Source organism: Strongylocentrotus purpuratus, unplaced genomic scaffold, assembly GCF_000002235.5.
Source record: "Strongylocentrotus purpuratus isolate Spur 01 unplaced genomic scaffold, Spur_5.0 spur5_contig_835, whole genome shotgun sequence".
Taxonomy (NCBI): Eukaryota; Metazoa; Echinodermata; class Echinoidea; order Camarodonta; family Strongylocentrotidae; genus Strongylocentrotus; species Strongylocentrotus purpuratus.
The window spans coordinates 75282-147370 of NW_022145541.1; the positions used below are offsets into that span (position 1 = coordinate 75282).

A 72089-nucleotide genomic window follows, 5' to 3' on the forward strand; every position below is an offset into this window, starting at 1 on the left:
GAATGAAATGTAAAGTTACAAGGAAATAATGGGTCAATGAATCTTGTATATAGGAAGTATTGCTCTTACCACCTTCCTCTTAACACTGCGTGTACAGTTAGCCTAATTGGTTTTCAAGTTCCGGGACCACGTTATCCGCGAAGTAATGTAAAACATAACGAAAATCAAGTGCACTATACGATAGTCCACTTTGACAGTTACTTTATTTTTGTATGAACTATTCTTTTGATTTTATTCTGTTTTCATTAATACACATCATACGTTACCACTAACCCTTTCACGCGAAATGTATGGCATTGAAATAGGTAACAGACATTATTGGGGTCATCATATTGAACATAAGTTCAGATGTAAAGTCCTTTTAAAGAAGCAAATTATAATCATATAAACGGGAATGATATGGAATTAGGAACAAAGAAATGGGAGAAGGACAGATGAGGGCTTGGGAGAGAGAGAAAGACAATAAAGCGCATAAAAGTATAAAATATATTGCAGAAAATGTTGACACTTATGAAAGTTTAAGACCCACCCCCCCCCCCCCCGTAATTTTATAAAGATATAGGCCTAGTTCAATTCAATTCAATTCAAATTTTAATGATTTAAACCTCTATTATGTGTTTTGTTATACATTGGATGGATAACAATTTTGTTTTAATTATATTGTAACAAAGATAATTTAGTGTAAGAGTGAAGATGACAATAAGTATATAGGAATGACACAAATTAACGTATAACTGCATGTCTACAATGTCGCAATGATATAAAAAGATATAAGAAAGAGAGAGGGAAAGGGTATATCAACATTATAAAAGACATCGCCAAGAAGCTTCGGTGTTTAAACGTGCACCCTCTGATATTGCCTATCATTATTCCAAATAATTATATAAGATGAAGATAAATAACTTACCTTAATCCTTGGATCTAGGACTGCCCCATTGTTTGAATCCATACTGCTCTCAGACATCTTCCTTCCTCTTCACTCTCTACATCAACAATACAATCATCAATGATTCCGGTAAGAGTCTACTCAGCAAGAAATACCTCCAAAAACTTCCTTTCGTTCAAGAATATATGCTGTACTAATATATTCTTGTAGAAAGGCAGTGAATTGTGTTTGCAGGGGGAGTTGAGCTAGGAGACGGACCCCTTAGGGACGGACCAGTGACGTCTCTAATGCGATCCCAATGTCAACTAGTCTTTGAAGTAGACAAAGTGATTTTCCAGATACACTGATCAGAAGTCGATTTCGGAGCAAGTTCGCCGGTAGGTGACTGTCATAGGCTTGTACCAGATTTATGAACTTTGTTTTGTGCGCCGAAAATGAGAACAAAGGATTCTACACAGCGAGGATGTAGCACTATGCTCTACGTCATGTTTGGTTAACATATTATTTTGGGATGTTGCCTGGTACAACAGATTGGCACCACAATAAAATCCTCTTTAACAAAAATTCTGATCCATCAAAGTACACTTCGATGGCTAATTTCGTAGCTGCTAAAACGAAGCAAATTAGCTTATCTTCATGTCTGTAAGCAAATGCTAAACGAAGAGGGAAACGCTATATGGATGCCTCCAGATAGTTGTACAGAAGTGACAATGTTAACAGTTGTACGTTTCACGCTAGAATTCCTAATCCGTTGATCATAGACAATCTTTTGTTTCTGCCTATTCGTACACGCCCCTTTTGGTGTCCATGCCTCGTACCAATGGACTTCGGACTAGTTTACCGTTCATGCATAACATCAAAACAACAAGAGGTGCATTTAGTGAGCTGTAAGTTATAAAGAAATCGGTAATTAATATTCTCAAAACAAAAAATAAAATCGCACACTTTAGCTAGGGAAATATTGTCCTTATCGATGAGCACAAACCCTGTCAGAGATCAATTGTCAGGATTTTTACACCTACTAGAACAATTAAGTAATGCTATGTTTTTAGTTCAAATTGCATGATGAAATTAGATTTCAATGTTGCGTGGGTTTATTGTATTATTATGTTACCTGAATTATTCTTTTTTTTTTTTTCATCAGCCTGGTACATGTGTTTTTTCCGGGTGTAAGAGTTTATTTTCTATTTGTTATCAACAATTCATGGGTGCCAAATAGGCTAGTTGTACAGGTCGATTCTAGGGGAGATAGAGGGGGCTTTGGTGCTTAACTCCCACCCGCCCCCCATTTATCTTGACTGTAAATTAGTACATGTGTAAAATGTATGAAAGAATCCCCAAGCACCACCCTCCCCCCCCCCCTCCCCCACACCAAAACAAAACAATGTATATATTCTTCTAGATCCTACCCCTACCCCCACTGAACCGTGTTATATTGAAGTCGACAGGTAAGTTAAATAGTAGGAGTTTAATATGAGGGGTCCATAATATTGTACAAGCATTGCTTTTTTAGTGAAACCCTCCGTTTCCAATATGCATTCCTAAATTGTGTAAATGTTTATAATTGATTTGTAATGTTTTGTTGGAAACGCAAATACATTGAATTGAAATTGGAATATGAAGAAATTGTTATGGAACTATGATACTTCTACCTTCGATTCATTCATACCTCGTTGCAGTTTTTATTAATCAAATATCAAACCAAATTAATCTGATAATTTGTTTTGTTTTTTTACTATTTTGTATTACATGTATTTAATTCACTTCACGACATTTGGGGGAGGAGGGAGGGAAAGGAGGGGTTTCACTAATTAAATATTGTATCATAAAAATATAATCTTTACATTATTGGCTACATAATTAGGAGCGAAAAAACTATATAGTATTGCTGCAGGGATCATCAGCACTTTTCCTCTTGTGCAGCAACAAATAGTTTCAAAGGACCCCCCCCCCCCCCCCAAAAAAAAAAAAAAAAAAAAAAAAAAAAAATCATGGTTACAATCAATTTGACATAATGCAGAACAAGTATTAAAATTACCAGTAATTTTGATACTAGTGGTGAATGATGATGTTGGTGATGAGGATGGTGACGAGGATGATGATGATGATGATATTGATGGCCATGGTGATGGTAATGGTGATGATGATGAAGATGAGGATGATGATGATGATGATGATGGTGGTGATGGTGATGATAATGGTGATGATGATGATGATGATGATGGTGATGAGGATGATGATGATGATGATGGTGATGATGATGATGATGATGGTGATGATGGTGATGGTGATGATGATGAAGATGATGATGATGATGATGATGATGATGATGATAATGATGGTGATGAGGATGATGATGATGATGATGGTGATGGTGATGAGGATGGTGGTGATGGTGGTGATGGTGATGTCGATGGTGATGGTGATGATGATGATGATGATGATATTGATGAAAATGATGTTGATGATGACGATGATGATGATGAATGAATGAATGAATAAATAAATAAATAAACAAACAAGCACTGTCTCCAGATATTATCTGTTAAAATTTCACAGATGATTTAATATTTAATAGCAACAAACAACAACAATACAATCAACAGCCATGTCTGGCTGGCCATTGTATATTCTATTCACATAAATACACTCAAAACATAGCGGATACAAAACCAATCCCTTTAGTTTCTTACGAGAGTCATAAGGGTTGACAGAGCCTACATCCCTTTGGCTGATGTATTCTCATATACATGATCCCAAAGACTTTCAATAAATCACCCCAAGGCAATTTCAATGGCTTCGTCTGTGATCTATTGTAAAATGCCACATTATAATGATGTATTACATAATCATAGCAGGATTTCTATGGGATATACAATAGGGAAATATAGCCCTCAAGTAGATTTCTTTATAATCTTTGTGATCGTGTTCATAAAGCGATATCCTTATCTCTCCTGGTTAAAATACTATAACACTAGTGTGGAATAGCATAGGTGCTTACAGCAGATTCCTGATGTAATATAAATACATTTCTTGTTTTATACATTATCTTCTTACTCTCCTCTTAATTCTTTTAAATAGTTGTTAAGTGCAAGGTATTTTTTTTTTTGTACAAAAAATGCCCTTAACTTATCTTTGTTAGAAATCTTATGCTTGAATATACAAATGCCATTGCAACAGCATTCATTTCATAATCGAAATAGACATTGGAACATATAGATCATACTTATACAGAGATCCATGTATATGACAATAACATTGCAAATGAAAATGGATTTGCCAAAATAGGGCATAACATATAGACATAAAGAAAGAGAAATAGAAAGAGTTGTAGTCCCCATTGTGGCTCAATCAAAGGATTCAGTTTAATTACCTCTAATCACATTCAAATATCATTTTTAAGAACATTGTTTTCTCATAGGGATGTTCTATGTTTTGTACCATATCATAAAATGCCATCACAGCATTTTCCAGTGAAAATGACTTCATTCTTGCTTAAATGTTGACAACATTTTCGGCACACTTACTCTCTAGAACGTAAGGGATAAGATGAGATAAAGCATAAGGGAAATATAAAAGAAAATTTTAATCAGATTTAAATGATATGTTAGGTACACAGACATAGGGAGCTCCTTCATACATCTATCTCTGATATATTGTACTAACTGGGCACAGTGCAACATTCACAACATACAATAAAATTGACTTCTCTAAGCAATATCTTCTCAGTCAGGCACACAGTGCCATTTGTTATCATCTGAACACTGATTGTAGTTAGGATCAGGCAAAACATAAAATGACTTCACTAAAGTTCAGGAAATACAAATACTCAAAAGATAAACATCAACTTTCCAGTGAATTACAACAACAACAACAAAAGTACCACAACAAAAAAGTTTAACCATCACAATACTGCATCAGAGTTCAGGCAAGCGGTTCATTATATTATTGACCCTTTTATCCTTCTGGTCATTCCTGATAAGTCTGTGACCCCTAACATACAAATATTGGTCAGTGTCAAAACCACACCCCTCCCCCCCCCCCCCCCCCAATTTCATCTCATAATATTGATAATATTCTGGACTTATATTTCTCTTCATACATCGACAGTGCCTCTAAGTGCTTTACAGATCTATTACAGATGTATACTTGTATGTAGTACATACAATCAAATGTCTTTACCCCCACTTATAAACATTTCGTACTCCCCTAAGATCTTAAATCACCACCATGAGGACCACAATCCTAAGAACAACAAATAATGCTTAACGCTGTGCTGGTTTGAAATAGGACATCATTATACGATCAAATTCACTAAACCACAACAAAGATACACACAGCATTTTAATACATCTGTCTAATCTTGCCACTTTTTAACGTCCATATTCAACTGAACAGCAGGGGAGTGTTTCACAAAGACTAAGATCGACTTAACTTGGACTTGAACGATGGCAGGCCGTTCATGTCCCTGGTTGCTCTCACCATTCCTGGCATAGGTCTCTCAAGGGACGTACAAATCGTGGTTACAAATCCACATTTTTTTCTTCAACAATGAACTGTAAGAAAATTAAATTCTGTAGATTTGTGACATCCCTTGAGATACCAACGGTGAGAGCAACCAGTTCAACTCCAATTAAGGTTGATCTTAGTCCTTGTGAAACACCCCAGGAATGTATGATGAATTAACCGATCGTCAAAAAACTTTCAATTTGAGAGTCAGAAGGAATTTAAATATGTGGGTTTTAAACCTTCTGGTGCACTTCATGAAGTTTGATGGGAAAAGAATGATGTAGTTCATGTTGAGGTTCACTGGATAAGTTTGGTTGGATCCACAAAATTTAAATCTTTAAATTCAGTATTTTTAAGGGATCTTTCTTCAACAAAAGTCACATAATCATCATCAGCCTTTAGAGTCCATTTGTCCCACTTTGTGGGGTTGGACATGTCATTTCCTTAATGGCTGCTTTCCAAGTAGCTATTAACTAAAGCCTGATGTTTTAGCATCTTCTTCTATGGTTTCCCTCCAAGTTTTCCTGGGTCTCCCACAAGGTCTTGTTCCGGTGACCGGAGAGTTTAGAGCCCTCTGGAGCCAGTGTGTTGCCTCTATTCTTAATAAATACATTAAAAACCAAAGCACAATAGGGTTTCCTGCATCTTTATAGTTAAATAGTAATATTCTCCTTTTCAAAATATTGAATATCTCAAGTATACCATCATAATATGACATTGCGACATCTCTTTTACTCACAAATATTTAATTATAGGGTGTATCAATAGTTTGGGCAGGAAAGTTCAAATATTGACACACCTTACGATAATTATCATACATATGTATAATCTTTTATACATAAACCATGCTGTCCCTTAATTTCAACTCCAATGTTTTCACATTTTGAGTAATATTACTGACTGCATTTGTTTTCACTGGGATATTCTTAGTTCTTAATCTCATAAACTCTCTTACTGCTCTGCTTCTTGAGAATGACATTAATTGATTTACGAGTTGCACAATAAAAATACTGCCCCCTCTAGTTGACAACAGAGTTGAGATCCGCAAAGTATTGATGCATGAGTCCCTCTTCCGCTGACATCCTCAGGGCTGGATTACACATCATCAGACGCTGAGAAAAGCAAATAAAAAACAAGAGACAAAATTAAATGCAATGTAGACATAGGATAGTATGGATGTGTGCTTTCTGGGCCCTGTTTCATGAAACTTGATATCAATAACAAGTTACAAGCTACTGTTATAAGCTACTGAAATCATGGCATCTGATTGGCTGAGAGCAAACTTGATATCAATAACAAGTTTCAAGCTACTGTTATAAGCTACTGAAATCATGGCATCTGATTGGCTGAGAGCAAACTTGATATCAATAACAAGTTACAAGCTACTGTTATAAGCTACTGAAATCATGGCATCTGATTGGCTGAGAGCAAACTTGATATCAATAACAAGTTACAAGCTACTGTTATAAGCTACTGAAATCATGGCATCTGATTGGCTGAGAGCAAACTTGATATCAATAACAAGTTACAAGCTACTGTTATAAGCTACTGAAATCATGGCATCTGATTGGCTGAGAGCAAACTTGATATCAATAACAAGTTTCAAGCTACTGTTATAAGCTACTGAAATCATGGCATCTGATTGGCTGAGAGCAAACTTGATATCAATAACAAGTTACAAGCTACTGTTATAAGCTACTGAAATCATGGCATCTGATTGGCTGAGAGCAAACTTGATATCAATAACAAGTTACAAGCTACTGTTATAAGCTACTGAAATCATGGCATCTGATTGGCTGAGAGCAAACTTGATATCAATAACAAGTTACAAGCTACTGTTATAAGCTACTGAAATCATGGCATCTGATTGGCTGAGAGCAAACTTGATATCAATAACAAGTTACAAGCTACTGTTATAAGCTACTGAAATCATGGCATCTGATTGGCTGAGAGCAAACTTGATATCAATAACAAGTTACAAGCTACTGTTATAAGCTACTGAAATCATGGCATCTGATTGGCTGAGAGCAAACTTGATATCAATAACAAGTTACAAGCTACTGTTATAAGCTACTGAAATCATGGCATCTGATTGGCTGAGAGCAAACTTGATATCAATAACAAGTTACAAGCTACTGTTATAAGCTACTGAAATCATGGCATCTGATTGGCTGAGAGCAAACTTGATATCAATAACAAGTTACAAGCTACTGTTATAAGCTACTGAAATCATGGCATCTGATTGGCTGAGAGCAAACTTGATATCAATAACAAGTTACAAGCTACTGTTATAAGCTACTGAAATCATGGCATCTGATTGGCTGAGAGCAAACTTGTTATCAATAACAAGTTACAAGCTACTGTTATAAGCTACTGAAATCATGGCATCTGATTGGCTGAGAGCAAACTTGATATCAATAACAAGTTACAAGCTACTGTTATAAGCTACTGAAATCATGGCATCTGATTGGCTGAGAGCAAACTTGATATCAATAACAAGTTTCAAGCTACTGTTATAAGCTACTGAAATCATGGCATCTGATTGGCTGAGAGCAAACTTGATATCAATAACAAGTTACAAGCTACTGTTATAAGCTACTGAAATCATGGCATCTGATTGGCTGAGAGCAAACTTGATATCAATAACAAGTTACAAGCTACTGTTATAAGCTACTGAAATCATGGCATCTGATTGGCTGAGAGCAAACTTGATATCAATAACAAGTTACAAGCTACTGTTATAAGCTACTGTAATCATGGCATCTGATTGGCTGAGAGCAAACTTGATATCAATAACAAGTTACAAGCTACTGTTATAAGCTACTGAAATCATGGCATCTGATTGGCTGAGAGCAAACTTGATATCAATAACAAGTTACAAGCTACTGTTATAAGCTACTGTAATCATGGCATCTGATTGGCTGAGAGCAAACTTGATATCAATAACAAGTTACAAGCTACTGTTATAAGCTACTGAAATCATGGCATCTGATTGGCTGAGAGCAAACTTGATATCAATAACAAGTTACAAGCTACTGTTATAAGCTACTGAAATCATGGCATCTGATTGGCTGAGAGCAAACTTGATATCAATAACAAGTTACAAGCTACTGTTATAAGCTACTGTAATCATGGCATCTGATTGGCTGAGAGCAAACTTGATATCAATAACAAGTTACAAGCTACTGTTATAAGCTACTGAAATCATGGCATCTGATTGGCTGAGAGCAAACTTGATATCAATAACAAGTTACAAGCTACTGTTATAAGCTACTGTAATCATGGCATCTGATTGGCTGAGAGCAAACTTGATATCAATAACAAGTTACAAGCTACTGTTATAAGCTACTGAAATCATGGCATCTGATTGGCTGAGAGCAAACTTGATATCAATAACAAGTTACAAGCTACTGTTATAAGCTACTGAAATCATGGCATCTGATTGGCTGAGAGCAAACTTGATATCAATAACAAGTTACAAGCTACTGTTATAAGCTACTGTAATCATGGCATCTGATTGACTGAGAGCAAATTTGTCATAGAAATTTAGCATTTTTTATTGATAAAAAGTTTTATGAAACGGGCCCCAGAACTGAAGAAATCTTTTACGGCAGGGTATTTTACCAACATTGATACCACAACTGTAATGTATTTTCAATTGCACCATCTTTCCGTGAAGGGCTACATAGAATGATTTCCAGGGTATTCTACCTAAGTGTCAGTAAGTGATGCATTATGGGACATGGCTGTTAACATATCAGTTCATTGTGAGAAGCAGATGGCAGTATAATCTGAAGTAGTGTCAAAGAATACCCTGCATTGGAGTTCAAACAACTTTATCTTGCACTCATGCAAGTGAAATGCTGGAAAGAACAAAAATCTGGACTCAGAAAACTGATTCATCTTCAGGGTCATGTGTGTGTGTGTGTGTGTGGAGGGGAGGGGGGGGGGGGTAAGGAATGGAGTGGAAGCTTAGAATATATGCACCATCTCAAAAAATCATTCAGGATGTATTGTTTTATCAAAATTACAATTACTTTACAATTGCTGACTAGAAAAAGATCATACTGTATTGAGTCTATGGGAATAAGAGAATATCTAATGCAGTCAATTGGTTCAGGGTGATATGTCATCATCATCCTTTCGCCAAATAAAATATAATGAAACATTAAAGCATTATGTTTACTGGTAGTACAACATTTAAAGCTTATCTGCATACTTTGTAATGTAGGAATTAGACCTCCCTGCATGGTCACTGACAGGTGGTTATCTCATCAAGTCAGCTCTCAATTAACATAAGAAAAGGGGGACCATGGGGGGGTCAACGGTTACCACTTAGGTTTTGTTGGATATATAGAGGGCGCAAGTAGCTACAAGTAGTGCAGTCCCGCTTATGCTTAGAGACTTCTGATAAAGTAAGTGTTAGGCGCTATATAAGCAAGGATAATTATTATTAGTACATCATTTAACAGTCTGTGGTGGATAGGTGGCAGTGTATTTTAATATTATTGTGCAAAAAAAACAAAAACGCATCATATCTGACCTGCAAGAGATCCCTTCCTGTTGCTGATAGACTGGGCACGACAGAGGCCAGGGGTGTGGTCACAGGATAGATAGGGTATGGCTGTGAGAGAGAACAGATTATAAATGGATTATAGTCAATAACTGAATGAGCCTTGATAAATAGAAAAAAAAAATTATTCCTATCATTCAATGAAATGCATTCATTCATTCAACTAAATACAATCAACAAATGAAAAATCACACAAAAAGATCCCCAAAGTTTATCCTCAAGTACAATATTGCTGTTGAATTGCATTTAATGGCTGGCTGGTACAATTGAAGGCAAGTTTCAACAAGAGGCAATTATAGATCAGTTGCGCTCAAAGTCTATTTGTTCATTAATTATTTCTCTCTGTGTTTGCTCACAGGAGGATGCTCTGATATACTACGAGACTTACATATGAGAAATAAGTGAAACAATTATGATATCTACATTTATGCTTTTTGCATAGCTGTATGTTGAATTGTCCTCATCTAAAAGGAGGGTAAGAGGGTAGACTAGGTCATAAATTGCTTACCTTGAAATCAGGGAGTTTTGATATTCCTGGCCATGTATCCTCTGTGGGTGTACCAAGGAGCTTGAAGATCCTCTTGAGCTGATCCTCGACGTCATTACCAGGGAACAGAGGGCGCCCCGCATTAGCCATCTCTGAATAAAGAACAAAGATACAGGAAGTAATGGTGATAACTTGGCATGAATGGAGCAGGAACAGGGTAATGTGTTTCATAAAGACTAAGATAGACTTTAAGCGGAAATTAACTATGGCAGGCTGTTCATGCCACTGTTTGCTCTCACCATTTACTGGCATTGGTCTCTCAAGGGATGTTCAAAATAATCGTGGTCACAAATCTACATTTTTATTTAATTCATTATTGAAGGAAAAGAATATTATCTAAAGATCATAATGGTGAGAGCAAACAGTGGCATTAATGGCCTGCCATAGTTAAGTACGACTTAAAGTCGATCTTAGTCTTTGTGAAACACTCCCCTGGTGCTGTTTCCTTATTATTTTTTAATTCATTTATTATTTTTTCATTTTATTATTCCGGTAGGGTCAGTTTAGTTTTTAAATCTAGTTGCTTTTGTTTCATGCAATGTTACCTTTCTCCGATATAAGTGTACACTTCTATACCATTACCTTGTGCATTCCACAAATTTCTCATTTTACATAAATGTTACAAATTGATTAGTTACCTTTTGTTTTTGATAGATTACATTACATCATCTGAGCAGCAGCGAATCAATCTGATTGGTCTATTCGGTCTCTCATTTAATACAGGGACTGCTGGTGTTACCAGCTGCCAACAATTAGCTGTTGTTTGCTATTGTTTGCAATTACACAACATATATAAGAAAAAATGGAATCAAGCAAGATTTGCAAAAGGTTTAACTTGTAGAAAACGCAAGCTTGTCATTGTCATGCGAGTCTGCAGGCTTAATGCTATACAAATTTGATGACCCTTCGGGCCAATACTTCGGCTTCACTGATCTCACTTCCATAAACTCTAAATGAGTTTTGTTATTTTACATCCATAAGAGCATCCAGTGTATTGATATATGTAAGTCATTTTTCTATCACACAATAGTTAATTTTAGAAACTGCCAGCAATTGTAGGAAAATCTATCACACCATAATTGCACTGTTCTGAAACTGAATTAACAAAAGGTAGTGTATGTATTTTTTTTTTTTTCGTAACTGAAATGGTTGTCCTAGGAATGGCCCGCAATGATAAGAATAATGAGCCAACTATCGTTTACCTGCAAAGATGCATCCAGCAGACCACATATCAATGGAAGTGGTGTAGACCTTAGCACCAAACAGGACATCAGGTGGGCGGTACCAAAGGGTCACGACCTCTGCGGAGTAGCAACGCACGGGAATGCCAAAGGCACGGGCAAGACCAAAATCAGCTAGCTTAAGCTCTCCATTCTGTGTGGCATGAAGTTGAGATAAATGTAGTGAGATGTTAATAGAGTCTATACTGGAAAAGTGAAGCATCAAAGGAAAATAATTGAATTTACATCCAATTTTGTCTCATGGTAATAATAATTTTGAGACAACACATAACTGAATTATTTCTTATGTAGTAGGTCTGTTTTTACCAGTACAACAAACTTCTACAAAAACCTGCTTGAAATTCATTCACTGAAAGACACAAATCAGATTATGCACATGGAATACAATATGTCGAACATCTGATCAGAAAGACTGTACTAGCTCCATTTCCATATCTTTCCTTGCTCATTACAGTCATTACATACTCTTATCAACTGGCACTGGGTATAAATACAGTCAAACCTGCTTTAGTGACCACCTCTCTACAAAGACCACATATTGTGTTACCCTTGAAAATGGTTTCTCATTGAAACACATACTAAAGGAACCTGTCTACAAAGACTACCTGTCTTCAAGAACCACTTTTTGAGTTTCCCTTGGGTGGTCACTATAGACAGGTTTGACTCTAATATACTACTAAGTCAAGCATACTCCCACTGACTTGGCAAGTTTGTTTGTTGTTATTTTTTTGTCTACTTTTTTATTTTCCACAATCTTTGGAAGTTCATGCCTTGCTAGACAAGTGTCTTTCTCTAATAGACCTAAGTAAGTCATGAGCAGTCTCTGACATAAGGGCCCGCATTATAAAGATTTACGATTTAGCGTAAGATTAATAAGTCAAGCGTAACTTTGACAAAACAAGCATATCTCTTCAAATTAAGAGTAACTTACGCTTGATTTCCAAGGACGTTTATAATAGGGAAATTGGCCAAAAGTTACAATTGATAATGAATAAATCTTAAGATCGATCTTACGCTTATAATCTTTATAATACGGGGCCAAGATGTGATAAACAATGTAAAACAGTAATAAAAATAATAATAATGATAATATGTCTTGTTTACCCAGGGTAGCCTCATCAGTATTCATACTGTTCTCCCTGAGGGCCCTGCAATCATATTATTGGGGTAATAATAATCGGACTCAGGCTTACTCGCACACAATGTATGCACATTCTCCACTCCCTGGGGAGTATTCCAGCCAGGCGTCATTTTTACAAGCACACACTTGCTAACTAAGCACATTAGCTTTGTCATCCTACCGGGTACCCGTTTAACACCTGGGTGGAGAGTGGCAAATGTAGATCAATGTCTTGCCTAAGGACATTAGTGCCGCGGTGGGACTTGAACCGCGGACCTTGTGATCCACAGTCCAGTGACATATCCACTTGTCCACGACACCTCTACAGTGTCATAATTCCTAATTGAAAGAGAATGTGGCTTGGTATCCCTGACTCACCTTGTTAATGAGGAGATTCTGTGGTTTGAGATCACGGTGAAGAACATGATGACTGTGACAGAAAGCCAAGCCTCTCAACAGCTGGTACATGAATGACTGTTAGGAAGAAAAACATAAAGAGGTATATTACCATGGCAACTTCATGGGCTATACATTGTCTCACAACAAAGTAGCAAGAACATGAGCAAAGGAATAATTGCAATTTTATCCAATCAATCATCATTATTGTTATTTTTATCATTATCATCATCATCTCCTACATTGTCAGCATGATTGTCATAAAACATGTCAAGTTTGCAACACCACCAATACTTTAGCATCAATCATGACTTTTATAGACAGTTCAACACCGTCAACTCCAATGTCTCCTGTATCTATCACCACTATCATATACATGTAGCAGCATGTTCATCATCAGTATTAACATCATCATCACCTCCACTATGACATTCACCCTACATAATGAGTATATAAACATTTCATCACAATATTCATTGCTTCTTCATCATCATCATCATCATCATCATCCCCATCACCACCACCACCACCACCACCACCACCACCACCACCACCACCACCATCATCATCATCACCATCATCATTATCATCACCATCACTACCACCACCACCACCACCACCCCTACCACTCAACATTCCATATTCATCATCTCCAGATCAATACCTTCACAGTATCAGGGTCGATCTCTCCATTGCACGTATCAAAGTATTTCTTGAGATCCTGATCACAGTACTCAAAGACCAGGGTCAGTTTCTTCTCGCTGTGAAGGACATCATAAAGCTGGACAATATTCTTATGTTTCAGCTCCTTCAGGAGACAGATCTCCCTCAGCGCAGAGCTTGGTACTCCCTGAGAAAGTGAAAGAAAGACTGTGAGCATAAAACGTCGCCTGGCTGGCAGAAGGGCGTTCGCTCAAATTTTAGGTCAATAATGAAACTTTAAGCAGAAGGGCGTTAGCACTAAATCGCCTCAAACTTTTATAAAACTGACTTATTTCCCAAAAAAAAATTGTGGCCGTGTTGTACTACAACATTTCTATTAGTCTTTTATGTTTTGAACCAATTTTTGGGACGGAAAGCAGTTTAAATATAAAACAAATCTTTAAATGCAAATAATTCAAAAAGTAGTTTACGAGTCGCTCGCGCGCTAACGCCCTTCTGCCACGCGGCCGACGAAAAGGCAATTCAGATGCTGCTTATAAGTATCGGCTTGCCTGGTGATGTAGATATACATTAGGTTTATGGTTGCTCCATGTGAGAGAGAGGGGGAGGAATTGGGGAGTCCTGAAAAGGACTGTCGGTAATCTTTCTTTCTTGAGTGTATGTGTAGTCCTCCCCCCTCTCTCTCACATGGTGCAACCGTAAACCTACTGTATAAAAGGCAATTTGTTGTCAGAATCATCAACCCATCTGCAATTAGAGAGGCTGCACTACCAGTCGTACATGAAATGAAGTCTCCTGTTGGGTCCCAAATGCTATAAAAACAGAGTCAAATTTTACGTGCATGGTGCACACTCACGTTTTATAGTACATAGGTTAAAGGTAATGCAAAGTTTTGGGAAAACTTGAAAATTGGATGGATAGTAATTCTTTAAAATTTTGATATAGTTTGATGCCCCTGTGGATGTACTATAAGCACTAGAAAATTTAGCTCCTAAAACACTTCTGCTTTCCAGAAATTGAATAAATCAAAAAATATCTTGTACTTGTGTTGGTTTCGTAAAATGATGCCCTGGCTCTAAACAGTCAATATTTTTTAAATGTTTTTCTTCAGAATAATGCTACCATGATCCAGGTCTATCATTCTGTATAATCTGTAGTATTCATGCTTAATTATTATTTGTTTTTGTATTTTTCTTGGTATTGCTGTAAATTATACTTACCTCATCATCATCATCTAGTCGCACCCTCTTAAGTGCTACTATCTCTTGTGTTTCACGATTCTTCGCTTTAAAAACAGTTCCATATGTTCCTGTACAAAAAGTTAGAAGACAAAAAAGACAATTCATGATTTTCAAAGGATACAAGTTCAATTACAGGGTACCCAAACTACAAAGTCCAAGTGTAATAGTTCATAGATGAAAAATGAGTACCCCTAAAAAAGCTGCATTCTCTGATGTTGTTGAATTACGTGATTTAAGATTCAAATCCTTTTTTCTCCTGAATTATTCCCTTCCTTTTGTGGGAGACCCCATGGCGTCTCAACCTCATTTTTCCTTACTTTCTCCAAATTTCCTTTGAACTTTGTTTTCACATCTTTTGTTTCAGTCTAGAGTCGAAGTACTGCAAAGAATTCTTATATAACTTCTGCGACCATCTTGTGAAATAGATCTCTGTCACCTCTCATTGAGTAGGCCTACAGACATAAACCAAGCCTGTAAAAGTCTATAGAGCTAGAAAGATTTCAACAATGGCATCACATTTTCTGTAATGAAAATACGTCTATTGCTCTTTTTATATTTATATTGTGCAAACCGCAAAGTAATATAGGCCTACATGGCCTGGAGGAGTGGTGTTGATTTTATCGTTTTTCACAAGAGATATTTAGACCTTTAATGTGACTTCCTACAGTATTTATACGCTTTAACGACTGAAGACATGTTTGATATCATCGAGGAATCCAGAACAAGGGGACACAGGCTCAAAATAAGGAAGCCCCACTGCAAGTCTAAGATGAGGCAGATGTCATTTTCAGTGCGGAGCATAAATAATTGGAATAACCTTCCTGAAATTGCCATAAATGCCTCATCAATCAATAAGTTCAAGTCAGAACTCGAAAATCATTGGAAGCGCCATCCGCTGAAATACTACCCATACCAACGTGAATCCAATGCAGTAAAGAGGGGCACATAAGCTGAAGCTTCAAGCCTCAACACCAAAGTAAACGAAAGTAAGTAAGAGTCCTACCACTACCAGACTCTTTGCGGATGATTGCTTAATCAACAAGTACAACACCATAAGATCACCCAAAGATGAGGAAATACTACAAACAGACCCTAACACCCTGGTCAACTGGGCCGATAAAAAAATCAACTTAAAACCAGCGCCTTAAGTTGGTGGCCGCACATGACGACACAGTTTAAACACCTTTAGCTTTAAGGCATCGTTAGGACATGAGGAATCTTACCAAGTAACAAGCAACTTTATGAAGATCGTTTACATGCCTGGCAACTTTTGCAAGTAGGGCTACTTCATCTTGTAACTCAATTTCATTTATATAACTCAACAACCTCAATCATTTGAAATCTGGAAAAAAAAATCTGATGTGTCCGATTCAAATTTTGATTCATCATTGCATCATCACTCAACTTCAAGTTTAATATAATCTAGGTCTAGATCTAGATCTATCATCTAGGTCTATATCTATCCAATATACGTATGTAAGAACAAGATTTTCAATAAGTGGATTAATCCTGGTTGTGTCGTTCGATTCATTGTAATTCAGTTGACTAGTAGTCTATATGATTTGAATTGGCTCAAAACAAAAACAACTCAAATAAATAAACACTAAAACTACACTGTCGGTACACTGGAACCTATGAATGGGACTACATCACAAATACACCTATTAAAATACGAGTTATTTTCAGCTATCATAACGCTTACCTTCTCCAATTTTCTCAAGTCGCTCATATTTTTGCATTTCCGGATCTCTTGGCACCAGAAAACAGCATTCACCCACGGTCGTTTATAGAAAACCGTGGTTTTTGCTGTGGAAAATAGCCTCCGGATTACACTAGCGTTACAGATCTATGAGCATCGGTACGCGCGTAAATTTACCGTTGGAATCGGATCTCGCGCGCGCGGAAAGATCGTCGTCAGTTCAAGTGTTCTTTTTTATTGTTTGTGTGTATATATTATGAAAACAACAAAACAGCAATAAGAGGAATTAGAGGAGAAATAAGAAGAAGAAGAAGAAGAAGAAGAAGAAGAAGAAGAAGAAGAAGAAGAAGAAGAAGAAGAAGAAGAAGAAGAAGAAGAAGAAGAAGAAAGAAGAAGAAGAAGAAGAAGAAGAAGAAGAAGAAGAAGAAGAAGAAGAAGAAGAAGAAGAAGAAGAGAAGAAGAAGAAAAAGAAGAAGAAGAAGAAGGAGGAGAAGGAGGAGGAGAAGGAGGAGAAGAAGGAGAAGAAGGAGAAGAAGGAGAAGAAGGAGAAGAAGGAGAAGAAGAAGAAGAACAAGAAGAACAAGAAGAACAAGAAGAAGAAGAAGATGGAGAAGAAGGAGAAGAAGGAGAAGAAGGAGAAGAAGGAGAAGAAGGAGAAGAAGGAGAAGAAGAAGAAGAAGAAGAAGAAGAAGAAGAAGAAGATGGAGAAAATTTTGAATTATTATGCACGGGGTACGTCCTACTATTTGACTTATAATAGGGCCTAATAAACACTTAACAATGAACAGATACATAATTCTCAAAGGAGGGGGAGGAGGGAGAAAAATCACACACAACAACATTGTGTATTTTTTCTTCAAATCAGATGAGCGTCAAACAATGAAAAGCTAATATATTATCTTGTTCCAAAAGTCGGGCAATCCTTGTACAATCGCGTATTATAGGTTGTCAGTAGCCTTTCTTTGTTTGACTGTTCTTACAACGGACTGGTCCGCTCACATTGATGGAAACAGTATACATGAATGATACTAAACTTGAGCTCAGTCTTGCTCTTGAGCAGGCACGTAGCCACGGGGGGCACGTGCCCTCCCAAAAATTTCCAAGATCGGTTGAACTTTTTTAGACTCCTTTTTTTTACCTCGATCGATTACATTATGTGCCCCCCCCCCCAAAAAAAAAAAACCACCAAAAAAAATCAAACTCTGGCTACGTGCCTGCTTTTTAGGCATGATTAAAACAATGAATATATTTTCAAGCTTATTTATTGATCACAAGGAATAAAGCATGAGTGGAAACTTTGCTCCAGCTCTCCCCAAAATCTATAGATTTGACATTATTCCCCACCTCATAACATTAATGATATCTTTCGACACAGCCCGCCCGTGCTCCCCGCCTGTTTGGAACATTATACCTTTAGTACACGGTGAAAAATGCCCCATCTTATATTGTTGGGTAATTTTTTTTCTCTCGGAATTGTGCCTTTCCTAAAAATAAAAACAAACCTGGACCTGCCCACCCCCCCCCCCAGTCGTTGGTAATCTATATCACCGTAATCAAATGATGGTTATGTTTTCAAAACAAAACTTCCCCACTTCCAACAATTACGATATAGTTATTTCCGTATTATTACAAATCCGAAGAGCTTGCAGATAATTCAGGTGAAAATGAGAGTGGATGTTTAGATAAAAATGGTAAGATGTGCACGAGGTAAGTTTTCCTCTGGCATGTCTGGTGCGCATCAAACATTTCGTCTCTCTTTGCCTTTTTTCATATTTATTCTTTCTTTCTCCTCTTCCCCTTCACAAAGGTGTACGTCAATTTTGGTTTGACTCCCCGGATGGGGGGTCACGTGCCCCTGTGCCCCCTCCTCCCCCCCCCCCCCCCCCCGCTCCCAATACACAACTGCACGCATTATCATATTGGGCTGATATGATATTACCTGTACAGCGCAATACTAGAATTGTAAGAATTGAAAGGAGAAAGAGAGGGAACATACAAGAAAAACACAATAGACTAAACTGAATAAAAGGCAAACAAACATTGCAGGTGGCAAGGAGCACAATGCATTGATTTCGACTCTGTGATTATGATATTGTACATGTCTTGTATGAGAAGGGGGAATCCCACACTCACTTCGACCTTTAACGACGCCATAATTCATTCAGGTAACGTACATGTAATATTACCAGATATGTCGTTATATTGCATCAAACCTTCGTGAGGGTGTGTGGGCGTGAGGACTTTTATCACTACAGTTGGATGATTTTTTGATAATTCATCTCTTCTGCATCAAACTTGCTTGTTTTAATAGGGCCTACCAACGATTTCAACACGCCGATTGTGATTATTATAGTTCGTTCATCTACATTAGACACACACCAGGAGAGATTATATACGCCATGTTGGAATCCGCCATGTTCACGTTCAGCAGTCGTGTAATACTCCTTGGCCTCTGTGCTCCTTTGCCTCATACAGTAATGTGAAGCCATTTCATATTCTTTTTCATTGGTAAGTAGGACCCTGCTGGGTTTTTTTTAAAGAGTCTTTATTTCATAACACTATTATCATCAATCAAAGCAACTTTGGATGTCGTGATAATAAAAAGCGTAATTTGCCACTCACACATCATAAAGGAAACACCTAAAATTGCTCTTGAAGAATCGAAAGCTTGGCTAGGTTCAATGCTCTCAAACAACCGAACGAATTTTCACTTCAGATATTAACGGGCATTCGTTTATAATTCATTTATTAATATCTGATCATAAATCTCGGTTTTTCCACCAAGGATTCTCGGAAACGAATTTCCATCAATTTATTTAGACTTATGATATTTAGTTTCGATATTGGCTAACATGCAGGATCGGTCATATATGACTAGTCAACAAGTGCATTTTTTTAAAGAAGGCTTCGTCCTGTGAATTGCATTCTCCTGTAACATGTTATTTCATTTGAATAAATTAAACAACATTCATAATAGTGGTGTAGCAACAGGGCACAGGGGACACATACCCCTCCCCCCTTCCTACCCCCACCACAAAAGAAGAAGAAGAAATTAAGAGAACATAATTTTTAAAAATTGGGAAAGGAGATGCGAAGGCAAAAAAAATATAAAAAATAAGCCGACCCCCTCCCACACCCTCTCTATCAGTCTATATTCAAATTAAATCAAGTGAGTACGACCGGGGGACCCCTCGATGTCTGGATCCTCGCTTTACTTTACTCCATTGATATTGTTGAGTTGGAGTGGAGTTTGCCTGCATTGGCTAATGCTTTGTCAAGACCCTAACAAGCGTTATTGGTGACTTTTTAGTATGCATAAACTTTCTATACGTCTGTGAACAGTTATAATATGTTAATTAATATGAATACTAATAATAATATCAATAATAACAATGATAATAATAATAATAACAATGATAATAATAATGATGATAATAATAATGATGATAATAACAATTTTTGTAATAATAACAAAGCATATTCTTGTATAGCGCATGAAACATTTAATTTATAACTAATTATATGCGCTATTTTGATACAGCAAGATTAATCACCTTATCAAGTTCACGTATCTTTCTGACAGTTTTATTGAGCGTTTAGAATACTTTATACAGTAATACTAATAGAAAGGTGCAATGATCAGTTCTTTTTCTGTTATGTTTCTGATCACCTCTTTCCCTTTTGTCTCCATGAGAAATTGTTGACCGAAATTTCTTAGGTTTAAGTTATACTAATGTGAATATGACCACACGTATTAAAATATCAGCACAACATTCCATGTTGCCTCTTTTTTTTGCCAGTTTGTGTTTCCAATAACAGAAAAGGGAAATAAAGATGCTTGATCGCAGATGCAATAAAATAAAATGCGTGATCATTACGACGATTACAGTCAATTATAATTTTCTTACGATATCTTAATTCTTTTATTCACTTAATGAATTCACATGATATCAATACAAACAATCTTAATAGTTGATGTATGCCTATTGAATTGTCATCCATGCCAATTATATCTCTCGAAATTTCTACATATCGAGTATCAAAGTTCAAGTAGCATGCATCTTTTGATTGACAAACGTGTAACGATTCAAACGATTCAGAAATAGTCCAGTAGACAGTACCATATACCATGTACATGACCTGGAAAAGTTTGTTAAGTACAAGGGTTTTTTGTTGATTCGTGTTCTAGATGGGTTAGGAGGTAAATTCAGCTTGGTTGCCAGCATGGCAACCTTGGGCAACTTTTTTTATAAACCTAATTAGCATAATCAGGTGTAGGTGTAATGATTGATTCACACCTAACTTGGAATAGTCATATTAACAACATTTGCATGCTAGTCTCGAGAAGCATAGGCATTTTATATAAATTAAAATATTATCTATCACAAAAGTCACTATTTATGCTTTACAATTCCTTCATTTTGTCATACATATCTTATTGTAACATAGTGTGGGGGTAATAGTAGTAAGATGAAAATTATGTTAATATATCGTCTCCAAAAGAAAGCACTTCGTCTTTGTACACATTCACATTATTTAGCCCATACTGATCCAATATTTTGTAAACTAAAAACATTAAAAATCGCTGACATTCACAGTTATCAAACTGCAATCTTTATGTATAAATGTTGGATAAATACTATACCTTTGGCATTTCGAAATATTTTTGTTTACAATAGTGATATACATTCTTATCCTACACGACACTCATCCGATTTCCACTAAACCAACCCCAAAATTATTATGGCCTATAAATCGATAAGACATCATGGTCCAGACATTTGGAATGCTTTACCTGACAATATTAAACACTCTGCAACTCTTTATTCATTCAAAGCATCGATGAAAAAATATTTAATATCTACATATTCAAAAACATTATAAGGGTCTCAGAGGTTTTGATTGTTTATTTAAATTAATTTTAGATGACCAGATCAATAACAATACGAATCGAACACTTACTTCACCTGCACACACCCACTTGCACACACTTGCACATTTTTTTCATTTTTCTTTCTTTAATTTCTTTCCACTTTTTATTCAGATACTTTATGAACAAAATCTGTATACGTGACTCTCTATTCCCCTAGATACTCCTATAACAGCGCCATGTACCCCCTATCGACTCAAGCATCCTTGCTTATGATAGTTGGCCTCTGCATTTATCTTGATTATTTTGACTTACCTCCATACTTTCAAGCTTTCAATTATGCATTTTTATTTGTGTGTATTAAGTTGTCACTCTTTTTGTAAATCAATTATATTATATACTATTATTGTTATTTAAATGTTTTATATTTGATTTATCAATAAATGCAGAAACATCTGCTAAAATTAAAAATAAATCATCAAATTAGGATATGTGCAATATGTAATATGTTGCCTAAAAACATGGATAATACTACTTTTCAAGGGTTTTCTATGACAATGTATGGACTTCATTCTCATTGTTGATCTCGAAAGCCTGAAAATGGTGCAGTGTAACATTGTGAATCACTTTTATAAAGACAACACATTAATTCATGAGACATTCATAGTGCAATTAGCCTAATTAACATAATTAGTAAATTTGCATATTTGCATTTATTGATATAGGTCTAGTTTTATCCAGAAAAATCGGGAATGACAATTTCATGTGTATTTTTTTATGACAACCAATATTTATCTCAGAGGTAGATCATGTTGAATGAAAAATAATTAGCCTTGCTAGCATAATTAACCTAATTAGCATATTAATCAGGCAATTGCCTAATGGCCTTGTTGATTTCTGTCCAACAAGACAGAATACAAAGGTATTCATTTTTAATTTCCCACTGTAACAGTGATAAGAGCAGGAAGAAACAGTGATGACAGAGGCCAGTAAGTTAACATTCCATACTGGTGATGCATACTCCGCATCAGAGAAGCAAAGCAAGGGCTGTTGTCCGGAATGCTCTGGCATCAGTCCCCCAGTTGGTGTTGGCTAGCTTCTTGAGGATGCTATTGCAGGCTCCAACTTTTGCCTTTGTGTTGGCAGTGTGGTTCTTGCAGGTAAGGGAGGGATCCAGTGTGACGCCTAGGTAGACTGGGTTGTGTGCGTGCTGCAGCCTTTTCCAATACCAGCTGATCCTTAGTTGATGGTTGGCATACCTGTTCTTGAGGTGGAATGCACTTATCCAATTCTGTCAGGGTTAGCTCTCAGGTGGTTGGTCGCGTGATATGGAACGAGTCCGGCTAGGGCATCGCTGAGAGACTCCTCCAGCTTCACAAAAGACTGGTTCTGGCTGGCGATGCAGAGATCATCTCATCAGCGTAGAGGAAGCTCCTGGTGTTTGGATGGATTGTTTGGTCATTCGTGTACAAGTTTAGTGGTGCAACCGTGCAAGCACTCTTTCTTGTGGGAGGCTCTTCTTCTTTTTGTTTGTTTGTTTTTTTTTTGTTTTTTTTTTTGGGGGGGGGGGGGGGGGGGGTCTGTATGACCATCTCCTGCGATTGCCGTTAAAGAACCACAAAAACGCCAGTTGTCTTGCATCCTTTGTCAGCTCAAAGATCTTCCTGGTGAGGATTCTGTGGTTCATGGTCTCGTTGGCAGCAGAGAGGTCAACGAAAGCAGCTTTATTGATTAGCTTACCATCATAGCCATCCTCAATGAATTGAGTGAGGTTAAGGAGTTGGCCTGTTACAGTTGTATCATGTACTTCAAGCCGCAAGCGATGGCCACAAAGTCATAAGGGTTCTTAGCGATGACACTGACATATCTAATCACATATAGGGTGTAGAAGGCTCGTATATATACCTCGGCAGTTCAGATGGAGAACTGACATGGGTGTGGTTTGTTAGTTAAATGCTACATGTGAGAAGCTTTATCCAAAGATTTTCCAAATACTTGTCATGCACTTTCTGTCAGGATCTGACATTACTTCATATTTCTACAGAAAGGGCAAGCTTTCAGCCCTAAAACCTCTGTTGAATGGGGATTTTGAGGGACTCGACACTGCCTTATCGGCGAACTTGGGGGCAGTCACTCTGATCTGATAGCGACAGGGGAAGCTTTCGTCTGAGCATTAATGTATGGCCTTCCTTTAGGTACATCCCTGGCAGAGGCACTTTACCAGTTGTACACACGTAAACGTGGAAAGCCCCTCAAAGCAGGGACGTGATAGAGAAGGACTTGAATCAAGCCGTTCTCCTTTGACCCCATGCTCCAAGCCGCCGGAAAGTTATGCGCTAATCTGCAGCTGTTGACCAGGTGGTGAGATAAAAGAGCGCATGCAATTTTAGGATTTAGAATTCCTACATCAGAAAATGGTATCACAGCAACTGTTCGCTGTCCCTTCCAATGATTTCTCATCCATTGTTGAATGTGTAAAGAGTAGAACAAGCGAACACAAACTTGTGTAATTTCATTCTTTTTTAAACTTGAAAAATACAAAAAACACGCAAAAACACGCATTAGCAAACTTAATGTTATTGAAGATTGTAAATCATGGATCAAATAACGGGACATTAAAGCATGCACAAATTAGCGCATCATCCTAAAATATTGAGTTTTTGACAGGATGTAATTTTTCTTTTACCAACTCTGGCACACAATTTAAAGGCAGGACGGAGTTCTAAATTTGAAAATTTGTTTGATGCACTATTCCCAATAAAATTCCCATATAAAGTTTTTAATTTACACTGTAATTTTGCCGGTAATTTAATATTTTGTAATAAATGTAAAACTGGTGCCTGGCTTCCGAAATTCCCCGCAGTGGAAGCGCGGTTCGGAGCATGGAACTTCAAAGCCAAGTGGAATGTTACACATCCCATTGTTACGCTTTAGAACTCAAGAATGCGTTTGAATAAATTACAAGAGTTTCGCCTCCTGTTCTTTCACCTCCCTGGTCGACCCAAACCATTCTTTTTATCTTTAATAACTGACTGGTCTCTGCCATGACTGTTAATTCTGCTCTTTATCAATACCTATGTACTCTGTCTTGTTGGACAGAAATCCACAATGCCATTAGGCAATTGCCTGATTAATATGCTAATTAGGTTAATTATGCTAGCAAGGCTAATTATTTACTTATTTACCATGATTTACCTCTGAGATAAATATTGGTTGTTATACAAAATACATACAAAATTGTCATTCCCGATTTTTCTGGATAAAATTAGACCAATATCATTAAAATTAATGCAAATATGCAAATTTACTCATTGAGTTAATTAGGCTAATTGTGCTACGCCTAAATAGAATCTTCTCATGAATTAATGTGTTGTCTTTAAAAAGTGATTTACAATGTTGCATTGCACCATTTTCAGGCTTTCTAGATAAACAATTAAAATGAAGTCCATACATTGTACATATGAATTACCTCATTATGCTAATGATGCTATTTAAGACATTTGCATTACTTTAAAATAAGAACCGGTGTCATAAATGAATTCTTCGTCATAGAAAACCCTTGAAAAGTAGTATTATCCATTTTTTTAGGCTATTGCACATATCCTAATTTGATGATTATGCTAATTAGGCTAATAAAAAGTTGCCCAAGGTTGCCAAGATGGCAACCAAGCTGAATTTACCTCCTAACCCATCTAGAACACGAATCAACAAAAAAACCTTGTACTTATTAACTTTTCCGGGTCTGAAAAACTTCTACAGGACTACTAGCCAAAATGTCCCAATGTATTCGGTTTATTACATAAGAAAATTCAGACTGTTTTTCTTGATGAGGTTCCGTTTCTGTATTTCAGAATAAACAAACAACATGCCAGTACGAGTATATTCATTTTCTTATGTTGGTGATTAATATTCGCGATCAGTGGCGGGTGTGTTTTTTTTCTTCGCTTGCTTATATCTCATAATTGTATTTATATGGAAACTTCAGGGTTAATATTTTGCTTTATGAAACATTGTATAATAACGAATATGAAAATAACAGATAAAAAACCAAAGTTTGTATATTTGCTTGTGTGTTTTGCTTGGCATACAATTGTTTCATTGGGAGGCTCCATTTTGCTTACAGTCAAGTATACTTCAACTACCCACAGCCCAAATGACATTATTGTAATATTAAAATTGTATTTATTCCCTGGACTTTCACCAGGAAGATTATTCCACGAAATGGTGATGATCAGAGATTTCAAACTTAAATTAAATCCATATATTTTTCCTTGATGTATCTTCTTCTACTTAATGTTTATTTTTCTTTATTATCTTCTTCTTCTTCTCCTTCTTCCTCCTCCTCATGTTCCCCCTTCTAGACGAGCTTGACATTGTATGTTTATAATATATGAAGGAAGAATAAGAAATGGCTAGTCTAGATTCACCAGACTCCAAGGGAAGTCGACTGGACTGCAAAGTACCTGAGGACTTTGGTAAGTCTGTTTTATATCAGTCACATCTCCTGACACATCAGCAGGGTGCACTTAACTGTGTCCAATTTGTTTCTGTTTCTACGAGATTTCTACAGTAAAATTTAGACCTTATTCAGGAATTCAACGTTACTTTACTTCTACTGGGTAACCATAAGGCTTAAACAAAAAATCTATCGTATTGCCCTTTGCGACCGACCCCCATAATCCTAAAATCTACGGTCGGCTTTTTATTAAGGTTTTATTTTTTACCGCTTTTTAGAAGAAAAATGTTTAATGAATAAAAAAAATATGTATAAAAGTGACTCGGTAACATTGTTAAAGGTTGAAGAAAAAATTGCGTATTTTTTTCATGAAATGTTACATATTATATTCTTCTACTGTACTAACCCTCTAACATGCAAACAATCCTGAAAAATTCTTAAACCACAAAGATATTTATGGTTTTCTTTGAAGGTGTCACTGTGCGACACCCTCTAACATCGAATTCTTCCAACCATTTTTTAATTTTCCCAATCGTTTTTCCATGAAAATAAGACAGTTAAGACAGTGTTTTAAAACCTGTCAACACTTAAATGTCCGGAATGGTTTATAGAGCCAATACATTGTTTTGTGATGATTTACATTCTCCTAAAATGTAATTAAATTGTAATAATATACTTGGGAGAACAAAGGAATCAATCAGATCAGTTTTTCCCTATTTTTATCATTAATAATGGTATGTTTTCGCTCGAAATTTCAGATTATTTTTATTTGTATATACATCTAGCATTTTAGTCACTACCTTAGCACCATTTTCTCTCATCTGAACAAAGTTACCAAGTCCCTTTAAAGCATTCAAAACTAAAAATGTCAACCCAAAGTTGAGAAAAAGCAACCCCCCCCCCCCCCGGAAAAAATGGACCGAATCGATTTCAAGAAGTCCTTTGATTTGTTGACAGATCATGGGAATGTACTTCTTCAAAGCTCCCCACAGCTAGGCTCTCCTCGCAATGATGATGTTAAACCATCCTCTGACATGAGAAAATCTGAGAAAATCGAAGAAAACGATCTGCTGGAACTTGCCAAACAAATATCTCCGTCCCAAATACCAGATCTGGGGTTCAAACTGGGATTCAACTGGACTGCCATAGAGAGGTACATGATGCACAACAGACAGAACCTTCCTAGTCCTGAAGGTGTTATCAAGATGCTGTACGATTGGAATATAAAAAAAGAGAGAACGAGGAAGGATTTAGATGATATTCTCACATCATTGCCAAAGTCATCAAGATCCGATTATTCCACGGATACAGGTAGAGTTTAAAAATATAGACCGGTAGTAGTAAAATTGAGGTTCAAGGGTTTTGGGTGCAAAATATCCATTCAATGTTGTTTAAATATTGCCTTCAAAGGATTAGATGGCAATACTCCAATCTTAATTTTTTTTTAAAGCAGAAATATATGCCCAAATGGTAAATGTTGAAGTGCATTCGCGATATCTATCCAGGCCGGATCGATATGATAATTTACCAAATATATAAATTAGTAGGCGGTTTCCCGGTACAATTTGTATCATCACGTATTAGTCAAAACATATTCTTTCACATGATTGGTAATAAGAGCCTCCGTTTCATTTTTAAAAGGAAAAACTGGTCTATACCTTTAAGAAATTCCCAGCACGAGGGTAACTAATATCTATTCAACAAACTTTGGGCATGTTACTTAACTTGAGTAATTTATTATTCAAGTACGGTCAAAACAAAGAATGTTAAATTCAAAATAGGCAAAATACTTCCTAAGTTGGTCGGACACATTTACTATCTTCGTGGCAAAATTTTACCTAATATTTTAAAGTGTTTTTTCATGATTATTGAAACATTTTGAATATCATGTTGAGTGCTGCCATTCTATTGAATTTTGAAAGAAATTTAATTGGTCCTCAAATTGTGTAATTCATGTAATTCATTTGAAACTATTCTTCTATTTCATGATAATATATACCACGTAGGCCCATATAATGTTAGAATAATTTGTACCGAGGTTAAATTAAACGACCTTTTACTGTTATCAAAAATGCATTTTGTTTTTTTACCAATTTTTTTATTAAACGTTGACTATTTCTTAAACCCTTCACGGATTTTTTTTTTTTTTTTTTCAATTACAAGACAAATTCAAAATATTTAGGTGCTTTCCTGCATGACCACGATATAAAAATATTTAATGAATTTAGAGAATATTACTGATTATCATACAGGATCGTCATCATCTGATGATACTCTGGGTCATGCCTCCTCCCACCATCACCACCACCATCATCATCACTATCCCACTGGCTCACACTTCACTATGTCACCATTGTTAGACGCTCTGCCTTCAGAAAGAGGTAAAGGGATAACAAATATTGCCTTGTTATTAAAGGTATAAGACTTGATATTGATTGAGAAAAATATGAAGAAAAAAAAGTGAAGCAATATTCATAATAGCATCGTTAGGCGATTGAATTGTAATTGTGATTAGATTTTTATGAACAATGATGAAGCACTACATTCAGAATATTATTGTATGAGATGAATCCGAAAACCACACTGTGTAACAAATCTTCTCTTTGATGAAAGTTCTGAAGAAAAAGAAAAAAATCCAAATGGTCATTACTGCGTTTTTATATTCTGCGTTTTTATATTCTGTAGGACTTTCCTTGTTTCAACACTGTGATATAAATGAATGCAATAGAAATATGCATGTATTTCTTGTTCATGCGTGTCTTAAAGGTAGTGGGTAACTGTGCCTTGGATCCCAAGCAAAATCATTAATTCAGTTCATGCTGCAATCATAATTATAAACGTTTAAGTCGGTCAGGAATCCCATGACTTTTACAAGCCAATCACTTGTTTAATTATCAAGATATCTGTGATTGGAAATCGAAATTTGAAAACGGTTTCTTTGATTTTTGTTTTCACTTAGGGCCGACCATCCCGCAGGTATCGCCATCTTCTCAACCAAGCAAAGACGTACTGACCGTTGAAGAAGAGCAGGAGTGTAGAGAAGATCTGATGCAACACTACCATGAAGACATCGGCGAATTGAAGACAGATCCATTAGATCCTCAGTCACAGGTTCCTTTTGATTCCATCTACACCAACCTTTGCCTGCTCAAAGAAGAAGAAGAGGATTATAACAGAAGAAGGAATGCTCGAGGTAAGGTGATAGGTCTCCGACGAAGTCCTAAAACGCATTACGGTAAGATGTTCAAGAAACCTCTGCCTGATGAAGAATTTCGAGGACTGATCACTCCTGGACAACCTCCCTACAGAATACTGGTAATTGGAGAAGCGGGTGTTGGGAAGACAACGTTCCTTGCGAAACTAGCGCATGACTGGAGAGAAGGGAAAGACTTGAAGAATATCCAACTTCTGTTCCGAATTCCACTTACAGAGGCTGCGAGAGAACAGACCTTCGGGGAAGTCGTTCAAGACAACCTCTCAGATGAAATCGAGTATGGATCTCGCATAGGGGAACATGTCAAAAGAAATCAGAGTAGAGCACTGCTTCTCCTTGATGGTCTTGATGAACTCGGAGTTGACATCAGGGAGAGGGACTCACAAAATGAATTCGTTCAAATCATGAGGGGTGAAAAGTACAAGAGAACTGTGGTTGTCATAACAACACGACCATGGCGAGCAGACCAGATCCTCGGCGACGAAAAGCTACGGAAACTGTTCACTTATGTAACCATTGAAGGGTTCGATCAGGACAAAACAATAGACTACGTGAGAAAGTTTTTCATCGATGAAGAAGAATCTGCGGACAGCTTGGTGGAGTTCCTCGAGGATGACAGAAGTGACGAGGGTGTCTTCTCGACCTTCATGGCATCATTCCCGATCTACCTAGCAATGTTGTGTCACATGTGGAGATACAAGGAGAGGCGGGACAACGTCATGAAGCTGCAGACTGTCTCCCAACTTCTTGATCTGATGGCCCAGACTCTCAAGGACCATTACGCTTCAAAGGATGGGGACACGTCGGAAGAGAGGTACCAGGAATGCAGACAGGAGGTTGCCAGATGCTTCAAAGATGTTGGAGGTATAGCCTACCAGGGTGTCTTGAAGAAACAGCTTGTCTTCAAGGAAGAGGTATTGTCTGACTGCGGAGCGTCCGTCTCAACTGCGTGTGAAATGGGAATACTGACAAGGGAGAAGCGAGTTGCACCTGTTCACCTCCGAATGCAGGATGGAAAGCGCTACCAAGTGGAGTGTCGGTTCCCCCATATGATGTTCCAAGATTACCTGGCAGCCCTTCACCTGGCGTCCCTCCACCATGATGACCCTGACGAGTTTGAAAGGAGGCTTCGACACGAGCTTCTTGGAGATGAAGAGGAGCACCCAGATCGGTTCGAGTATCTCTGGTACTTCACTGTGTCACGGGGACGAGAGGTCGGTGCGACCACGCTTAGAGTCCTGAGCGAGACGGTTGACGACACGGACTTCATCTTCCGTGTGGCCTTCGAGTGCCAGGACAAAGAGATCACTTCTCCGATCACGAGAGCTGCCGTAAAAAACAACTCACTTCGTGTCCCGAAGGAGCGATCCTTTGCTGCTCATATCCATTCACTTGACACCGTGGAAACCCTGGTACGTGCATTTCTTTGAGTTTAATTAAAACCCCACTGCACTACTTATAGCTACTGACGCCCTCTATATAGCAAACAATGCCTAATCGGTGACCATTAGTCCCCATGGTCCCCTTTTTCTTATGTTAATCGAGAGCTGATTCGATGAGAAGGCGGAGGGGCCCAAAAAGGTGGTTCGTTCTGTGCGATGACAGAGTTCTAAGACATCATAAAATCAGGGAAATGGGAGAGATGCCTGTTATGTTGATAGTCCCTCTTTTATCAAGAACAGTTTCCCATTTCGAAGGGAGAAAGCACCTGAAATCATATATAGAGGACAACATTGAAGCTCATATTTATTGGGAAAGAATGAAAGTTAGATGTAGAATGGTGAAGAGATGAGAGTGAATGTCCTTTCAATACCATGGATGTGGGAGAGGCAAACTTTAAATGAAGGGCTGGCATTTTCTCGTTGCAGAAGTCTCGTCGCAGGAGAGGCATTTTGTTGTTGTGTGTCTATGTATTGCAAATGCTCGCTGCTAAACCTCATGCTTTTGCCATTAAAACTAGTGATAACTGTTGTTGCAATTGATAAAGCCATTTTCTTCCATCTCTTTTCCGTACAGGACATCTTCACCCTAAATGCGTTGCCAAAAGGAAGAGCAATTCTGAGGAAGGGGGCAGAACGAATAATGTCGTCACCGAAGATTCGTAGTCTGGCCTTGTGTGATTGTGGTTCGGGAAGTGATGAGTTTATCTCGACCATGGCGAACAGATCGACAACTACAGAGGCAAGAAATATTTAAATATCGTTTTTTTGTAGTAATAAAAAAGAATATTCTACGCGAAAAATGGAGAGTTTATCAATTGTCCGAAGTGATGCGTTCATTTAACGCTGTTTCATTCTCACTTATCGAAAACAAATTATGCCAATTTCTCTGTTCCTCATTTAATCGACTAAATTTGAAGTAGCAAATTCTATTTAAGCTCCAATTTATAATTTATAACTTCAAATCATCCCTGGCCAATGAGCGATTAATTCTTGTATGTTTCTCCCATGTTACTGGGGGTAAATAATACTTTGCAAGTTGTAGTATATATCACAGGTTCATTGGGTAATGATTTTGTTCATTTTTATTTGGACCCGTCTGTAGAACAGCTCTGTTTTAATGGCACAAAATTGATGAGAATGGCTATCCATCCATATTGTTTCTTATGATTCAATCATGTTATTGTGACAGGTTGAAATGTTTCTTAATATTTTTTGCTGAGACAGCAACTATTTAACATGGGAGAATGTGACAGGTCGAAATGTTTCTTAATTCTATTTGTTGAGGAGGTCCCTGAATGAAGGGATCCATGTCTCTGAATAAGGAGATCCCTTTAAGTGTACTTCTGAGGTGGTCCCAAAAAGGGGAAGTTTACTTTGACCTTAAGTCAGAGAGGGTATGGGGTGACTTGGAGAGAAGAATAGATTTTTTGCCACATCACAGGGGAAGTGCACTTTGACCTTGGGTCAGAGAGGGTATAGGGTACTATACAGAGAAAGGATTTCTTGCCACATCACAGGTTGAGAGGGATGAGCATAGACCATGCATCCACTCATGAATTAGGAGGTTTGAGTTGACAGAGAAGCTAACTCTGAGTAGAACTGTATTTCTGCAGCATATATGAGTTCTTACTTCATCATTTGGTTGGAGATGGCATTTAGTTGGAGATGGTGCACTAGCTAGTTGGTCTTAATAGTCTCGGTGTCTTCGTAGGAGTCTCTCCTCGAGAGCTCAAGAGGAGGTTGATCCATCCTCAAAATAAATACCACATAAAATTCTAAATGACTTCGTCGTGTGTCATTTGTGCCTGCTGTTACATTATTATTTCCTTTTTTACATCTGAAAATGAATTCCAATCAAATCCAATCAAATCCAGTCAAGTAATAAGCTTTTAATATCAGGAGCAAATTTAACCTTCTACTTTCAGCTGAACCGCTTCTTATTCATCAATTGAGTATAATAACAGATGTTTTCCATCTTATCCCCATCGCGCAGATCGAGAAGGTCTTCCATCTGGACGATGACATCAGCCAAACTGCGTCCGAACACCTTGCGAAAGCCCTCTTCTCGATGCCGAAACTAAAGGAGCTATGCATGACTGGAGTGAAGCTGGGAGAAGAATTCTACACCACGATGGCCGAGCAGTCTTCTCATTCGAAGGTAAGGAGATTGTATCTGATCATCTAAAATATTGTCTACAGAAAACTCCCGTACTTGTGAAATAATGCATTGTTGACCTAAATTATTTTTTGTTTTTGTTCTTCTTCTTCTTCTTTTTGTTGTTGTTCTTCTTCTTCTTCTTCTTCTTTAATATCTCACAACCACCATGATATGAAATGTACATGTACATATAAAATGCATCGTATTGCACGACCACCCATCATTGTCGGATACCACATCTGCACAACAAGCTATCGGTGTTCTTTACCAAGTTTACCAAGAAGTTGGGGAAAAGCTTTTTTCATTATTATTTAATTTTCTGATAATGGTTCAACAAGACAATGTACCAATGTACCTTGGGTTGAAATATTAAAGGGGGTATAGCATGACTCGGGGCCAATCGGGTATAATACGACTACGGACGACGCTATCGCAGTATTCACGTGCGTGCAACATACGACAAACCGAAGCGTGAGGAGAACTTTGGTCTATTTCACGAACGCTAGCGCGTGCTGACCGTCATTAATCAAGTCCATTCGTTTACGTGCAGTTGTCCAAAAGAAGTCGTAGATGGCGTTAACCAGTATTTGCCATGCTACACTCCCTTCAATCTCTACTTACTTTTGATACAGATCGGAAAGCTGTGTATATTTCCAGGAGAAGAGATCAAGCTGAGTGAAAGCTTAACAATCAACTTCTCATTGGGTTTCTCATCGATGTCAGGGTTACATACATTGCTCCTGCAGCCTAGTTCCCTTGATGAGACATTCTACTCAACCTTTGCTCAAACTGCACCATCTTCCAAGGTTAGGTTACCTTATTTCTGTTTCATGTTTTTTTTTAAAATCCAGAACATAATAGAATAATCAAGTCCTCATAATTGTCGCCGAGGGCAATATCATAAAGGATTTGTTAATGTTTGGCCGCAAATAACAAGGAAATGATCAGAAAGGCATAATTTTTTCAAATTCTTCTGAACCGGTATATCTGATGTATATCAACGTCAATGTTTACATTACCTTACGAACAAAGGAGGAGAACAACTTGGTAGAAGAAGAATGAAGAAAGGGGAAGCTTTCTTAAATTTTGTACAAATACCCAGAGAAAAAATATAGCATTTGTATGGACGCCCTAATGTTGTTGAGCATATGATGAAATCAGTCGCCCTCTTGGCTCAACATCGCATAAGGTAAAGTTATTGCTTCTTGTTGTACATGTCGCCAGTTGCAGATTTTGGGTGTACCAGCTTGGAATCTCCCCCCCCCCCCCCAATCCCTTTTTAAACCCAGTAGGCACTCCTAAATTACACAACAAAAAACCTCGCTTTTTATGGAATTATTTTTCGTTATATCAACGGGTCTGAGAACTGCATTCATGGTGATAGAGGCTTAGCCATCAATATCTTTCTCGTTGTTTTTTTTCTCGTTTATTAATGTTTTTAGATTGAGAAGCTATGGGTACAGGATATGGGAGATATAAGTCCTCTCGCGTCACAGTGCCTAGCTAAGGTTGTCTCCTCTCTACCCTGCCTTCAAACTCTCAGACTGGATAGTAACCATAGCAACCTAGGAGAGGAGTACAGCTTTGCATTGACCATCTCATCCCTCCTTGGAAAGGTAATTGAATAAATTCGTCATTTTTGTACAATCTGGATCCGACTGAATTGAATATTCGATGTTACCGCAAGTTAAAAGAACGAAAACAAGAGATGAAAATAAATTCATCAAGAGATTGAAATTCTGATAATACTTACCAGTTATGGGTTATACAATCGTCCTTCCACCACCAATATTAAATTGCTTTACCAATTAATTACTTAACGTTTACAAATCGAATGATTACATGCCACATACTGGTGTATTGGATCTTACCGTTTAAACTGTTGCAAGTAACGTTTACTTTGTGATCATTTTCTGCTTTCATTTTTAAGATTATTGTGTTTTGTTGTTTTTATTTAATAGGTGAGGATCAGTACCTTCATATTGTTTGAGATCAAGGTCACACTACAAGCAATACGGACTATCCTCTCCCTTGAAACCATGCGTGAGCTCAGGATGATGGGAGTCATAGTCGGCAGCAATGACGACGACGATGACGACGACGATAACGATGACCACGATGATGATAATGGCGATGATGATAATAACGACGACGGTGAAAGTATCGATGTTGATGTCGATGATGACGATAAAGATGACGATGGAGACGGTGGTGGTGACGAGGGCATGAGTGACGCTGGTGTCACTCAAGGCGAAGAATGTTGCTCTACTATGACGGCCTTGGATTTGGTGAGTTGTCTCTGGATGCATTTTGTTAGATTTTGAGTTAACACCACAGACATAGAATATTCTATTTATCTATTTAATATTCATTTTTCGATTCTTATTTTATCAGGGTTGCATCTTCAGTTAAAAAACTGATATTCTAAGGGCCCTCAACATAATTATTATAATTCTACTCCCCCCCCCCCCCTCCTCTGCCCCGGTGTAGGCACTGCACTTTTTGTAAAGAGTATATTATGGTAGAAAACCAGAAGTGGTAGTCAGATTATTGCACATCAAAAATCAGATATAAAGGGAAAATATATATTATAACCTACCCTACTTCTAACTTCTAACTAGTTTTAACTATACCCCAACTTCTTGTTGTACTGAGCGAGGCGGGAAGCTGGCGCCGGCATTTCCCTCGAAGATGTCGTTGTCGACAAGTTTTTGGGCGGGGTGACGATCGCTCAAGGTGGTTCTGCCCAACTTAGTGCTCAACCTTCCTCTTAATCATCATGACCATGCCCAAGTAACTGCTAATATGTATATAATTCACTTCTGTTTACTATATAGGAAGGATCTCTAACAAGCAAGTTGGAGGTTCTAGCCTTAGATGACGAGTCTATACCCTCTGTGCTAGCGAGTGGTATCCATACCATGTGTCCTCATGTTCAAAGACTTCATCTAGAGTTCACCCATGAGGAAATCACTCAAGAGCATGTCGAGATCATCAAGGAGTTCCCCAAGACAAAACACCTTTCGCTCAAGGCGTACATGTAGGCCTACGTCCATTTAATATGTTTATTTTTATTGTGATTGTATGCGCTTGTTTGGTTGTTTGTTAGGTTGTAATGTCAAGTACTCCCTTCACCCTAAACAGCGCTATATATAATAACAGTTTAATAGCTGAACTCCCACAAAGGACAGTACTAGTAATAACAAATTTAAATAAAAAAATTAACATGGATGTTTATACAAGTGACATAACTGTTGTACATTATTTCAAAAATCTTAACATTTCGTGCTATTCTCAAACACCCCCCCCCCCCTCCCCTTTTGACACCGCTGGGTCTGCCTTTCTACACAAGGGCTAGCGCACTGAGATTTGAACCCATGTTACTATTCCAATTGGATCATCGATATCGCTCTGACCACTGAGCCATTGCACATGTTTGTGAAGGTTTATTAATACTTTATTAGCATCCCTAATCTGATTCATATGATGATGTTTTTTTTTTTATTAGAGATCCACTCCTGCCCGCTGAGCCGCCTATGCAAGTATCTTTGGATCATCCTCTCTGGCTGTGTAGAGCGCTGGAAGATTCCACCAACCTGCGCAGACTATCAATTAGCGATATCACTATAGGAGATGAGAATGCGGGATCGATACTCCGCAGTGCGAGGCGTCATGGTCAACTCGAACATCTGACGTAAGTTCATGGTCACGATTTAGTATTTTGAATGGGGGGCTCAGAGTTATGTCAAACTCAGCGAAAATCTCAACCCCAATGTCCGCAAATCAAGAAAATTCAACAGCGAGAATGACACAGACAAGGATTTCATAATTGAAAAAAATATTTTTGTGCGAGCCTGAAGACTTGTCATGTCTCATGACTAATATAAATGAAGGGCCCCGTAATTTTTTTCTGTCATTTTGAATGAAGCGGTTGCCCAACCCCCTGTTCAAAGGTACAACTATGTTTGAATATGTTTCAATATGCACAAACTATATAGTTTTATTCTCTATTTATTGGAGAATTGAATGCGAGCAGTATCATCGAAGCCCAAATAACAGTCGGTGGAAGAAAAAGATCGAATCGAGTTCTCCCCTAAAAGTTTGTGTTTGATTGTTTGTGGGTTTGTTTTGTGTTTTTTTTTAAATCAAAATCAGCTAGACCCATTCATTTTTAAAGTAAAACAGTACTCTTTCTTTCAAATATCAAACCATAATATGACCTGTCGAAGGAAACAACTCTGATTCATATAATTTTGTTGTTGTTTTCGTTTTTAACATTTGTCATACATAGAATGGTTCGCTGTGCAACATCTACAACTCTCGATGCAGTCGCGAGTGAGATTTCATCACAAACCGGCGTAGAGATCACTCTGACACATGGCAAGGTATACATGTACAACGGTTTTAGAGGGAGCTCTAAAAAAATCCAACATTAATAACAAATTGATTTAAGAGCGGCATATGTAGAAAGAGATTGCAAGAGTCCCAAGCCCCCTAAAGACACCCGCCCCCCAAAAAATGAAACTTAGGGTGTCCCGACAATTGTTGATCTAAATATAATGATGCAGCACATCTCTAATCACGAAGAGTAACCTCTTTTATTTCTTCGAAAAATCATGCAAAAGCAATTTCAGTAGCCTTTTCCATAACCTATCGAATGAGCAAACATTACAATGATATATTATGGAATCTGTACATTTTTTACGAGATAAACAATAGGACATTGAAACTGTCTTTAAATTGATTTTTGAAAGTCTTTGTGATCATATTTGCATTAAATATTTTTGATTTTTTTTTTTTCCTTATTTCGTATAGCCTCCGAGCTGGGACGATGATGTCACGGTGGAACTTGAAGAAGATATCTTGTGGGCCACCAATGTATTTGAAAGTGCATTCACAGTGATCAGCAAAAATGACGTCTTAACAGAGAATGGTTGGGCTAGAGAGGGTACGACCCCGCCCCTCTGTCCATTGAATCATGGAGGGAGGGGAGGAGGGGGGGAGAATGTGAAAAGAAGAGAGAGAGAGAGAGTGAGAGGGAAGGAGGGGGAGAGAGAGAGAGAGAGAGAGAGGGAAGGAGGGGGAGAGAGAGAGAGAGAGAGAGAGAGGGAAGGAGGGGGAGAGAGATAGAGAGAGAGAGTGAGAGGGAAGGAGGGGGGAGAGAGAGAGAGAGAGTGAGAGGGAAGGAGGGGGGAGAGAGAGAGAGAGAGTGAGAGGGAAGGAGGGGGAGAGAGAGAGAGAGTGAGAGGGAAGGAGGGGGAGAGAGAGAGAGAGAGAGAGAGAGTGAGAGGGAAGGAGGGGGAGAGAGAGAGTGAGAGGGAAGGAGGGGAGAGAGAGAGAGAGAGAGAGGGTGAGAGGGAAGGAGGGGAGAGAGAGAGAGAGAGAGAGAGAGATGGGTGAGAGAGAGAGCAGAGAGGGAGATAGAGAGGAAAGAAAGAGGGAGAGGGGAGAGGAAGGAGAGGAAAAGTGAAGGAGAATTAGAGAGAGAGAGGGGTGGAGAGTGAAAGAAAGAGAGAGTATGTGGCGGGGGCGTAATAAGAAGATCATTGCATCCTGTCCACACCTTTGACTTTTAAAATAATAATTGTGTGTTTACAGAAGAGTAGTTTAAACTTATTCTGCTTTCTCTACTCATGTGAGTAATGTATCTGTTTTCACTCTAATTACAATAATCCAATACAAAACATTTGATGAACAAGTAGGGACGGACCAGAGGCTGTGAGTAGTGAAGTTATTGTAATCTATTTGGCAGTACTGTGATATTTTAAGAACTTTAATTTTCGGATAAAGCCCCTCGTAAGCAGTCTATCTCTCGATTCTGAAGTTGATGCAGAAAAGGAGGAACCCTGAACAGCGCCATCTCCGTAGTATTTTGAGTGATAGAAATTGATGTGGCTGGAGGTGTCATTATAAATGCCCTCTTTCTTATGACAATATAGTTGCAAGGCACATATTAACTTTTAGGGTAAGGCGCTTATGGTTGCGGTCTCCTGTAATTTTTCCACAGATAGTTCGGATAATACTTTAAATTTATAATATTTTATAGAAATATTAAATTCGTTATTATATATGTATGTTTATATGTAAATAACATTTTGACATGAAATTAGTATTGTTTTTTTTATACATTACGTTTACATGTTCTTTGTTACTCAGTTATTGTAATTGGAAAGATGTAGGTATCAAATGAAATCAATCAATAGTATTATTTAAAAAAATCTCTCTCTCTCTCTCTCTTTCTATTTACACGTGTACCTTTCTCTTTTCATGCCCCCGCCCCCCCCCCCCCCACTTCCCCTCTCTCTCCCTTCTCTATCATGTGACCATTCATTCTAGTTATCTTCTTTCTTTCTCCGGCAAACCCCCCCCCCCCCCCCCTCCCCCCCTCTCTCTCTTTTCTCTTTCTCTCTCTCTCTCTCTCTCTCTCTCTCTCTCTGCACAATGGCTACATTCAAAATAAAGTTAAAAATTCCAACTTACTGTTAGAATTCGACTTGTTTCACTATCAAATAATTGAAAATAGGTCTATGACATTCATGCACAGTCGATTACTAAACTTTGAATCGTTTACTTCGACTCTCTTATAACATTGACAATCACCTTGATAGATGCTGAAAAAATTAACATATTTTGTAAAAAAAAAATTGTTTTGTTTTGTTGTATTTTTATAATAAAGACAAAAAATGGCAAAGATATATATCATATGTAAAACGTTCTTTTATTGTACACCGCTTGCATTACAGAAACAGAAAATGTCAAGAATATTGAGAACAATGCACATTATACACATAATACATTAAATATTATTTACATCAAACATTTAATACACAGCCATGTACATTCATAATCATAATTACCGTTAATGCTTTCAAAGGTATATTCGTGTTGCATCATCGTGATATGATAATGGGGTTCTTGGAGAATGGACCAAGAGGTAGACCAAGAACTAACTGGGAGAAGAACACTAAGACTTGGGAGTGGAATGGCGCTTGAATGGCAGATAACAAAGATATGTGGAAACATGGTGCAATCAACCCACTATAAGCTGGGGGAAGATACCTTAGTAGATAGATACAATGATGTAGTGCTTCGTGAAAGCGTAAAACTTGTTTTTATAATCAGTTCAAATGTCACAATTTCAAATGAATTACTCGATTATGATTAACTACGCAAAATCGTCTGACACATATTATGATTCATTTACAGTCTTGAAAATGGAGTGGAAAGATTGACTTGATCAGGTGAGGATGTATTTCCCAAGTTTATCTTTAGCGACTCTTAATCTGAGAATAATAAGCTATTGCCCATCCCATACTGACATGCATACATACAACAGATGGTCGACTATAGAAACAGAGAGTTAACTTTCTTTGATTTGTTTGTCCCGATTCGGAAGCGCTAGACTATAGAGAGAAAATATCATATTTTAATAGGGGTCTCACTTTACAAAACCATAATCAATCATTTTTGCTTCTCCATTTCAGACATCATCGAAAGTCTCCCACATCTAAAGAAAAACATATCACATCCTCCAACATGGTCTCACGAAAATATTTGACAGATTTATTGTCCTTTGATCTACATGTACAGTACAACAAATTTCTTCCAACATGTAGGTGAGACAACGCACTATGGACATTTATTTTGTTAAATCTATTGTCAATCCGGGTGTCTCCTCTGTAACGTTTACTTTACAAGTTGCAAATGCAAGAGACCTCAAGTCTAATTTTATTTAATTACTCTCATGACCCAATAAAAAGCTTAGCTTCATCAGATTTTGTCAATTGTCGTATAGTGACCAGTTGGGTTTCTAATCGTGATATTTGATGAGGGCTCTACGATAAAAAGTATTCTTAATTTTCTTTTCATTCATTTGAATCCACTCAATTGTTTCTCTAATGTTTTAGCTTCCATCCACGCATACAGGAAATATTTCTCTCCTTTTTCTTTAACCATTTTTGTAGAAAATCCTATTGCATTTTTTTTAAATCAGAAAACGTATTATATACATGCAGTTGATAGAGAGATCGGTGACAGCGCCTTGTGTTCTCTGGCAAAGGCGCTACATTAATCCAATTATTATAACTATCTTTATCATCATATTTATCATGACTACTATTACAATTATTAGACGAATGTGGTCATGGTCAGACAAAATATGGTTATAAATATGACGAACTGTTGACAAATTAGACTACATTAATTGATCGTACCACATGTAAATGAAAACTTGAACAATGTAGAAAAATAGCTTTGGTTTGGTCCGGTAACCTGTTGACAAATGACGCCACGCTAAGAATATGAAAACGATTAGAAAATTTTAGAAAAAATTGTAAAAAATGCAAAGGCAAGAACAGAGGAAGATTCCATTGCTTCTTATTATTATCAAGGCAGCAAAAGACACTTTAACTTACTTTATTTTCAGCCTTAAACTCAACTTATAAACATTAACCCACAATAAATAGAATAAGTACATTCATAAAATGCTGATAAAGAGATGTTACTGTTATTTATACAAAGAGTTAGAGTTCTACAAAGAAATTAACAAGTGGAAGCTCGTTGCTCTTTTTTTCGGGGGAGATATTATTGCTGAGTAAAAACATATTAAATGCGTTCATACACGTGACGATGCAAACATTCATGAGTGAGTTGCAAATGCAAACTTTTAATTTGCTGAGCAATTCCACTTCCAAATGCGAAAAAGTATTTAAAAAATGATTGTTAAAACGTTAAACTTAATAACATTTTGCCATATTCAAGGCCGCAAGCATTTATACAATCTTTTATTATACCAAAGATGATTAAATGAAACGACCGAAATTCCCACTGAATTGAATTTTGTCATCATTATCGTAAAACTAAATAAATCGGAGAACGATCCTTAAAAAATCAGGCCAGAATCGATGCAATAGCAGTTCAATAATTGTGTGATATCACTGATTTCACTAACCAATGTTTTTTTGTGAACTGACGAAAATTATGTACATCAAACTGTATTTTCCTGAACCATAGCATTCTATGTTATACTCTTGTTTAGATTCATCCATCGATTTCGATTTTTCAGTTCCCTTGAACATGCTGAAACATGGTAACAAATCATTGAATTACTACAGTTCATGTGAGTCCATTTTGCTCCATTCTCATTCTGTTACCATGCTCAAACTCTCGATTACTTCACATCGGCATTCGGTGTTTCAGTGTACTGCCAGTAGTTTTCGAATTGTTGTCCGGTCAGTCATAACGAACGAACCGCTCTCTCTAACGCTGAACAAAGGATTAATTTGCTAAAAGACTTATATTATTTTTGTCTCGTTTCAAGAAATTGATTCTTGTTGCGATTATCGTATAATCGTCACTTTCATACATATTGTTCTTTTTGTAACGATTTTGTTTCCTTTCTTTGTCACATCTCATACGTCGTAGAGCGGCATCCCGTACAATTATTCTTCGTCTTTTTTGACACCCTTTTGATGACGTCAGCTGCTTCAGGGATATCACTGCATTTGCATGTGAGAATACACCTGAAGACCTTCTTGAAATACGGATGTTTGGTGGCATAGATGATGGGATTTATGCACGAGTTACAGAAGACGATGGCGGCGGCGTAAGGGACGAACGGGTCGCTATCGTCGTAGAGAAGGCACACGCTGTACGGAGTGAGACAGATGAGAAACGCGCAGACGACATAGAAAAGGTTTTTGGTGATTTCAACCTGTCGACGTAGCTGGCGTCCTCTGAGTGAGCTATGTGAGGAGGTGATGGAAGCATTATGGTTGCTGATTCGCTGGGGGTTGTTGTTGCTTGTTCCGTTCTGCTTCGAGGGAGGGGCCTTGCAAGAAATCCTGGAGCAGATAAAAACAAAGAAAAATGTATACAAAGTTAATGAATTAACCATCAATTATAATCATGTAAGACATTACTTTTTCGCTATTAAAAATTCGGCATTCGAAATCTGAATTCATTATCATATTTTCTCTAAAAATCTAGGATGCTGTAAACGAGAATGATCTAGAAATGTCCCTTCAATTAATTATATATTTTCGAAGCCTATTGGGTCTTAATCAGTATATGTTTATTATGAAAATGTTGTCTTTCGGTGGGCCGATATTTAGATATAATTTCTGAGGGACCCTCTAGAGCAATTAATATTTGTAGAGGAGGCGCGATAGCTCAGTTGGCAGAGCAGTGGTCTCGTAATCCGGCGACCCGGGTTCGAACTTCAAAACCAAGTTGATGCGCCAGTGCTCTTTGGTAAGGCAATAATCCTCATTGCCAGGTCCCTCGGAAAGCCGTCGGTTGCTTACTAACAAGAATTTATACTTTCTTAGCAGTCAGGTAAAATAACCACCACTATACCTGTTAGTCTTTTTCTTCCCATTAACCTCTTTATAAATTAGCCACTTTCTTCATATTATGTGTTCTTTTCATCACTGATAGCCATCTCTGCTCTTTCGTCTTTCAATCTATACGATCTTACAAATAATTGTGGACTCTTTCGTTTCGAAATGAAAACACACTTGTCACGACAACTGTTTGTTAAGCAAGATAATCTATTTATAAAACCATACAGGAATCAATAAATTATCACTTTCAGGATTTTTCTAAAACATCCACCATCCTTGATCGAGTTTCTCAATGTGATACGTCCGTCCAGAGACATCGGCTATCATCGGCTAATTTCGGCAGTTTCCCGTCCGCGTGACCTCTGACATATAAATAACTCCTTTACCGGAAGCAATTGTTGGTATTTGACAACGGGATTAGACGAGATGGCCATACTGAAGTCATACAGTGAAATAGATTTGTCATTGTGGATTATGGGAGACCTTGAACTTGGTGATAAGTTGTGTCAACGAGGGCCAAAAGCCGACTTCCGGAATCTCACAATCTGGATTTGGTTAATGCGCTGAATAATGGCTGATTAATGGTGTTTCGACAACCTTGGATTGTAAAGCAGTAATTAGACAATATTAGATGGTTAGTTAACTGCCTATCTGCCTGTTGGGAATGTTTGATATCAGTTGACAGTGTAATTAACCCATTACATCCGATTGTGTGTATGCTCAACAAAATCCATTTTCCGTTACAGATAATCTAACACCATTATTGGTGCCAAATTGCCATTCAACGTAGTGCTTCAGAATAAGAGGACACTGCCAACCTAGAGCTAATGCATGCATGTCTATCTATATACTTATGCATGCCTAGACTATATAAAACTTGATTAAAGATAAACTCCAGTTCTGGTTTTAAAAAAAAAAAAAAAAAAAAAAAAATTCTCACAGAACCAAACGAAACTTACACTGAATGTTCAAGATTGCAAATAAATGACATTTGCCAAACAATTTTGGAAGAAAATGTATACTGACTGAGTAATGAGCATAGAAAGACAAGGAAATCAAGGTAGTACTAACCCCGACACCGTGAGTGTTTTCCCATATACAGCTTTCTGTGTACAGTGCTTGTTACTTTACCAAGACTCGGCCAAATTTATTATGATTTTGATGACTCCAGAACCTTGCAGTGCACACCAATACTTACATGCTACATGATCAACTGTTTCTGATCCATTCCACACTGTTTCTTTCACAATGCAATCGCATTACCAGAACTCAACTTCATCTTTAAGCGTTATTACCCATTTACTGAAGATTAATCCCCACACGGTCACATAAAATGGAATTGATGGCAGAGAGCCCCTTCATCCATTTTCATATCCCCCATGTACCGGTGGGTAAAATGTTGAGACTAACAAAAAATGTGCATAGAGAAAAATATTTAAAGCATCTTTTCTCTGAAATTCTAGTTTCTTTGGAGAGAACTAAAATACATGCCAAAAATTAACAAGAATTGTCACTCTGTCTTCATTACATTTCACTGAATTATTGGTACACCTAAGCACTAAACATAAAACGAAAGCTCCACGTCACAGAAGAATATGCGGATATCGGAGGAGAATGATCCTAACCACTTCCCCGTGCTTTAACATGATATGGAACTTCAATTAACCTAAATTAAACAACTCTATCTGCACCTGTCTCCTCGGATATTAATCAAACCTTAATCTCCACATACAATAAAAGCATGATTACATTGCCAAATGTTGAGCAACATAAGGCGCTAACGATGAATTTGAGAGCGTAACCACTTTTCGCACAGCAGTACGCTCGCGGCAGAGATTGCAAGAGCTATACAAAAAGGGGACGGGGTACTTGAATCTTTAATATAGTTTACAACTTTACACAAAGTTTGACCAACTCGGCTACAATGGTCTGTGCTTGTCAGATAAAGCAACGCACGTTACCGTTTCAACACCATAATCTTGGCCTACAGATTAATGAAATCCATGACAAAAACAGTCCGCAGTTCTGTTTCACAATACTCGGATTTAACTCCTTTTGGAAGTCGGCCGTTGTTTTCTGATGTGTAATTAATCATCATGTTAAAGAAACATTGCAGCTGAATTGTGACAGCACGGCTAGGGATACAATATGTGAGTGTTATAATAGATAGCTAGATCAGTCCCGATCACTTCCTAATATGGTATGATAATAGGAAGTCAGCCTCATCATGCGCATCAATCAATACAATCATGATCATTAGGGTTGAGAGGATGGGTGTCGAAATGATAGAGCTTACTCTTTTCCTTTTCATCACAAATTACATGATTTATGAAAGTCTGTCGTAATCACAGTATCCGATCTAATAATAATGTGCTAGGATTCTGAGAATAATTCGTTTACATAGGTCCTAACCATGCTCATCTTATCTCTTATATCAAAGTACAGGCCTCTGAACCTGATTAACTCGCGATTGCAGAATTTTAGTATTACAGAATTGATTATTACTCTTCCACGATGTTAGAGCGCTGTCTAATTTGTCTTTCACTTGTGTAAATTGGTGGGGAACGAAGTAGAGATGAAAATGATTATCTCTCCCCCCCCCCCATGCAAATAAATTATGAGAAAGCACATAGAAATATTAAATACGAGGTAGGCCCTTTTTCGGATTTTAGGGAAACATGTTTCAATCATAGAGTTATATAATAAGCCTTATTATATAACTGTATATGGTTTCAATATTCTTGATTGATTATATAAAAAAATTGTGTGGAATATTCCCTGCTATATTATAGGCATACAGTATAGCCTGCCATCGTAGCTAGTCTCCATTATTATTATCATCTCCCATACGTTCTCATATATCCCCTAATACCCCCCCCCCCCCCCCCCCCTCAACAGCCTGCAGTGACTTCTTTCTGCACTTGCCTCTTCTCGGCTTCCACAAGTAAAACATCGATAAAATGACTCACAAACACAGGTGGTGTAACCATAACAATATGCCCCCATGTGAGATATAAATCCGACGATCATTTCATATTTTTCCTTAGAAAGAAAATCACCACGGGATGCTGCAGTACAATGCATAAAACCGATGACCCGTTTTCTGGTATGAAGCCCTATGGAGCAATGTTTTGACATGTGCAGCTGGCTCGAGTGAGAACCGAAGCGTGATGACCGACGAACAATTAATTACAGAGTGCACGAACAATGGAAAACAAAGGATGTGATTGGTACTAAAACAATATATTTAGGTTGCAAAAGAGAAAGCATGATCTCATGAACATTTATACGAGTGATTACGTAATTTCGATGAAATTTGTACGGAAAATAAGCCTTTATCACTAATTGTGAATTTCCCTTCAGCAGGCCCAGGATAATGCTCTATCGACGGAATGGAGAAACGAATGAATTTGATAGCATAAGTCACTTGGTACAATTTCAATGCAATGGATTTAATTTAAACAATACCTGCAGTGACTTCTTTCTGCACTTGCCTCTTCTCGGCTTCCACAAGTAAAACATCGATTAGGCCTGGTGTAGTGTATACCTTTGAATGCTGAAAAGTGCAGTAGCTCTCTGTGCGTAATTATTATAAATAATGTTTATAATAGTTCTTGTATAACGCTCATGTCTGTCAAACCTTGGTCAAACTTGACACTCCTGGCGCTCCCAATTATTAGTTACCCCGGCTTTAGCATGGCTGCCATTTAATATGGCGCTCTGCTGCTTTTCAGCTCAAGGAAAACATTTCCTACCAGGTACCCATTTACCTCAACTGGATGGAAAGTGGCAAATGTAGATAAATGTCTTGCCAAAGGATATTAGTGCCGCAGCGGGACTCGAACCGTGAACCATGCGATCCGCAGTCCGGTGACCACTAGACCACGACACCTGTACATTATGATTCATATGACTTACATAATTTTTGCATCATCATCATCGCAGGAGACAGTTGTTAAATTCCATTAATCCCAAATGATGACAGTTATCCGGATACAACTACATTTTCATATGACTGTCATACTTATTACGTAATACACTCCCCGCGAAGAGGCCCCAGGATATTACTTGTCTTGTTAGAGCTTATTATAGCATAATCCAAATAATATATATCCTACTCCAATCCAAATAGTACGAATGACCGGTCACTAGGGAAAGGGTATGGCGGAGTACGTGGGAGGGGTGGATTTTTTGTTTGGGGTGGGTTTCGTTACTGTAGGTTAACTTTCATTTCTCATATTTGTTTAAAAGGAGATGCAAAGGAAGAAAAAAAGTCATGACGATTGATAAAAAATGAAGTCTTTGGTTACTCATATCAGGGAGTAACTTCCTGGTTACATTCTCTTTGATGAGAAGAAATCCCGAGGTAAAATCAAGGAGGTATATTGATTGTTGATGATGCTCCGTATACAATCACGAACCAGTAAAGCAATAAGGAACTCTGAGTCTGGGCACGCGACTACACTGACGGATGGGGCCATGGGGGACACTGGGGGTGGAATACAGTATGTGCATTGAGCATGTTACCCCATAATGCACGACCAAGGAGGATATTACAAATCCTCCTTGGCACGAAAAAGTGTTTCTAACTTTACACATTTTCGACCCCTAGAGAAGCTGAAAGACTGTTGATTGATGTTTAATGTTGCTCTGTTTTGCTTGCTTGCTAGCTTGACTTTGAATTTGTTTAACTGTGCCCCCAGCCCCTCTTTAAAATCAACCTGGAGCCTCCCCTGTGCCGTCAGATAATTGCTTGCTTGCTTGGTTAACATAATTTCCAGAAATGTGCAGTGTGCCCCCACCGTCCCCCTTCACAAAATCCTAGATTCCATCCCATGATGGAATAATGATGATACTATATGAATATTAGAACAAAATCTGAAATGTTACTTCCATCATTCTGCCAGCAGAATGAGAACAAATGTGGGGTGTACTATAATAAGAAACTTTATACCCAAACTTTATAGTACCAGCGAAATGATGAAGATTTTTTTTGTTGAGAACTTATCATCAAGTGTGTCGTGCAGGTGTGTATCCATGGTCATTAGAAGATCTTATTTCAAAAGTGTAATCCAGATTCCCGTTTTTTATGACATATTATGTTTTGCTCCCTACCAGCAGAGTAAGATGAACATCCACTGTTTTCAGATAGCTTAGATCGATCACAGCTTGAAGATTCATAACTTTCTTTTTTTCTTCATATTTTCCTTTAAACTTCCTTTGTTTATCTCATTGCTCCGCCTTTGTCGTAAAACTAATTATTTGAGGGTGAATTTCCTTGTAATGTAGGACTATGTTGTATAGCTATTCTTTACTCTTCAAAGCTACCCGTGGGTATACCAGATTAAAATATAAAATTACATTAATGTAAACTATGAAAGTTTGACGAGGGATCAAAATTCCATTTATGCGAAGATAATATGGGATTCTGTTTATACAAAAAATATATAGGCCTATTTCACATGTAGATGACCCTTCTTTTCGTATAATGTTACATGCTAATGACGTAGAAGAGAAAGAGAGAAGAAGAAAGGAAGAAGAAAGGAAGAAGAATGAGAAGAAAGAGAGAGTGAGAGAGAGAGAGAGAAAGAGAGAAGGGGAGTAAATGAGTGAAAGAGTGGAGAAAAGAAAAAGGAGGGATACAGAAATATTTTCACATTCATGATTCCTTCATTTTCTCCCTCACTCTATCTATACCTATCTATCTCTACCAAATACAATCTACCTATCTTTCTATTTATCTATCTAGTGCCCATCTATCTTGCTTTGTTCGTTCTTCTGTATTTGTTGATAAATCTCCTTATTCTCCAATGACCTCCCACCTTGTTTTATTTGTACCACATAGTGTCAATAGTCAATACGGCCCTACTGCCAACATACCGAATCAATCTATCCCACAAAAGCATGTCAAACGTTTTTTTTTTTTAATTTCTTTTTTATAGAAACGTGTAAAATTAATAACTGGCATCATAGCAAAATCATCTCGGGATGGGCTAGAGATAGATGACGAATCAAGGGGATACCCGAGCAAACCGCTGTAGCGTATCCATGTTTGATGAGCATCCATGCTTGTCACTGTCAAGCTATCTCATCTTTGTTCAGCCGTGATGCGGACTCAGTCGGAACCTAAACAATGAATAGTCGGTGATGAAAATAAACGACTTTTTACTTGGCCCCACATCTCATCTTTACTTAATGAATTTTGGCGGGAAAACCGTAGATTGTGTCAATGACGTGTCGTCTGCTTCACAAAAAAGTGCAAGAGTTCATACGCACTTGACAGAGGTGCCGTGTCTCAATCACCTCCTCGACTACGGGCTCGTCTCAAGGGATTACGAGACATCGTTGATCTCTAGACTCTACCCATGTCATACGTATTCAGTTGGAAATAATCAAAATACCACGATGACGAACAAATTGTTCTCTTTATAAAAATCAGTTTCCAGCCCATTGGACTAATAGAATGTAATATGGGATGGTTTATATTGATAGCCATTCACAATGGCGTGTAATCCTCATGTTTGATGAGCGCATTGCACTGCAGTGCAGTGCAGTGGGGAGTTTAATCGCAATATGTCGAGCTGTCATGGTCTAGAGGAACACGGGCAGGGACTCTGAATTGAAAGGGTCTGGGTTCGACTCCCACGAATGCGTCCCCCGGTAAGATGTTAATTTTCATGCTCTTTAACATAGCTGGCCTAAGATGACAACAGTCCATGTGGTAATTTTATATTTTCATATACTGTACATGAAATAGGGCTTACCTTCATTACATAATAATGATCGTGCAATAGCTTTGAGACTGGTTGTTGTTGAAATTGTGTTCTCAATGAAAATGAATTTTTGTTGATGTATTAATAAATATTTCAATCAATATCAGGTGCGTCTGGTCAGGTGTGGGGAGGAAGGTCTGCGGATGCACCTGCTATTACAATATTTTGATATACTTTCTAATTGATTTTGTCTCAATTCATGTTTGTTATAATATTGTATTTACGTGACCTGATTTGCCAAATAAAACAATAATAATAATAATAAGCCTACATGGCTAATCTATTCGTATATCAAATAATATATTTCTCTCTGTTCGTTTCTATTGTAGAAGAAGAGGAAGAAGGTGGAGGAAGAAGAGGAGGAGGAGGATGGTAGTTCATATATAGAATATGTGTTAAACGAGCTTTCGATACTAACCTCAATATCAACTCTTTATTTCCTTCAAATAAATTTACAGAGCGCCACCACACCGTAAACAAAAATGAAGGAACATTTGAAATTGAAGATTATTTCATTTCTTCCCTGCCTTACAGAATGGAGGCGTATAGTGTATTTCGTTAATAATTTTAGAATGAAATGTAAGATCCAGTAGATTTAATCGCAATAACAAATTAAGCTGCCAAATAAACCGTATAGATTTTTAAAAACATTATTACATATCCATTTACATGAAAAGTTGGCTCTCAACGATCATTATATCCTAATTTTGAATCATTGTCGAGAAGTTCAACTCACATTGCAAATATGTATACCCGAAATATAGTTACAAGCACACACGTCAGCACGCATGTAAAACTATATACATAATTGTTCGAAACAATTTATACAAATAATACATATAATTCGATCTAATGACTCGTGCGGAAATACACCTAACTTCAAATAGAACCCATTGCGAATTGAGTTCACCAGAAAAGGGTTGTATATTGAATCATAATTAGTGATTCGATCTGATGAGTGACTATTTCTGTCATTGAATAGAACAGGTGCATAGCGAACCATAAGGTTGGGCGCATGGAGATGAGTTTCCGATGTTAATCATAATATGACGTAATGCAATTAAGACAACTGTTACGTAGTTTGGTACAAACGGTATGCCTTGATGAGATAAACTTATTATGATTTCCTGTATTATAAACTATTCACAGGCAACAGCGGAATCAACATTGGGGCCCGTGGATCCTCGTTTTGGCGCGCTTTTTCAGACTCACTTAATTAAAATGCAATCTCCTACCAACATATTGCGTGCTGTATACAGCACGTTCACATACCGTAGTAGCGGATGTAAAGAATGTTTCACCACAGATGCGGATCCGCAGGTTTTTATAACCTTGTTAGTAAAGAAAATCTTAAATCCTATTTCTCTCTCTCTCTCTCTCTCTCATTTATCACGGAATGACATTAATGTTAATCAACGATGAGAACTCCAAGCTAAATTCAAATCAAATCAGGTAAGTTTCCCACGATCTATAGAGAGTAAATCATGTACCTATCCCACATCCCTGTTTCTGGTCTCGACGTCGGTCTCAAAACAGCACGAAAGTGTGTGAAGTGGTTCTTTTTTATCACGAACGCTTTTTAAACCTTCGAAAAATCAACTGAAATCACTATCATAAGTATACCCTTCCTTGCACGTAACATTTTTTTAATTTACGACCAATACAACGATATATACCGCAATCCGAATATGACTTCTAATGGCCATTCAATGGAGAATTACCTTTCTTTTATCTTGATTTCTTAAAATGCGATTATCTGCATTAGGGAGGGATCCCTCGACAAAATTCAATTCAATTCAAATTATATCATTTCCATCACTCAATCAAAACATGAAGCAAAAAAAAGCCTACTTAAAATTAAAATCAAATGATATTTGCAAAAAAAATACAGAAAATTAACTCATCTGTAATAATACAATATTAAAAGTCGATAAATAATCAAACCATTTTAGGATACAAATACTTGAGCATAAAATTCATCATAAATGAAGTTAAATATTAGGACTTTAACGTCAGTTATCTCTTTAAAGTTTGCCTATTACAAAACGAGGGCTACGGTCGGATATTCCTGTTGAGCAGATTCATTAAATGTACTATGTCCCATTTGCAGGCAAAAAAATGAAAAAGTTAAATTCCAACTGCATTTGACAGATAATACTAATTTAGAACTTCCCTAAAAAAGGTGGGTCTTGAAAATGTCTTCAAGTGGGAAAATAACGACTATTAGTTGTCAAATCGACTTTAGGGCTATAGAGCCCAAAAGTAATAGTCTTGATGCTGCGCAAAGATTCAATCAGTTTAATCTTGGCCATCACAAGAAGTGGGTTATTGATGTAGACAAATGATCATGTCCCCTTTACAACTCTTTTCATGTATGTTATTACCAAAGAAGAAAAATAACAGATAGGACATACATGACATATTCATAATTCCTGCAAAGTTCTACAGAATTTGAGGTTGGCTGCAAAAGGAACATAGTACCTTTAATATCTTTTGGAATTGTTGAAGATGGTCAGTTAATAATTGCAATGTTTCTTATTACCATCATCATGAAATCAACCCGGTGCTTTCAAATGTTCTTCGTCTACTTAAAGAGTAGGGTAAAAAGTCATTCAGATGACCACAACCCCAATATTCAACTCTATCTTGGTATCAAATTTATTTTTTCAGTAGAATTTATCGAAATCAGCAAGACTGTGTACCTATTCTATTCATACTCACCCGGGTTACACATTTTAGGTTGCAGAACTGTATCCAAATAAATCGGATGTTCTTTTAAAATTTCGTGAAAGTGCTCAGTATTCATTTTTTTTATGCCAGAGGTGGAAATCGGAGTCCGGTACTTATTTTTAGGAGGTTTTACAAATTAGTTTATTCAGTGCAAGTTCTCGGGTTGCACATAGGCACAAACGAGCGAATTGCGAAATATGCCGAGGTTTAGGTAAATAGTGGCGGGGCTAGTTCTAAAAGATTGGAAGGGTGTCTCACATCTAGTAACAGAAATAAAATCGAAACATGTTTCGATAGGAAATGGCTATTCTCTACCTTCTCCTCCTCCCGTTCTTCTTCTTCTCCTCCCCCCCCCCCCCCCCACTGGCGTACCTATGGGGGGGCAGGGGGGGCAGAGTGCCCCCCCTGACGGGCTCCAGGGGAAAAAAAGAAAAAGGGGAAAGAAAAGAAAAGAAAGGGAAAGGAAAGAAAAAGAAAAAAGGAAAAGGAAAGAAAAAAGGAAAGAAAGAGAAAAAAGGAAAAAAAGGAAAGAAAAAAGGAAGAAGAAGAGAAAAGGAAGAAAAAGGGAAAAGAAAAGGAAAGGAATAAAAATGGGGAAAAAAAATAAAGAACATGGCCGTAAGCACCAAGGGGGGGGGGCAGTTGACCCCAGATATTTTGAAATCGTACAGTTTTTTTCCTTTAAATGTAGTGTAGGCCTATACCAAATCCTTCAATTCTACTTTTGAAAATGCAAAAGTACCCTCATGACCAGTTCGGTCGCTCGAACTCCCTTCACTCCTTTTGCTTTTGAGATTCTTCGAAAACTTTTAACGCATCTTTCCCCCTTCCCCCATCAGAAAAATATTCCGCATACGGCCCTGAAAAATTAAAACAAATGAAAATAGGAAAATATAAGTGATATAACAAATTTGAAACTCTTCGCTGGCGCGAACTGCTTGCTAGCCTATTTTGTATTAAATGTTTTCACTTCCTCGTCCCCCTGAAAAAAGAAAAGGATTAGTATTGCCTAGAATACAATTGTGCCTGCCCCGACGGGCCCCGACCTGCAACCATGGCAACAATAACACACAATATATGTACCAAATGTTACTAAAAGAGACTAATTCATTTTTCTCGCTCGCTACACTCGCTCGCGAATAAAATGAATAGACATTGCTTTGGAAACAATTGTGCCCACCCTTGACCTGCAACAATATCATTAAAAATGGAAGAGTTTTTTCGCCCTCTCGCCAAAAAGGAATTGAATCGCGTTAAACGCGATTGCGTCCATCCTGACCTGCACCAATAAAAACAAGTTTATTTATTAATTTCTATTAAAAGAGAATTTATTTTTTTTGCTTGCTCGCTATGCTCGCTCGCCAAAATGGAATTGACACCGCTAACGTGCCCGCCCCAACCTGCAACAACCAGTTAAAAATTATGTACGAAACGTTATTCAAATAAGTTTTGGTGTGCTCGTGCTCGCCAAAACGGAATTAACATCACCTTAGAGATGATTGTGTAAGCCCTGCCCTGCAACAAAAAAATCTGAAATTTATGAACCAATTATCATTACAAAAATTTTGCTCGCTCGCTACGCTCGCTCGCCAAAATAGAAATAACACCGCTTTTAATAATCACGTCCCTGACATGGAACAATTAAAGCAAGTTTATATACCATATTTTCCCTATAAAGAGAAGTGATTTTTTTTTGCTCGCTCGCTACGCTCGCTCGCCAAAATAGAATTAACACCGCTTTTAATAATCACTTCCCTGACATGGAACAATGAACCCGAGTTTTATGTACCATATTTTCCCTATAAAAGAAAAGTGATTTTTTTTTTTCTTCGCTCGCTACGCTCGCTAGCTCGTGGAATTATGTGCCCACCACTAACCTGCTACAATATCATTAAAAAGAGAAATGTAGGGGGTTGCCTGCCCGCCAAAATGGGATTGGCATTGCCTTAAACACGATTGTGCCCGCCCCCTACCTGCAACAATGAAACAAATTTTATATAGCAATTCATTGAGAGAAAGATGTATTTTCGCTCGCTAGCTAAAATGGGTATAAAATCACCTAAACACAATATTGTTCCCGCGCCCTGCATGGGACAATTGAACCAAGTTTAAGTGGCAATTGTTAAAAAAGAAGTGATTTTTTTTCTTGCTCGCTACACTAGTTTGCAAAAAAATGAAATTAACGTCGCTATAACAAGTGAATGTTCCCACCCCCAACTTGCAACAATACCAGTTTATATACCAAACGTTACTTAAAGATTTTTTTTGCTCGCTCGCTCGCTCGCCAGAAGTGAAAATTAGCATCGCCTTTTTTGTTTGTTTCGGTCGCTTGCCCCCCCTGACGGAGTACCCCAGGTACGCCTCTGCCCCCCCTCTCTCTCTCTCTCTCTCTCACTCTCTTGCATAATCCTCAATAATTCTTTCTCTGATTAGGATCTCTATGATTAATTAATCTATTTCCTTTCTCACCACTCTTCTGAACACTAGTCGATTCCTTTCAGTCTGATTATAACCATGGAGTTACTAACCACCCCTCCCTACTACATCACTTAAAACTCATCTCTCACTCTCTCTTCCCCCCCCCCCCCCCCCTTCTCTCTCTCTCTCTCTCTCTCTCTCTCTCTCTCTCTCTCTCTCTCTCTCTCTCTCCCGGTCTCAGCACTACATGTTTGTCATGTTTTTTTATCTGTAATTCTGGCTGAATAAAATTACATATTCCGTATTTTCTTCATAATGTTCTATCGTATTTGATCGTGATTTGTTACTACTTGTAATTGAATTGTCAGTTGTAAATTGTTACATTTTGTTACACCTCATCAATTCAGCCTTGAACGGCTGCCATTGAAGTTTGTATCTAATAAATCATTAGGAATGAATGAATGAATGGTATAGTCGTCGAGGGCAGACTTTATTCTGACAATGGGGCAGCTAAACCTTTAGTCTACTGTCTACACCTTCGATAATTTCAGAAACTGTTCTTATCTTTGCGACGGTTAGTGATCAAAAGTAATCGTATAAGGAGTTGCTTATGTACTGATGAAATAGTCTAGATACACGTATGCTGGAATTCTGAAAACATTTAGAATCAAACCTTGGCATTGAACATGAAATGAATATCAGCAAAGAGACGACTTTGACCATTTTAGGTGTACAGTGTAGTTCATTGCATACGCAATTAGGCATTATAACTCCTTTACCAATACGAATAATTAGTAAAAATCAGAATGCACACTGCAACCTTACGGGCCGTTAGATCGGACAAGCCAGCGCATATGTCCGACCTAGCAACAACTAGTGTACGCATTTGTACTCTGGCGTTTGAAATTTTATATCTCGAAACAGGTATTTCAAAATTTGATATTTCGTCACTCGGTAGACGTGTATAAATTTGAATGTATTATAGAATTGGCATATATTCCCACGATGACTACTCATGTGAGGCATATACCGTGTAAGCGGCGACACTTCGCAAACAAATTCTGAATGGGCGAAAGAGGAATTTACCAATTCAAACCATGGACCTATATTAGTACTAGAAAAAGTCATATTTTCCTTTAGATAGTAGAATATTAGTTTCTCATGCTTATACATTATAACTTTTTTTATTGTACGCTTGTTTTTCAGCAATTTTACATCAGACACATTTTAATCGAAATGTTCTCACGGATCCACGATGTTTGACTTGTTTGGTAAGGAGGTCAGGCCTTATTATGAACAGGGGAATGTTAAATATTTCTCTGTTACAAGTTTTTTTGTAAAGCGTTGTGTGAACTAGATGCACTTAGAATACAGTATTGGTTAAATATTTAACCAAAACAAAATAATCAAACACTGTATTGCGTATGGGCCCAAATCCCGGAGCCCCCAAGCTATTTTTGTGCAAAGGCTTAATTCACCTTTAATAATGCTAACTTAATTGTTTCTTAATTGTCTTAACTATATACACCTGTATTCGACGGTAGGCTCGGATACCGGGTGCGACGGGTGGAAACGGAAAGTACGAGGCTTAGCTTTCAGTTTGGAATCTTCTTTTCTTTATAGTTGAGAACAATGCATTTTAAACTGATTATATTCTTATTCACAACCCAGTAGAGGGAATAATACGTTGTTTACAGTTTCGTAATCACAATTTACACAGGTAGTTCCTTTTTCCGGATCCCACCTCTCACAACAGTTAATATTAAATAGCAATCAATGTTCCTTTTCTTTGTCGAAAAATTAGACCATGGCACGACATTTTCCCTCTTGTTTGTCCCGAAATGATTGATAATTTCAATTAAAAATCTGGGAGGTTTCAATATCGTTTAGGGAATAAAAGGGGGAAATCATATCCTTTTCTATCATTTTCCCGTCGGTTGAAAATTGACGTTTTTTTTTAACCACCGCCAGTTTCGGGGGGGGGGGGGGTCGGTTCGGTGAAGTTTAGTAGACAGTCTAGTGTTAGAACTCTTAACTTTCCACGCGGATGTTGTTGTTTTTTATTTTGTTGAATTTTTGTGTAAGGGGAGGGGGTCATCTGGACGTCAAAAACATTGGGATCGCTGTCGAATAAGATTCTAAAATTAAAACAAAAGAGTCACTGAATACTTGACATCTTGCTCCAGCAGGTACTCGATGAGGTATACCCCTTGCACCATCCCTTCAATGTAAGTGGTTACACCATCTGTAAGAGTACAATCTGGCATGGAATTGCAGTGCCCCTTACTCCCACCAACTAGAAGGGCTACGCCATGCCCATGTGTACGGTAAATACTGGCAAGGAGGTAAAGTGCCCCTGACCCTACCTCTTCCGTTCGAAGAGCTACCCCCCATGTGTTTGAGTACATTCCGTTCTTACGTGGTTTACAGAGCTCAATTCGAGGGAAACTAAACACAGCAAGGGAGGTACAGCTAGGGCCCCTTGCCACCACGAACCTGAAGGGCTACGCCATGTGTTAAAATGCATTCCGTTCTCACGGGGTCTAAAGAGCTTTGGGGGAACCGAACACCAGAAACTTGATGTATTGAATAGGTCTGGGTCGAAGAGGGCACGACAATATGCTGCAGGTTGTTTGTCTTGCCATGGATGTTCACGAACTTTCTTCCACCATGGACTTAATACAACGTTTGCGCTGATTCACGATTCATATAATGGCCCACTTGCATCGCCTCTCTTCGAGCCAAGAGTGTGGACAATTATGCTATAAACATAAAAATAGTTCCCGCCACTTTTGTTCGTTTGAACCAATTCCCAAAAGAATTTCATGTTCTGCCTTCATTCAAAGTAGAGCAATGACTCTCCTCCACAGTCTCCTAAGAATGACTCTCTTTTCATTTTCACATTCTTGAGTAATGATGAAGACTTGAGTGCACACTTCATGTATAATAGTTTGTTCTAGGAGGTGAAATTCCCTGGTCTACTTATAAAAAGGAAAGTGAAATACGAGGGCCTGTTTTTGTTTTTTTGGCGGGGTGGGATGATTGCTTGTACTTTGAATCGGGGATTGCAATCACATCATGGTTCCTTCACCCATTATTTACAAACATTCACATTTCACAATTGTAAAATGTTCGGGTACTTTGAAACATAACATACGAGATGAAAACAGAAACTATTTGGAATACTTCTAACACTGTATGAACGTTGAACCTTTGAGGGTACATGTATTCTTAGTTCTTACTAAATAACCATGATAATAGTGATTAAACTAACACATAGAATCTGCAGACCGCAGCTGTGAAGCATTATCAAACACTGCGTCACATCTTTCTCAAAGAAATCATAGTTCCAGCAGTTCATAAATGATTAATGTCTCCACAAAACACGTAGTCTCCCTAGAATGATCATTAAGGATTATCGCTACCGGTGGGTTTCTACCACAAACATCATCTTACTGTACTATTTTCAAGTTTATTCAACCATCCACAGGTCGATCACTCAATAATCATATATATTGGGTCGATGATCGATACGATGGAATTCAGAAATCTTTAAGTTCAAGTACTTGATCAACTCTTGCTTTCTGCTCAAGTACCTCACTCTGTACATATGCCAATGACATCTATATTCCCTTTCCCAACTTCTTATTTAATACCAGATTACAAATCCCCGATCAGAGCACTCAGCCTTCATGGTCATGCATGTACAAGAAAGAAAAACAAATTGTTTGTTGTTTGGTGTTTTTTTCCTTTTACGATGCGACAATATTAACGCACGTCATTACAGTTTCGATGAAAAATAGTGCATTTGTCTCGACTGATGAAAGAAACAGTAACAAAAACAAAATCATCAACAACAAAACGCGGATTCCCATTTTCACTTCAATCATGAAAAAACATGACAATTTATTCGCTAGCATAACGATTTTGAGTCTTCCGAGCGTTCAGAAATAAGCCCATTCGCAAATAAAATTCTCCAAAAAAGTAATAATTATGATTGTGATTGGCTTCCCGTTTATCATCCCTTGTACATGTTTTCCCGTCTCACGTACATACATTAAGACGTCTGTAGCTGTTCTTGTATTTAATGCTTTCACATTGCCTCTAATCAGAGTGATTAATGTAAATCCAGGTCCCCTCCACCCCACTTCCACCGAGCAATTCACACCATTACAGAAATATATTTTCCAGACGATAAATCTGCCCATCACTTAATTACGTCTGATTGCGGGAGCTCATCTAAATTATTACCGCCAAGACTCTCGCATCGTAAAGATTTAGGGGGCGAGTTGATAGATAGCGCATGCGTAACGAATTAGTCACTGATTAATGGAGGCTCTTGTAAATGATCACCATTCCTTACATGATCAAGATTTACAGTCAGACGACGCGGCATCCACTTCTTTGGCGCCTTTTTTTTTTTGGCGCCCTTTTTATCGTGATGTTTCGGGTGGTGATGACACGCGTTTCTCTTGGGAGAGGGAGATTAACCATTCCCCTTCCCTCATGTTCAATCAGTAACATGATACCAGCACATGATGGGGCCGAGACACTATACCCATCATTTCAATATTTCTACCACTACCAGTACCAGGAGCTAACAAATCTTACCTCTTTTTTTTTATACATATGACTTATAATCTGCTGGTCCCGCTGGTAGAGCGAAGAAAATCATAAAGTTACTATTATTTAGCAAATAATACAGAGTGCATCTCTCTTCATTTCTATGGACCAAAATGGGAGACTACATTTCATTAATTTTGTTCCCTTAAAAAAATGGAAATTCAGAAATGAGAGGCTAACGACACAGTCATTTATTAGCCTAAATGGTCATAAGACCAAATTAATGAAAGTGGACGAAATGATTATTAGACCGGGCATGTGGATAGTAGACAGGCTGGGTGTAGACCATATTGGGAATAGACCAATTGGGTAGTACACAAACTGGCTGTGGACCAAACGGCTATAAACCGGCCTGTATACGATTGTCCATCCAGTGCCTGATACTGCCGAATGAAATATTCAATATTTACTACAACGTTCCATCCTGTCATGTTTCTTCATCATAAAGATAAATTGCGTATTATATCAATCAATTAACAAACGCAACTGTATAAACATAAACTAAATTTTGCTCTGATAACTGCTGAGTAATAATGGTTCGAGTTCATGTTATAAGTACCATTGAGTACAGTGGTTTGCAGTCTGAAGCCATCTGTCATGAAGCAAATGCAACCACTTGTACTTGAGCGTGAGAAATGAGATGATTCCATCTGTCAGCATCAGCTCTTCCAGAGAGGAGAGAGAGAATGAGAGAGAGAGAGAGAGAGAGAGAGAGAGAGAGAGAGAGAGAGAGGGGGACAGGGAGAGCGGGTGGACAGGGAGAGAGAGGACTTGGGAAACAGAGAGAGGGGGGCAGGGAGAGGGGTACGGAGAGAAAGAGAGAGAGATAGAGCGAGATGGGGGACAGGGAGGGAGGGAGAGAAAGAGGGGGTAGATAGAGAGAGAGAGGAGATTAAAAGAGGTACAGGTAGAGGAGATGATTGAAGCAGTTGAATCTACATGTTCTTATGATACATCGTTGGAGACTCGGAGAGATAGAGGGGAAGAGGGAGTGGCCGTGGAGGGAGAGAGAGAGGGGGGACATGGGGGGTTACAACGAGAAAGGCAGACGATGAAGAGGTAATGAGAGAGATTGATGCTATAAATAGAACTCTTATCAGGTGATGGTATAATACAGTAATGGTGAAAGAGATAGAGGGGGAGAGAGATAGAGGGGAGAGAGATAGAGGGGGAGGGAGTGGTCGGTCGTGGAGAGGGAGAGAGAGGGGGACATGGGGGCGGGGTTACAACGAGAAAGGCAGGCGATGAAGAGGTAATGAGAGAGATTGATGCTATAAATAGAACTCTTATCAGGTGCTGGTATAATACAGTAATGGTGAAAGAGATAGAGGGGTCCATAAAGAGACAGACAGAGTCAGTCAAGTATTAAAGATAAAGACCAGTTATGGTCATGCGATTACATTGTGAAAGAAACGTTGTGGAATCGATAAGAAAAGGTTGATCATCTAGCATATAAGTATTGGTGTGTACTGCAAGGTTAAGAAATTTGGCCCAGTCTTTGTAAAGTTACAAGCACTGTACACAGAAAGATGTATATGGGACTACGCACACGTGCCCGACACGTGCGTTTATTTCTCACACATCAATAGATAAACTAATTTACCAAATATATCAATTAGTAGGCGGTTTCCCGGCGAAATTTGTATCATCATGTATTAGTCAAAACATACTCTTTCACATGATTGGTAATAAGAGCTTCCATTTCATTTTTTGAAATTGGGGCGTTTCCAATCATGGTCTTTACTCTTTACCTTTAACAGAGTTTGGTTTGGTAGTTGGTACAGAGTGAGTAAGTAAAGGGGTACATCCTCCAGCAATGGATGAACTAAAGGCCTACTAAATGGTCTCTACCGGATTGAAATGGGTTTTCAAGATGACTGACCGGCTTGTTTCTGGTGTTGAAATCTAAATATTAGATTGAGAGGGGTAGGGGAAATGATATGAGGAGGTTGGTATGCAAAGTCAGGAAAGGTAAAGAAAAAAAACACCGATGCGACACCTTCCCTGGGTAGGGTAACTTAAAGGGATCCGGTAACTTTGTCTCAGATTCTGAAACAAAATTCTGGATTTAGCTCATGCTGCAATGATAATTATAAACCTTTAGGTCAGTCAGGAACCCCATGACATTTACAAGCCGATCACCTGTCTGATTGTCAAGATATTTATGATTGGAATTACAAATTTTGAAAACCGTTCGCCTGACGGTTTTCATAACACTACAGTCTATTGGGGAAAACGAGTATGGTAAAACCGGTCACTCAAAGATTTTTACTTTTTTGAGGCACTTCTTGATCATTTTGAAGCGCAATTTTTTTAGGGCTTCATATTACACCCTATCACAGACACTGATAACACGTAGGGCCGTGTATCTCAGATTTAACATTGTTAAACGATCCCTTTAATGCATTCCATGGTGGTCATCATTGTTCTGACCTAGTAGGTCCACGTTCTTAATTCTGACCCTGCACTCTCTGAGTCCATACTTTTTTTCTTCATAAATTTATTGTACGATCTAGTATTCTCTGGCAGCCCGGTAGAGGGGAAGGGGGGCAGATGTCCAAACATTCGCAGACGGAAGATAACAACTAAAATTCGTAAATTTGGTCAAGCATTCCCATCGAAAGTTGTTTATGCCTCAGTCACACCTTTGCGTATAATACTGCGTATTGCTGCGCTGTACGGGGTATATCAATACGCAGCCGTTCCCAGCAATACGCGGCAAATTTGAAGGTAGCAGTCACACTATTGCGTATCTAGCTCGTAGGTAGCTCGTATGCCGCTCGTACTAAGACTGCCTATGGTTGCCTATGACCACGCTATAGCTCGCTGTTGCTCATAGCAGTACGATTCAATACGCAGTTTGCTCGCCACGTTGCGTATGTAACTGATTCTTTGCTCGTTTGCTGCTCGCTAGCCGCTCGCACCAGTACGTCTCGTTGCGTCTCATTGCGTGTTCGCTCGATTTAGCTCGTCTGTTGTTCGTATTGCAGCGTGCCAGCTCGCTCTACAGCGTACCAGCTCGCTTGGGCTGCGACGGCGTATAAATAAAAGTCATTTGCGGACTTCTGACGAGTCTACATCTACAAGAAAAATCAATCTAATGAAAAAAAATGGCCAAGCAGCAGAGCTCTGCCTTGCAAAAGCTTAAGCTTTTGGTTCAGCTGGAAGAAGCAGAGGCGAAAGATGTTTATTTATTAACGTTATGAAGCGCAGCGACGGTGGTTGGTGCTAGGCAACTAATCGCAGTGAGAGAGAAAGCTAAAGCGAACGGCGTACGAGCTAGACTCGCAGCGTAGCGAGCGGCTTTTGCAACGGTTCTTGCTGCTGCGAGTGGTAGGCGAGCAATAGCGCAACAATACGCGCAATCATGCGAACGACAACGAGCTCTGGCGAGGTAAATCGTGCAGGGAACGCAGCTATAGGCAGTGACACGCGCTCCAAAAAAAAAGAGGTGCGTATGGTTGCGTATACTTGCGCTAAGCCACTCGCTGTTGCTCGCATTCACTGGTTGCCACTCGTATCCGCTCGTAGGTGATTGACCTTGCGTTTGCTTGCGATAGTTTAGAAAATTTTAAAACTAGCGAGTGGCAGACGCAAGCCTTTGCGCTAGTCTGCGTATTGAGTACGCAGTGAGCACGTTTCGTTGCGCTTTATTGGGTATGACTGCCTATGTCTGCGTTCGGGCAATACGCAGCAATACGCAAGCCCAATACGCAAAGGTGTGACTGAGGCATTAGCGAGAAGCGGCGCCCCTAATAGATGTCTCCATATAAATAAAATAAATGAATGAAAATAGATGAATAACTGCAAGATACAAATTATAACAAAGAAGCATTCCGAAAGATAAATAGTAATGTAAACGTCCCGAGGGCCTGGTGTATATTGCCCTATACTATTACTTATACATGCACAGCTCCTATGCGAATTGAGCGATTGAGGAGATAGCCTAAATAGATGATAAAATGGCAATGTGAAACGTCCCCTGGGTCTGCTGTATATAGCCCTATACACGCTCCGACATGTATATTCGACATAAATATAGATGAATGGATAAATGAGGCATAAAATGGGAGTGTAAACGTCCCCAAGGCCAGGCCTGATGTATACATATAGGCCCCACTCTCCTTGTATTGATGCGACATGATGATGACTGATGAGCATCTAGAGCCAGCTAGAGGCACGTGACCCTTCCTCTAGTCATAAAAAAACAATCCCTTTGTCCTAACTCTACCCCCGGTTCCTCCCCTTCCTCCACTCCTAACATAATCTCATAAATTTTTATATCCACGCATCGATGACTCACCATGCCTATATACCACGTCTTGCAATATTGATATAAATTTATTCCCCTTAAAAAAAAAGAACTTTGATTCGATAAAAGTGCGCAAATTCATCAACAGTCCTAATTGGATTTGGGAGAATTTTGTAAAGGGAGGAAGGATACCGGGGCACTTCCATTTTGATGACGGGATAACAGGGGTTTACCTTGGTAATCCAGCTAGGCCCTAATTCTAATGGCTTGACTTATCTTATGGTTTGATGATCGTGTGGTTTTGGTGTTGTGTTAAGGTCTGTCAAATTTGCATTGTTTCTACTTTCTCGTTCGCATGCCTGGAGATAATTGTGATATAGCAGGGATATTACCCTTCTGCATGCAAGTTAGCTCTATGCGACTAGTGCTAGCAGAAGCGTCACACTCTACTAAAAACTATGGGTGAGTCACTATGTCTACATAAATTAATCGTCTCAATCATATCAATCAATTAAAAAATCGAAATAGTAGACTCGAATTTCTTAATTATTTCCCAGAAACACACATATAAACTATAAACTGAGCAGTATCTTCCGTAATACAATCAAAATAGATCAAATGGATACATACTATTATGCATTATATTATTTCCAATTGTCCATCTGGATTTACCCGGGATACAGGGTTTCTAATGTCGTATGCGTGCCAGTCTACAAAATTATTTTTAGACTGGCACGCATACGACACGAGAATAAGCACTGCACCTGGTTTGTGATTGAGTTAGCCTACAGTATATGGGAAGGAGGTACGGTAGGAAAATTGAAACGCACCCTAAGTTACAGCCTTCATTGATTCAATAGGAAAGTGACAAATGTCTATTAATTTGCTAAAGTTAGTCATTAATTTTGGAGGGCAAACAACGTCTTACTCCTCAATTTGAGGAGTGAGGTAGGGGAAAAATTGGTAATTGTACCAATACATTTAATAAATTAATTTCTGAATCTAAGAGTTTGTGAGGCACCTTTCAATTTATATTGTCTGCTATCCAACATAAAAGACAGATGAACAAACATACTTTCACACCATTCACAACGATGTAGCAGACGATCAACCCGCACATCGGGTGCACTGCATGCAAACCGCAGACTGTCGCGTGCGCGTCACGCTTTGATAACGCGCGATAACGCACAGTTACATAACATGACTTATTTATGTCGCGTGCCCGATGCCCTTTGCAGTATTAAATTTCTTAATGACATCGGATCGGTTTTCAATTAATTCCTGGCATAGCTGATTTCCTCCAGCTTCAATGAATCGCATCCGACAGAAGTACAACCAGATTGGGGAAACATTTGAGTGAACTGATTACGTAATGAGAGGCGCCAGGGCAGTGATAGTACACGAACGCTCATATGTATTTCATTTCCTTTTTATCTGAGAATGATAATGAAGATTGCTTTAAAGAGAAGGTTGAGTTCTGGGAAGAGGTGAAAAATAAATTGTGAGCGTTATCATTGTTATTATGCAAGTGTGGAAGAACATCATATAAAAGATGTTCCCTAAAAAGAAAGGCTCTTCAAATGCCTTAAAATCCTAAATGGTTTGTAACAGCATAAAAGTCGGGACTGATTTTTACGCCACATGTTCGTTCAGTCCCATATGCATATTTGTGTGTACAGTGCTTATAACTTTACCAAGACTGGGCCAAATTTCTGATCATTTTGATGATTCCAGAACCTTGTAATACACACCAATACTTATATGGCAGATGATCAACCTTTTCTGGTCGGTTCCACACCGTTTCTTTCACAATGCAATCGCATGACCAGAACTCAACTTCATCTTTAAATATCAAGATCTGCCTTAAGTAGGTCCATGGTGTAACACTCTGGTTTGTCATCTACTGCTGGTTCAGTGCAAAGGCTATGATATATAAATCAACTACACTAACATGGCTCTCAAGTCTCAAGTCTCAAAGCTATGGAGATTCATTTTCAACGATACATGTAAAGGGCAATTCCACGGTAACGGAAGGACACTCAGACAAGATTTTTGAACTTCAGGTTCATACTAAAAGAAATGTTTTATTAGTATGTATTAAACTATGGGGAACAAAATGTGTTTCAGTCAAGTGGAAAGCTTCATCAACTTCACAAAGTTTGGATAAACACTAATTAACTGGAAAAACCATGTCCATTTTTATGTCCTTCCGTTACCGAGATAATTAATATGCACATTCTTAAACTACTTAACTATAATGACAATTTTTTTTTGGGAGAATTAAAGGCACTTATATAGGTATTATATCTGTACTGTTTCACATTTTATACTAATAAAACAGTTCTTTTAGTATGAACCTGAAGTTCAAAAATCTTGTCTGAGTGTCCTTCCGTTACCGTGGAATTGCCCTAAAGCCTAAAATATAACTTATAACCGATCATCTACAACTTTCGACACCCTCTTTCCCTCCTGTTTGGAGGGGGACTGCCATATAATAATATCCCCTATGCATAAAAATACCCCTTCTCCCTTCTCCCCTCTTCATATCTCCCCTTTACTTTACCCTCTCACTATTTCCCTGTCCTCCTTCGCTCCCCCCCCCCCCCCCTCTCTCTCTCACTCACTCCCACTCTATCTCTCTCTCTCTCTCTCTCTCTCTCTCTCTCTCTCTCTCTTGCTCTCTTTCCCTTGTTCCCGATATTTATTTATCATTATAATCACTTCCTTCCACAACAAAAGTAAGTCAATTTCAAGATGTGTTTAACAGCAAAGTCATATGTTTAAGTCTTTGAAGAATAATGAAGGAAACATGGATAGATCTTTTTCTTTTTGGTCTGATCCTAGCTCTAATCGTGCTCTTCTAGCTGAAAACAATCACTAGATATAATGTAGTTGATGTAGACGGTTACATACGGGGGGGGGGGGGGGGGGGCATATTGTGGACTTGCCAATAAATCATTGTTTAAACCGTGATTTAAAACACGCAAACAAAAACAATCATCCACCCACTCTAATTACGCCTTCGAACTTCACCTCCAATAATTATGTCCAACCCAAGCCAACAAACTGGCGTTTTGAAACACAACACAGCAATTATCATGTCACTTCTCGAAGGTCGGGAAGTTGGGAAAATTGGGCAATTAACCGTTTAACCCGAGTTTCATTGGATTGAGTTCGGATAGAGTGGTGAATGGTCGACCTTGACTGTCATTCATGATAACCGGTTCAGAGCTCTGTGGTATCGTTTAGGCTGGAGGTAACAGGTTGACAAATTTCAGCACTGCTGTCTGCAGAGAACGAAATACTATATGTAGCACCCAAATAAATATTGTTTAGTATTGTCTAAGTTGGGATACGTTTGACTCGGAAGAGAATGAAAAGCATGCCTTCAGTATGCCACGAAATACATTACGTTAATTCTACCGACGTAAACAAAAAGAAGTAAACATTCCGTTCTGTAGTTGATGTGGTATTGATAACAGTCGGGTGACTTTACTAAATAATTTCCCCACCCCAAGAAACAATAGATTTCGCAGCCTATACAACTGAACGCCGATCTACTAATTAACTCAATAGAAGGTTTAGAAACCAAGAGAAACAATAGGTTTACTACAATACTAGGCCATATATAAAGGTAGTAAGGTACCCTGTTTCGTTCAATGGTAAACTCATTGACTAAGGTACTTGTGGGCACTTGATATTAATATCCCACGCCATAACCGATATTTCCACTTGTCTTCTTGTTACACTCATTGTACGTATCAATAATTCAAAGTTATTAAACCTGAGAGTTTTACACATTATTCGAAGTGCTCAGACGAGTGATATTTCCGAGCGATAAATCATAATCGATGCACGTAGTCAACGTAAGTTGTGTATTAAATGAAGGAGGGTCCACTGGTTATTTCAAAGTAGAAAGGGGAGTAAGACAGGGAGACCCTCTTTCTCCGTACCTCTTTATCTTGTGTATTGAAGTAATGGCACACAAATTACGAATAGATAAATTGGTGGACGGAATTAATTTTGGAGATAAGGAAATTAAACTAGTACTTTATGCGGATGATATGACAATTTTTGTTCGCAATAAAAAATCAATTAATAGGTTAAAAGTATTATTTGCAGATTTCGAAAAAATTTCTGGACTGAAAATAAACAACGACAAGACTAAAATATTAAGGTTAGGTTCATGTCAACGTTTAGATTGTGATTTTGCTTTTGGCGAAATAGTTGACTTTCTTAAGGTTTTAGGGATTTTCTTTTCCCTCGATGAACACAAGAAAGAAGATCTAAATTATAAAGAAATCTTAAGTAAAATAAAAACACTTTTAAATTTTTGGAAGCAAAGGGATTTAACACTTATGGGTAAGATTCAACTATTGAAAGTGCACATTTATTCTAAAGTTCTTTATCGGGCGTCACTTACTCCTGTTCCAAAATGGGTTTATGATTCACTGGATGAATTAACTTTTGATTTCATATGGAAAGGAAAAACAGATAAAATCAATAGAAACACCATGTTCTTAGACTATAACCAAGGGGGGTTAAAGATGTTAAATTTTTCTGCACAAGTTAAATCGCAGCGAATTATGTGGATTCAAAAACTTCTAAACAAAGATGAAGACATGAAATGGAAACAATATTTTAACTTTGTCACTGAACACGTGGGTGGAGATTTGATATTTTCATGTGACTATATACCAAGTTTATTAAAAGTGACAGCTCCACAATTTTATAAGGATTTATTAGAAGATTGGGTGAATACGAGACATATAAGGAGTATAGACATTGGTGATGTGGTAATTTTTAATAATAAACTTATTCGATATAAAGGAAGTTGTATATACGATAAGAGGTTGTATGACAAAGGAATTTACAAATTAAAACATATTCTGGAAAACGATGGTAAACTAAAAAGTGACAGGCATTTTATCGATTTAGGTGTTGAAGTAAATGAAATTGAAAAGATCAAGCACTTTTATACCTGTTTACCAGTTTGTTGGAAAAATAATTTTAGAAAGGGAGAAGAAAAAAATAATTCTGGAACTGATTTCACTTTGGGGAAGAAAACAACTAATATAGCTGATTTAAAATCAAAACAAATTTATGTACAATTAATAAAGAAAGATGATTTTAAACCTTTGGTTTTTGAGAGAATTGGAAGGAACTATGGTTTTTCCTGTAAGGAAATAGAAAACATATTTTTAAGACTAAGACAGTGTACACTTAACAGTCGATTAAGAGAGTTTCAGTTCAAACTTATACATAATATATTATATACAAACCATCACCTCTTCCGTTTTGGTCTTGTCTCGACTAACTTATGCTCATTTTGCGTAAAAGATGAAGAAACATATAAACATTTATTCTATACTTGTGAATTTGCACAATCAGTGTGGGAAATGTGCACGAGATTTTTAGACTTTGAAATACATAACTGTAGTTTGGAGGAAATTCTGTATGGGAAAGAGGAGAGAAATAAAGGAAAATATCAATTAATGAATCATGTTTTAATTCTTGTTAAATATCTGATTTATAGAAATAGAGAACTTAAAAAACCACCCTCTTTTAATGAAATAAAGAATAGTATAATAGGGGATAAAGTAGAAGAAAGGAAATTGGCAGCAATGAGGGGAACTCTCACTATTCATTTTTCTAAATGGGAAAACCTGAGTATTAGACAAACAATTGGAACCCAGAGCCAGTCGTCCACCGGTTAAGAGGGGGGGGGGGGGGGAATGGGGATAAGGGAGAGGTCGGGTAGGGTAGGGTTAACAAAAAGAGAAAACTTTTCTCTCAGGACAACAGTATAAAAAGAAGTATAAGTTGCTACATTGTTAAAAAAAAAAAAAAAATTGGATTATACAACTGCATATGTTTTCTTTGAAAATATGAATTTTTGTTTCAAATATGATGTATAGGAACTAACTATGTAAGTTTCTTTTGAAGCCGTTTGTAAGACAAAAATTTATACTGATTTATAATGTCATCACATTTGCAGTGAGAGTTATGATGATTGTAATTTGTACTATGATTATAATTTGTTTCAAGAGAGAAAAGAATAAAAACTTACCATAAAAAAAAAAAAAAAAACGTAGGCATAGTCTGCAAGCACAAACCCTGGTCAGTCGTAAAAGTGAGTCTGCACTATAAGACTACCATAGGCCATGTACTGTAGCTGGTTAACAAAACCAGTAGGTAGCTGCGCTAGGCTTCTCTCAAGGCACAATGATTTTTTGATAAAGTGTCAAATTAGGGTCTGTGCTTGCAGACTAACGTAGGCATGCGTGATACACTAGTTAAAGAAGGGGTAAAAGAAAAAAATAACACGTATACAGATGGATATCTTTACTAAAAGTAACAATTAAAGAAGTTTTGAAAACATCAGAAAATAAAACGAGAGAAGAAAGGCAATCAATCATATTTTGTGGAATAAAAAAATACACAATAGACGTTACACAAGCTGGCCTCATATAACTCCCAGGGGCTCGAAAGTAAACTCTTGTAGTATACTCGAATCTTGAGTGGAGTAAAATGTTAACGTTCGTAAATCAAATTTTGTTGCTATTTCTTCGATTTCTTCGGTAGATTCTGAGAACCATAATATTTGTCACGCAAGTTATAGGCATTTGAATGGCTTGTTTAGAGTTTTATAGACCGTTGCCATTGATTGCAGTTCTCATAATCAAACGAAAATAAATTGGATTTTTTTTTTCCCTCTCACTCGGTGAAAGAAATTGTTTTCAGATTAATATGAATGGATCATTGGATCCGGAGTAGATAGTTACAAGATGTACATGTACAAAAGATTGTATTATAGCTTGTTAAATGAAAATACATTTTAAGCTCAAATCAAATCAACATGCAGTAATTTCAGATTAATCATTTTATCATGATATTATGAAATGCAATGACACGGGAAAGGATCAAAATATTTTTGTCCACGGATATGGGGGCAGGGAAGGGGTATTATCACATCTACAAAGCTATAACCAGGGAGGTGAGACTTTAACTCACATGCCCTGCTATAACCAAAGACTCAGATATGCTATAACCAGGGAGATAAGACAGATCCTCCTTGAAACCCATGCACGGACTCAGGACTGGAGAACGATGGATTTCTCGTTTATTATCATTCGCTAGCCCTGTGCCGCGAATGCAATATAGAAAATGAAACCGGTGCTAAAATGTTCCAACTCACATGGCTTTACATAAAACCTTGTAAATGCCCAGTCTGACGGTATATCAATCATCCAATCAACGCAAATGGTGCCTTCTTTACAACTATTCCGTTGTACCATCGACAGTCATGAGCCACATCATGACTCATTTTACTCAAACACAATGGGTCCTTTTGACGAGTGCGGGCGAATATAAAAATTCAAAAGCCGGCGACCTGCTTTTGAGATTTTTACACTCGTAGGTTTTGTCCTTCGTGAATAAATGAGCTTTGATGTGTTACTGTACTGTAAAGCTAAAGCTCATAAATTTGGCTTTTGATCAATCCGACTAGACAAGCATCCCTAGTTATGGTACGGACCTTTGATAAGTGTCCCTCCCCAATACGGTTCCCTTTTCTGATTTTTTCTGATATACCACTCCCCCTTCACACACACACATTCTCTCGCTTTCTCTCCATCTCTCTCTCTCTCTCTCTCTCTCTCTCTCAATCTATCTGTCTTCGTTCTATCTCTCTTCCTCTTACCCTCATTCACCTTACCTCTCCTTCCCCCTCCCTTTCATTATCTACTTGACAACCTCTCTCTCTCTCTCTCCCTCTCCCTCTCTCCTCTCCCTCTCTCCTCTCTCTCTCTCTCTCTCTCTCTCTCCCTCTCTCCCTCTCTCCTCTCTCTCTCTCTCTCTCTCTCTCTCTCTTTCTCTGCCTTTCCCTCAATCCTATATTAAACCATCATTTTTAAAGTCATTTCATTCAATGAA

The 72089-nt window shown here is 37.9% G+C and overlaps 5 protein-coding genes across 5 annotated transcripts in view; 2 read left to right on the forward strand and 3 right to left on the reverse strand.

Annotated features, from left to right (window-relative positions):
* Positions 1–1348, reverse strand: part of LOC585509 (SH3 domain-binding protein 5-like) — a 13020-nt gene extending 11672 nt beyond the window's left edge. Inside the window, exon 1 of the mRNA XM_030985122.1 lies at positions 908–1348. Within this exon, the coding sequence (XP_030840982.1) occupies positions 908–964 (57 nt within the window). The 5' untranslated portion in view covers positions 965–1348. The remainder of the gene's footprint in view (positions 1–907) is intronic.
* A 4974-nt stretch (positions 1349–6322) lies between these two features.
* On the reverse strand, positions 6323–17029 carry LOC115918615 (cyclin-dependent-like kinase 5). The gene is made up of 8 exons (XM_030985131.1): positions 16879–17029; positions 15156–15244; positions 13937–14122; positions 13255–13350; positions 11718–11889; positions 10477–10607; positions 9939–10019; positions 6323–6507 (listed from the first exon to the last, which is right to left on the reverse strand). The coding sequence occupies exons 1-8, from the start codon at positions 16913–16915 to the stop codon at positions 6415–6417; spliced, it is 885 nt and encodes a 294-aa protein (XP_030840991.1). The 5' UTR covers positions 16916–17029; the 3' UTR covers positions 6323–6414.
* A 9124-nt stretch (positions 17030–26153) lies between these two features.
* On the forward strand, positions 26154–31611 carry LOC105442327 (NACHT, LRR and PYD domains-containing protein 3-like). Its single transcript, XM_030984975.1, has 4 exons — positions 26154–26220; positions 28454–28582; positions 29161–30827; positions 31432–31611. Exons 1-4 carry the CDS (start codon positions 26154–26156, stop codon positions 31609–31611), a joined length of 2043 nt encoding a protein of 680 aa, XP_030840835.1.
* Positions 31612–33721: 2110 nt separating this feature from the next.
* Positions 33722–36713, forward strand: LOC105446764 (late secretory pathway protein AVL9-like). The gene is made up of 5 exons (XM_030984983.1): positions 33722–33821; positions 34458–34631; positions 34977–35303; positions 35853–36055; positions 36524–36713. Exons 1-5 carry the CDS (start codon positions 33732–33734, stop codon positions 36711–36713), a joined length of 984 nt encoding a protein of 327 aa, XP_030840843.1. The 5' UTR covers positions 33722–33731.
* Positions 36714–42418: 5705 nt separating this feature from the next.
* LOC115923721 (melatonin receptor type 1C-like) overlaps positions 42419–72089 on the reverse strand; it is a 37759-nt gene continuing 8088 nt past the window's right edge. Inside the window, exon 2 of the mRNA XM_030984991.1 lies at positions 42419–42857. Within this exon, the coding sequence (XP_030840851.1) occupies positions 42419–42857 (439 nt within the window). The remainder of the gene's footprint in view (positions 42858–72089) is intronic.

Coding starts and splice junctions, on each gene's coding strand:
- LOC115918615 (XM_030985131.1), bottom strand. CDS start 16,915: ATGCAAAAATATGAGCGACTTGAGAAAATTGGAGAAG. Junction 10,608..11,717: donor TGCTGGATGCATCTTTGCAG/GTAAACGATAGT, acceptor TTCTTTATTCAG/AGATGGCTAATGCGGGGCGC. Junction 10,020..10,476: donor CAAAACTCCCTGATTTCAAG/GTAAGCAATTTA, acceptor TCTCTCTCACAG/CCATACCCTATCTATCCTGT.
- LOC105442327 (XM_030984975.1), top strand. CDS start 26,154: ATGGCTAGTCTAGATTCACCAGACTCCAAGGGAAGTCGACTGGACTGC. Junction 28,583..29,160: donor CGCTCTGCCTTCAGAAAGAG/GTAAAGGGATAA, acceptor GTTTTCACTTAG/GGCCGACCATCCCGCAGGTA. Junction 30,828..31,431: donor TTGACACCGTGGAAACCCTG/GTACGTGCATTT, acceptor TTTTCCGTACAG/GACATCTTCACCCTAAATGC.
- LOC105446764 (XM_030984983.1), top strand. CDS start 33,732: ATGTCAGGGTTACATACATTGCTCCTGCAGCCTAGTTCCCTTGATGAG. Junction 34,632..34,976: donor TCTCATCCCTCCTTGGAAAG/GTAATTGAATAA, acceptor TTTATTTAATAG/GTGAGGATCAGTACCTTCAT. Junction 36,056..36,523: donor CTTTCGCTCAAGGCGTACAT/GTAGGCCTACGT, acceptor TTTTTTTATTAG/AGATCCACTCCTGCCCGCTG.